The 72,089-nt window shown below is 37.9% G+C and overlaps 2 protein-coding genes across 4 annotated transcripts; both read left to right on the plus strand.

Annotated features, from left to right (window-relative positions):
- The first annotated feature begins 815 nt into the window (after positions 1 to 815).
- Positions 816 to 18,594, plus strand: LOC309382559 (CD209 antigen-like protein 2). The gene is made up of 8 exons (XM_081934198.1): positions 816 to 937; positions 1,601 to 1,708; positions 3,471 to 3,530; positions 5,935 to 6,015; positions 8,060 to 8,185; positions 14,819 to 14,970; positions 16,072 to 16,181; positions 17,628 to 18,594. The coding sequence occupies exons 1-8, from the start codon at positions 823 to 825 to the stop codon at positions 17,755 to 17,757; spliced, it is 882 nt and encodes a 293-aa protein (XP_081790324.1). The 5' UTR covers positions 816 to 822; the 3' UTR covers positions 17,758 to 18,594.
- Positions 18,595 to 21,201: 2,607 nt separating this feature from the next.
- On the plus strand, positions 21,202 to 45,699 carry LOC309382558 (perlucin-like protein). Of its 3 annotated transcripts, none has more exons than XM_081934195.1 (8): positions 21,202 to 21,405; positions 26,905 to 26,955; positions 31,254 to 31,343; positions 32,708 to 32,833; positions 36,458 to 36,547; positions 39,055 to 39,230; positions 43,793 to 43,896; positions 45,394 to 45,699. In XM_081934195.1, exons 1-8 carry the CDS (start codon positions 21,291 to 21,293, stop codon positions 45,524 to 45,526), a joined length of 885 nt encoding a protein of 294 aa, XP_081790321.1. In that variant the 5' UTR covers positions 21,202 to 21,290; the 3' UTR covers positions 45,527 to 45,699. The 3 variants fall into 3 exon arrangements, with proteins under 3 accessions (XP_081790321.1, XP_081790322.1, XP_081790323.1); XM_081934196.1 differs by having other exon boundaries at positions 21,202 to 21,360; XM_081934197.1 differs by lacking the exon at positions 21,202 to 21,405 and adding an exon at positions 23,157 to 23,413.
- The last annotated feature ends 26,390 nt before the right edge of the window (positions 45,700 to 72,089 follow it).

The following is a 72,089-nucleotide window of genomic DNA, read 5'->3' on the forward strand; positions in this document are numbered from 1 at the left end:
TCACTGTTAGAATTTTGTGAAAGTTCTAACAAGTTTGCTGTTTGCAAGGTTTGTTAATATTTTTTCTACCTAAAAATTTAGTCCTCTCTAGGTTACAGTCTTTTAAATAATTGCTTCTTGAATGCTTGTAAGCACATACTTGTATCAACAGTGAGAATAATGAATCACCTTATGCCTTGGTGACTTCTTTTTCAATTGCCTTAAATTTTTCCAAGCATCAAGGTCCTTTCCAGTGAAGTTTTAACCATGTGCTTCCAGCAAGCAATTGGATTTTATTTCATCTGGTACTAAATTAATTTGTTCTTGCAGTTCAAGATGTTTTCAACCATATTATCCAACATAATTGAAAAGCATCAATTTTCAGCTTTTCTCGTGATCTAACTTTTGTAGCTCTACGTCATAACTTGACAATATGTACATTTATGTACACAATATGTACCTCTCTGCTCTCTGTATTTTGTCTCTTTTGTAATAGTTTTTCACATGTAGCAGACCTCCCTCAATAAACAAACAAACAAACAAATATCTTTTACGTCAGAAAGTTCCAGGTCTTTTTCCAACAGAAGTCTTTCATTTCTCATCCTTCAAAATTAAGCTCCATTTTTATGAAAATAAATAAGTCATACTTATTTGCCCTTTCATGGCACCCAAAATCAGCTGCCTAAAATGGGTACTGTAGGCTACTGTCCTGTGAAATGACCAACTTTGACACTTCACCTTACAAAGCAGGGCATGGTAAATATGCTTAGATGATGAGTCATTAATTTTTGCACTGATCCTTAAAAACCCTTAAAAGCACTTCTGGAAGAGGTTTATGCAACAATGCAATCTATTAGAGCAATTTCTTGCAGAAACATAAAAGTGGAAATTTCTTCTCGCTCATTCAGGACAAGAAGATTAACAATGGAGGAAGAACTTCAGACACCTAGAAGAAAAGGTATGAAGGGGAAGAAGATATCCAGGAAGAGATTAATTATTTTTTGTTTAGCCTCTATTGTAACTAATTCTAACATAACTAGTAAGAAAAGATAAAGGCCATTTAGGCTGGTGTTATAGGAAATATAATATTTTGATAATTGATTCTGAGCCAACTGATGGAGAAAAAAATTAACACAATTCCCATAATCAGACTTATCTTTGTCCTAAAAAAAAGCCAACACGTGTTCATTTTATTTGAGAAGTGAGTATTATTTAATGTTGTTTTTCTTAGAATCATAGAAATTTGTATTTTTTTTTAATCTTTGTGTGTACAGTCATTAAATGCTAAGATATATGTTTTAAGAAACAACTGCACATTTGGGGAAGGGAAATCTATATTTTTGTTTGGAAAGTTTCTAATTTGATTGCTATCTAGATGGGGTTTTCAATCCAAGAGAGATAACATTGTATAAAGTCTACATAGTTAATAGATGCTAAAGTTAAGTGTAACTCATGGTCAACTTTTGAACAAACCAAATAGTTTTATCTGAATAAACACTCTAATCTTTAGATTAGAACAGATTAAATTTTTGACAGCCCTGGCTGCCTATTCCCTATTTCTCCTTTTGATCAACTTTGTCTATTACTAATTCCCATCTTTTTCCAATTGATTATTTCTTAGATCGTCATACTGTTTGGTTCAGGAATAGGAAGCATATTCTATTATGGGCCACGATGGGCATTGCCTTTGTGCTATTCCTAGCTCTTTTCTCCCAGAGCCTCAGAAATGGTAAGTTTGATAAGAAAGAAGCAATTTTCCATGGGAAGATATCCATTTGGCATATCCTGGTGCATTCTGGGATTAGAGATAGCAACAACAGAAAATAGGATATTGATGTGAGAAACTTCTATTTAAATGTGTAAAGTGTATCTCTAGACAATGTGAGCATCTCAAAAACTACCACATATTATGTCAATAAATATTTATGTGAGGGGTCCTTGGTGCTCTCTGACCTTGGTGATGATTTTACCTAGTTTTACCTGTAAGAAACAACCAAGCTCAGACAGCACCAAGAAACCCTCATTTCAATTCTGAGCTACTGATATTCTCCTTTATTGAAACATTTATGTCTCTGGCTTTAGTAAGTATTCAAGATGTCACAAAATGTTACTTTTGCTGCAACCATTTAACACAGTTATTCCTTCTGGAAATTGATACTGATTGTGGATGGGGAGTTATATTCACATAATAGTAATTGCATAATTAGTTTATGTTAAAATATGTTGGTGTATGCATGTTAAGATAAAAGACTGAGCTATCCCCTATCTTTGCCTTCATACAAAATGCTTATGAGAGTAACTAATTGTTCTTATTGTTTAATTGGAGCGCAAAAGAGAATAACTTCTCATGATTTATTTTGTATCACATACCCTTAGACTGTATATTTTAATTATTTCAATTATATTTTAATTTTGGCCATCTTTAAAACAATTTGGTAAACTTCTGTTAATGAGAAATTAAATAATGGAATTAGAAGTTGCTTTGTTTTTAATGCCAATGTTTCTTCTGTTGATGCATATATGTTTGCAGTTTCATTCCAGTTAATTAGTCTTTATGTCATTATTATTTATTATGTTATGTAATCAATCAAATATACAAGAGCTTGAGATTTGCTGTACATGAAGGAGTAAATATTTCATTTATTCATCTATCTTTCCATAAATGAATGGATGACCAAGATTCAGACAAGACTGTTAAGCTCCTGGATCTGGAACAGAAATTCCTTGCTTTTCCAGCCAGTAGTATGAAACTGACAAATATTTTTAATTCAGACAGCTATCAGAGCATACTGTAAAGTTCAATACAAACCCTAGAAGCTATTGCCAGAAAAGAAACTGTCTCTGAGAGTGTGTAAACAGACACAAGATTGCACATCTTGGTACATAAAGTAAAGACCATGGCTTTCTCATTCTGACTACTAATAGAAAAAATACACGACTTGTAAATCTGATGCTGTGTGATTTGCACTCCAATAGTTAGACAGTCCTGTAGTTGCATCAAAATTACATATGAGTTTGTTTATTCAGTATACCAAATCCTTACTGATCTGAATTATAAATTGAAGCCAAAACATGAGTTTCTTGCACAATCTTGTCCCAATTGTTTTATTTAAATAAACTGTTTTCTTTTTTCCCCAAAATTGTCTATGATGCTGAATGCACATTTCCAAAGACAAGTGTTTCAAAAAACCCATCAGATGTGATCTCTATTATGAAAGATCTCTAAGGTAGAAGGCTGAAAAAAAAACTTTTTTGTCATTAAAAACACTCAGTCATATTTTGTTTATTTTGTTATTTGTTCATTTGAAAGCTCCTTCTCAAAATCGAGAAACAAATCTTCCTTCTGGAAGAAATTGTTGAAGAATCAGTGATGGCTCATTCATTTCATTTTAAGGCCATTTTTATGGCTACATTTGAGTAACCCTTGCTAGAAGTGTGCAAAGCAGAAAAAAGGTTCAATATTCAAACTAATAGATTTTCCTTCTGCCTAGATTCAGAAGTCTCCAAAGATATCAACAAGCAGGACAGAAAATTATCAGTATTATGTAATAGTAAGTCATTCTCTTATACCTCTTGAACAAATTGTTTGACCCAATTCCCTTTCCCCTTTTCGTTGTGAAGAATCCTGTAGTACTCTATTACATTTCAAAATACATATATAAATAAAGTTAACAGCAAGGATTTTGAAAAAAAAAAACACCAGAAAACGGCAAGCATGATCATTGAAAGGTTTACAAGATGGAGACCTTTTATCTGCAGGGATTAGCAATCCACAATTATATATGAGCTGCGGTGGCGCAGTGGTTAGAATGCAGTACTGCAGACTACTGCTGATCACCAGCTGCCAGCAGTTTGGCAGATTGAATCTCCCGAGGCTCAAAGTTGACTCAGCCTTCCATCCTTCTGAGGTTAGTAAAATGAGGACTCAGCTTGTTGGGGGCAATATGCTCACTCTGTAAACAGCTTAGAGAGGGCTATAAAGCACTATGAAGCAGTATATAAGCCTAAGTGCTATTGCAATATGTTGCTCCCTTTTTATTGATTCCCATATAATTTGGAATATATAAAGCTAGAAGTGGATATTCCATATAGATCGCAGTCAAGGGAGCAAGTCCTTTTCTGAATCATAGCCTGAGTTGAACAGCATTTCTACGGCTCCTCTAATTCTGTGAATCCAGTTTGCAGTTACATGAAAATGAAGGGGAACTAGACCAGAAAACAAATGCTTATGTACTGGAGTGACCCAGGCCATTCCCCCATTTATGACTTGTAGCATGTTCTAGAGCCACCCAGACATTGTGTATGGTTAATATTACAGTAAAAAGTCAGATTCCCTACAGCCCCAATGTTAGTGAATAACTCCATATGTACCAGTGAAGATCTTGCTAAATGCTGAGCTACTAATTGGGAGGCTCCTCATTCAAATTTTGCTTCATTCCTGAAAGGATGTAGGAAGGAATCATTAGCCTTTCTCAGAAAGCCCTGCCTTACCGTCTCTAATGTGGAAACAAAAAACAAAATGTAGAGTTGTTGGACACGACAAGTGGCATTTGGTTATGGCAAGCATGAAAACATCATTGTTTACCATTGTTTATTAGTAGACAAAGTCATGAGCTTAGATTCAATTTTTTTTCCATTAAGTTTCAACGAAGGACAAAATACAAAAACAAAAAAAGGAGTTAGGAAAAAATTTTTTTTTTTAAAAAAAGCAAAAAGGCCTGCAAAAGAAAGAAAAAGAAGAAAATGGAGGGGAGAGGAAGAAAAAAAGCATGGGGAAGGGAAAAAGGAAGAATAATTTCCTATTTTGTTTGGTACAGATACAGATATAAATACATTAAATTCTTACTCAAAAATTGAAAATCCCAAAATTAAATGTTCATTTCATTCCATTTCTAGCAAGAAGTCCAATAGTTTGTTTCCAAGTAGAAACAAAGTTAGACAACATATTTTCTTTAATTACAATAGTCATTTTCGCCATCTCAACCAATTCCATTAGCTTCACTATCCATTCTTCCACTGTAGGAATTTTAAAATCCTTTTATCTCTTTATACAAATGTCTTGCTGGGCAATTATTATCACTCTTAGACAGCGAAATAGTGGTATGAAGTTGTAATTTAAAACATCTCAAAGATGACAAGGAGAACTATTTTAGGGTAATAGGGGACAAATTGAAAAGAGAAAATGTCTTTAAATGTGTTTGTACAGTATTGTTATCTTCATAACAATCTGTTTTGAGATTCATCACAAATGATGGATCAGAATATTCCAATAAGTGAGGACAGACCTTCGCAGTCAAGGGCCTCAGTTATGTTTTGGAGGAGAAATCTTAAAATTCTGAGGCATTATGACTGAGAACTCCATGAATCATGATCTCAATGTATCTAACAGATATCAGTTTGGGAATTGCTGCTGATCTTTAAAATGGTCAAACATTCTGTTTTGCACTACAAGTTTGATTTTGGATACTCCTGCCTTTTCTATTGTTAAAGTTTGGATTGGAAAAATGTAACCATTATCTACCTAGCAGGTGAAAAAATATATAATCATAAGATGTGAGCAATCTTTTGTATTACAGTTTTTTTGATTCTGGAATAAAAACCAATCTTTTCCACTTGCTTGGCCATTGCTGCATTTTCCATACTGGAAGATTGTAATATTTTAAATAGGGCTTCTAATATTTCATTGGCTCCCGCAGATTTGTTTTAGCAGTATTTTCTAAATCTCATTTAATCTTATTTCCCAGAATGTTTGGCTTTAGTTTTTTTTAAATGCACTTTACAAGATAGTTCAGGACATGAAATTTTGTACTAAAATGTACAAGCAACCCTTGAAGCTTAAACAGAGTGGCAGGCTTAGCTATTTGAAAGGATGTTCTGAACTGTTATAATGAAATTCATTGTTGATTAGAGTGGCATCTTCTACTTCTTACTTGTAATGACAAAACTGAATTTCAGACTCTGGGAAATTGGATGAATTCAGAACAGAAATTTCTAATGATATCAGACAAGTGTGTGGAAATGTAAGCACTTTTAAAGGTAAGGGGTATCATTCTTATGGGACTGGGGATTGAGGTAAATGACTTCTTAGATACACTCTCAAATTATGCATTGTATTTCCATGCTATTCTTGAGCATTTATTTAAGGCGATTCACATGCTGACATCTCTGCCATATGTATGCAGACTTTTAATCAAAATCAGATACTTCCTAAGAGATCTGTAAGATTGCCCTTGGGCATTAATATGTTATTACTCTACTATTGCTATTTTTTGTTTTTGTTTTTGTTTCTGATGGTTTAAATCTTATGTATACCATTCAGAGTCACAACTGATAAGATGGGCAACTATCGAATGAATGAATGAATGAATGAATGAATGAATGAATGAATGAGCAAATGACCCCTCAACTCTTTCAACTATATCGTTGCAATATAAAAATGTCCAGGAGCCAGGAAAGAGTCCTGTGACATGGCATTCAATTCTTCCTTACAAACTGAGATAGAGCCATTAACAAGCGCTCGTTAAATATAGCTATTCAGCCAACTGATTTAGTATGTACAAAACCATTTAGACTTCAAAAGTATCACTAACATCTTGAATCCAGACCAGAAGTATATGAACAGCCATTATTCTTTCAAGCACTTTGAACAGGATCATAAATATACATTACAAGAATTAACTTTTTTTCTTAGTTTACCCATAAGTTTCATCATCCGTTCTTTGTCTTTAGCATTTTGTGAGCTGCCTTTATTTTATGTGATATTATTATATTGTTGTGTATAATTTTTATGTGATTCCTGGAAATTGGAAATTCCTGGAATTACATAAAAATAATAAAGCTTATAACAGATACATTAAATAATACAATACAATAGTAGAGTTGGAAGGGACCTTGGAGGTCTTCTAGTCCAACCCCCTGCCTAGGCAGGAAACCCTATACCGTTTCAGACAAATAGCTATCCAACATCTTCTTAAAGACTTCCAGTGTTGGGGCATTCACAACTTCTGGAGGCAAGCTGTTCCACTGATTAATTGTTCTCACTGTCAGGAAATTCCTCCTCAGTTCTAAATTGCTTCTCTCCTTGATTAGTTTCCACCCATTGCTTCTTGTTCTACCCTCAGGTGCTTTGGAGAATAGTTTGACTCCCTCTTCTTTGTGGCAACCTCTGAGATATTGGAATAATGCTATCATGTCTCCCCTAGTCCTTCTTTCTCTTAAGCTAAACATACCCAGTTCCTGCAACCGTTCTTCATATGTTTTAGTCTCCAGTCCCCTAATCATCTTTGTTGCTCTTCTCTGCACTCTTTCTAGAGTCTCCACATCTTTTTTACATCGTGGCGACCAGAACTGAATGCAGTATTCCAAGTGTGGCCTTACCAAGGCATTATAAAGTGGTATTAACACTTCACGTGATCTTGATTCTATCCCTCTGTTGATGCAGCCTAGAACTGTGTTGGCTTTTTTGGCAGCTGCTGCACACTGCTGGCTCATATTTAAATGGTTGTCCACTAGGACTCCAAGATCCCTTTCACAGTTACTACTACTGAGTATGGTATCACCTATACTGTACCTGTGCATTCCGTTTTTGTTGCCTAAATGTAGAACCTTACTCTTTTCACCATTGAATTTCATTTTATTAGATAGTGCCCAATGTTCAAGTTTGTCAAGATCCTTCTGTATCTTAAGCCTAAATAAGACCAACTGTAGAGAGAGAGAGAGTGTGTGTGTTTGTGTGTGTGTTTTTGTGTTGGTGTATACGTTTATGTACAGACTCTGAACTAGTAATCAAAACAGTATTGTGGGATAGTGCTAGATATGCTACATCAAGCCTTGCAATATATACTATAATATGAGGAGTGTGTTATCCTCATGCCATGCTCCCTATACACATCTGGCTAACCAGTGTGAGAACAGAATATTGGGCTAGAGTCTCTGGACATTTGATCTGTTCCAACAAGTTGCTCTTTTTAACAAAGGTATATATGCCAGAAAAACATAGGAATATGTGGAGGAAGCATTTTCTAGGGTGTCACTGTCACATTTATTTACTACACCTGGGGGTCTTCTCTGTTTCTCACAGCTGATTTGGCAAAGAACTGCAGCTTGAATCCTTCTGTGTTAGAAACACTGGCAGAGCTCAAAAGAGACAATGCTAGAATTGCTGAAGACGTGATGCAGATCCTGGGCGCAGTACGTAACTTCACGGGTGAGTGATTTATAGCCACAGAATGGGTTTGCGGGCTGCTGTCAGCCCTTTAAGGAAAACCAATACAGGAAACAGGTTCTACAAGAGTAACTGAAACTCTGCTTTATTGATAAGACTATAGCAAGAGAATCTTTGAAATGCAAGCTGCCAAGAGTCACTGACTGAGAAGGGCGGCTATAGAAATTTGAATGAATGAATGAATGAATGAATGAATGAATGAGTGAGTGAATATCTTTTCCCCCCCATTCAAGGTTTTTTATTTTTTTAATACAAATTATACATATTATAGGAACAAAAAGTTGTCTGAGTCTTTTCTTTTACTTCCTCTCAATTACGTGGTCCCTTTTACATCATAGTTTTGTTTCCACTTTCAGCCAAATTATTCTCTTCCATTATTTTCCATCTTTATAGTTATTTTTTCTTAATACGTAAACAATATCTTAAATTGCCCCTTCAACATTACACCAAATGTTCATTTCTTATTTCCCCCCATTGGTATATTTTGCTATAAATCCTCCAATTCAATTTAAGCATAGAGAACATTTCTTTCAATTTTTTTCCACCATTAACTATATACTATCATTTCTTTATTTCTTAATTAGTTACATAACAATAACAATCTTATTGCTATTCTCTTTAGTCTACTAATATAACTCTTTTCCAATTTCTTCCTCTTTTAACCATTTTCTCTTGGGCTCCCTAAAATCCCTGTTTTATTTTTTTTTCTTTCTTCTCCGTTTTCCCTAACTTCTTTTTCTTTCCCCTAATTTTGTGGTAATTGTATCTTTTCTTCAGCATATTTACTTTTATTATTCTAGTAACTTCCTCTAGGGTTTTCCCTGTTCCCCTCCTTTCCTTACTATTTCGTGGTTTCTTTTTTGGGGTGATCTCCCACTTTATGTACTTTCCCTTTGGGACTGTAAATCCCAGTGAAATCGTCTATCTGCATTTTATTTTCAATTCTTCTTTCTTCCACCTTATCTTCCTGTATCTTATTTGTGTCCACTTTCCCCCCCCCCTTCTCCTATTTCTTGTTCTGTATATCCCCTTTCAGTTCCTAGCTTTCCTTTACCACTTAACACAGTGGTTCTCAACCTTCCTAATGCTGCAATCCTTTAATACAGTTCCTCGTGTTGTGGTGACCCTCAACCATAAAATTATGTTCATTGCTACTATATAACACCGGGAGCCACAAAACCTGGGTGGGTGTGGCCAACTCAGCATCACTCCCACCCAGTCACATGACACCCCCCCCCCAAGACATGCCTACCAAGGTTTCATGGCTCAGTGTTTTCTGTGGGGATAGGGTGTCTCTCTCTTCGCTCCCCCTCCCTCTCATTTCTGTTTTTCTCTATTTTTCCTCTCCCTTTCTCTTCTTCCTTCCTTCCTTTCTTTCCTTCCCTTTCCCTCTTTCTTTTTCTTTCTTTCTCATTGAATACGATAGCAAATCCAAAATAAAGTTATTAATTGTAGGAAATTGCTTCTCTGTAATCTTTTCATAGTGAACTCTTAAGTTGATAGAAGCTGGCAAGATTGTACTAATAGCAATAGGATATATATTTTGATTTCTTTTGAGTTTGACAATATAATACGTTATCCAAAATTATAAATAATGTTATTTTCAGATGCATCTCTGTTATTTTCTTTTTTAAAAATCAGACTTGCTTCCAATTTGTGCCTTCTGGCAAACGGCAGTTTTCTTGGCAAGAGATCTAGCTTGCCATTGCTTTCGTCATAGGTCTGAGAAAGTTAGTTTCTTTCTTTCTTTCTTTTCTCTTCCTTTCTTTCCCCATGATTTGTTTCCCTCTCTTTTCCCTCTCTCTCATTCTCTCCCTTCAGCTGTCTTTCATTTCTTTCTCCCTCTCCCCCTTCTCCCTCAAATTTATTTCCCTCTATTTTCCCTCTTTCCCATTCTCTCCTTCCAGCTCTTTCATTTCTCTCTCTCTCTCTCTTCCCCCTTTTCTCTTTCATCTCTTTCTTGCGCGTGCAAGCAAAATACCCTCCTAGGCCAGGATCACAGCGGCGGGGACAGCGATTCCTTCCGCTGCCGCCACTGAGAAGTGAGTAGCTGGCTGCGCTGTGCAGGAGACTCCTCAGCACCAGACTCAGGTCGGTCCCCTTCATGTTGACTCAGGAAAGAGCTGGAGCAGCCGTCTCTGGATGCAGAGAGGGAAGAGTTCCAGAGCCCTGTGCAAGGAGAGCCCTGTGCAGGGAAAGAGAACTGGAGCTCTTCCCACCCTGCACCCAACCAGCTGCTGCTGCTGCTCCCCATTCTCCTCCTTCCTGAGCCAACACGAAGGGGACCGCGGCTCGCACTGACCTGAGTCTGGCGCTGAGGAGTCTCCTGTGCTGCGTACCCATTTACTCACCTCATTGCGCAGTGGAGACAGCAGGAGGAGAGTCATCCCCTCCGCCTTGATCCTGGCCCAGGAGGGTATTTTGCTTGCCCGCATGCGCAAAAGAGATAAGCGCAAGAAAAGGGCTGGAGCTCTTCCAACACTGAGTTGCCTGTGAAGGACGCAGAATCGCAAAAGCAGGCAAGAGGCTCGTGCCTTCTTGGGGCAGAGAGCAGATTGCGCGATTGGGTCAGTAGCAGTGGTGGGTTTCAATTTTTTTGGATCCTCTTCTGTAGGTGTGCCTGGCTTTGTGGGAGTGGCTTGCCGGCCCTGTGACCAGGTGGGCGTGGCCAACTTGTAAAACGTGGTGAAACAACGCTCTTGCTTAGCAACCAAAATGTTGGCTCAGGAACTCTGGCATTTGAAGCACGCAAGTCTTAGAGCTGTCAAGTTACAAACCTTGCACCCCTAACCCTTTAGGAAAAAAAACCCAGGGGTGTTCAAACTTGACAGCTTTAAGACTTGTGGACTTCAACTCCCAGAATTCCTCCTCTCGCTCTTCATCTTGATGATGTGCGGACGGGCAGAGGGAGGGAGCTGGAACCGGTTCTAAACGGCACTGTAGATTTGTGGAACCTCTTCTATAGAAGAGGTTAGAACTGGCAGGAACCCACCCCTGGTCAGTAGGGAGGCCGCAGGAGAGGGGCCAGAGCCTATAAAGATTGTTACCCATGCTAAGCATGGGTAACCGTCTTAATAGGGAATTTCAGCGTATGAGCATCCCACGTTCCTTTATTTTATTTTCCCCGCCTTGCTTTACGCCTCAGAAATGGTACCTCTTGCCTTTCGTAGCTCTGCCCATCAACCTCCATCACTCGGAGTGAGCTGCTTTCCCAGCGTCCTCTGTGCTGCGTGTGTCTCTCTTTTCCCCCTCCTCGCCTCCATTCCAGCTCCTCCTTCCCCCCCTCTCTTTCCGCCATGCGGGGAACCTGAGCTGCTCCTTCCTTTTGCGCTGGCTTCTCTCCAGCCTCTCCGCAGGAGACTCCTTGGCGACCCCTGAAAAAAAGTCGTTCGACCCCAAAAGGGGTCGCGACCCACAGGTTGAGAACCACTGACTTAACATTTCACGTGTCCTTTTCAACATCACAAATAATTCATCATACATCCAAATCTCCATTTTGCAAATTTAATTATTTTAACAGATTTTTAAATTTTTGGGTTATACCACATTTAGTTACAAGTTTAGGGTCTTCCAAATTCTGGTACTCAATTTTTAAATTAATCCAGTCCAGTCCACGTTTTCTCTTCCACAGCTGTAGATAGTTGCAGTCAAAATAATATTGCAAAGGCAGCTCCCACAGCCTCAAAGTCTCTTCCTGAATCCAAGGTCACACTGCGGCTGTAACTCTCTCTCACCCCGCCCTTCTTTCAAAGTGTTTTAAATCCACAAAAAATAAAAATAAAATAAGGAGAAGAAGGATTTCCCTCTGTTATTATTGTTGTTATTATTATTTTTTTCTTCACTAGCCAGTGTAGTATTTTCTGCTCACAGGTAAATGGCTCTCTCCAAACCGCAATACAATCCCACAGCTAGCTGTCAATAGCTGTCCAAAAACGTTTTTAATCCACAGAGACTAAATCAGATAAGGAGAGAAGAGACTTCCCAAAGGGCTCTTCCTTTTAGCTGTTAAACTAAAACCAGTGAGTTAATATCTTGAAAGCTTGGCTGGGCTTTTTCATCCCTCCCTCTTAAACCCCAGGAGTTAAATTTGAAATATTTTTGATGTTTTCGTCATTTCCTGGGCTTAAAAATGTTTTTGCTAATGTTCATAGCGGTTTCTGCAAGGTAATCTCTGTGGCTCTCTTCAACTACAATTATGATTGTATTGCACTTCTATCCCACCCTTCTTTTCTCCCAGTTTGGAAAAAAAAGAAGAAATATATGTTCTAGTACTAGTGGTGTTCCTTATCAGCCCTTTAATTTTACCATTTCACATTTTATTAATATAGGATATGGATATAGTGATGGCTATTGGCTGATTTTGTTTAAAAGAAATTAATCAGATTAATGGAAAGAAGACTTTGTAGTGTTGAGAACTAAGGGGAAATCCCAGGCTACATTTTCCTGTGACTCTCTCAGAGATGATGGTGAGAGCTGTATTGCAGTGGTGGGTTCTGGATCCCAATGCAACCAGTACGCTGTGACGGGGCTGGGCATCCACCATGGAAACGCACGCGTGCATGCGTGCATACCTACTGCTTGCGACTCTCCAGCTGCTCGGCGGAGCGTCATGCAGGCACCGTATGCTTCCTGCGCATGCGCAAATGGCCCAATTGGGTCAAATACAGGTAAAGACGGCGGGCGGGTGGGTGGGCCCTCTGGAGCACCAGAACGGAACGGTACCAGTACGCCTATACCAGTATGTACTGGCCTTAACCCACCATTGCTGCATTGCATGAAAAGCTCATCTAAGGAAGCCTTTGTCCCACACCAAGTCTCACCTCATTTTCCCAGATGCTGCCTCTTTTTCCATGGCCTCTTCTTCAGCAGGATTTTGGCTTTTCCTGCTGGGTGTTTGACTTCTGTTTGTTCCTTGTGACGCCTATGGCTACAGAGCTCCAAAGCACATATAATTTTTTTCTCTCCCTTCCATATCACAGATATGAAAATATCACTGTCTTCCAGTCTAAAGCAGGGTAATAATAATCTGATCAGACTTGTCTAGGAAAAATTAAAGAGTTGTCAAAACTCATACCTGTTTTGCCTGGACAAACCCACAATAACTTTGACCAGGCAAAGCAGGGGCAAAATTTAGAGTAACTTGTGAATAGTGGTTAAAGTCATGGATCTAGTATCTATCAAAATCATCCCAATTACATCCCAACTACAAAATCATCCCAAGCAGATGCTTTGTGCTAACAACTGATGACTTCAACCTTACGTGTAGTAACACAATCTCCACATTCTTTCAATCATCTGCAAATACAATAGTGAAAATCAGTGTTTTTATTATATTTTCACATTTCTACACTTTCAAACTTGAGATGTTTTTGATGGCGAAAAGAGAATAGTTAAAGATGCCTGTCTCCTAATAATGCTGAGGAAAGTAAACGGCCAGCCAAGAAGGAATGACGTATCTTTTTGTAAATTGTTCAATACTAACTCTAGTGAACTCTCATGAGTCCTTTTATGAATTTATTCATTAAGTTCTTCTTCCATTTTAAGTTATAAAGATGATATAACATTGCCTTATTGCAAATCTATAGTAAAGTGCAGGAGTTGCTATGTATGGATTGCTTTGTATTACAAGTAGTCCTCGATTTGCAACAATTTATTTAGTGACCACTCAAAATTAAAACGATACTCAAAAAAGTGAATGATGACCATTTTTCACATGTATGACTGTTGCAGCATCCCCATAATCATGTGATCAAAATTCAGATGCTTGGCAACTAACTCATATTTATGATGGTTAATTTTTTGCACCTTTCTGACAAGCAAAATCAATGGAGGAACCAGACTCACTTAACAACCAGGTTACTAATTTAACAGTTACAGTGATTCATTTAACAAATGTGGGACGAAAGGTCATAAAATAGGGATAAAATTCACTTAACAACTGCCTTGCTTAGCAACTGAAATTTTGGGCTCAATTGTGGTCATAAATCAAGGACTACCTGTATGGACACAGATGTAGTAATACACATTGTAGCCGTGAAATAATAAGTTAGCATCTTCTGTAAGTTTTATACACGTCATTTCAACAGAGGATAGATGAAATTAATTAAATACTCAAGCAGCATAAGGAAAACTTTCAAACTTGACCTAGAGAAGCCCCATATAAAAATATTTCACGTGTTCCAGTTTTCCAGTCTGTCATTTATCTTCGCAATAACAAATGTTAAGATATGGATGAACCCAAAGAATTCCTTTCTGAGGACACAGTGAATAAAATTCCACCAAAGAAACTTTAACCCATCTTTAAGATTAAAAACTCTTCTGCTCTCCATTCAGAGGTGGATTGCTCCCGGTTCAGCCCGGATCTGGCAAACCGCTTGTAGCAGAAGCAGGAGACTCCGGTCACCCGTCTGGATGAGTGGAGTCTCATTCGCTCTCCATCGCATGCGCGGGATCGCACCCGAACCAATAGTAAAAAAATTGGCAACCCACCACTCTCTCCATCCTATCAATTGGAGCCATAATCTAACATATTGAGATGGATATGAAGTCCTACACAGCACTCCAGTTTTCTCTAATTCTGCTCTCCTTCCCCTACCCAATTTTGGACTATTTCAGAGGTATTCTGTACAACCTGTCCAGCTCACTGGCTGCACTTTCAGAACAGCTGCTACTTCTTTTCTTTCACAAAGAAACCCTGGAAGATAGCTCAGCAGTCTTGTGAAAATGAAGATGCTCACCTGGTTATTTTGAACAGTGGGATAGAACAGGTACATATTGATTCTGCTTCTATCAAAACAAGAGGAGATATTGGGTGGGCCAAAGGTGATATTTGAGCAATATAATTCATATCTACAGAACTCTGGCTGTTAACCTGATCAGAGATGCCCAGTTCTTATTTAAATACTGAAAGTAGCTTTCGTTTCAAATTCAATTCAGCTTACGTGATATTTTTCATGATTGCTTTATTAAACCTTTTTAATGTGGTTTTTCAGTTCTCATAAGCAACCCTGTAAAAGAGGAGTGAGAAATTTTTATTTTTTGCCTGGGAGAATCCACTATGGTTTGCCTACCCAGCCTGAGAACCACAAGGGGTATGATTAATGATGTTATGCTATTACCAGAGTGGGTGGGGCTGAAATGTTTGGCTTTTTGGGATGTGCTTTGGGGAATGGGAAAAATATTACTGGATAAAATTGGTGCTTTATGTTTTGCAGACCTTAAAACGTACTTTTTCTACCTTTATTTTCCCTCCTTCCTCAAAAGACAAAAATAGCCTGGTGGAGCTCTAGCAGGGGTGCTCAGGTATTTTGATGCCATAAGCACTATGCTGGGGCAATCCTATGGCCTACAGCAGGGGTGTCCAAACTTGGGAACTTTAAGACTTGTGGACTTCAACTCTCAGAATTCCCCAGCCAGCATGGCTGGCTGGGGAATTCTAGGAGTTGAAGTCCACAAGTCTTAAAGTTCCCAAGTTTGGACACCCCTGGCTTACAGCCATAAGTTCCCCATCCTGGACCTCAAAGAGCAAAACCAAGTAAAATCTATAAAGTAGCAAAACTGCTAAAACTTAAGATCAGAAGGAACTGAGTTAAAACCTTGTACTGCATATTTAAAACCATGTGGAATAGACCTGCTTTTATTGCCTATCTAAATGGTCTCACTGGTAGACCAGAGCATAGGCAAAGGAATTCCTAATTTGGTGCTGCTACAAGTGTTACAAATTTTACAGGTGCTAAATGTAATGATTCACATTTATTTTCTATATGCCCTGATTATGTGTATAAATCAAAACTTCTAGTACATGATGAACATATTCCTACTTTTTTTATAAACAAAGCCATAACCTTTTTCTCTTCCCCTTCTGGTAGAACTTTTTGTTAACAAATATGGACAATGAGCAGGTGTTTTGGATAGGCTTGAGTGATGCTGACAAGGAAAACCAGTGGATCTGGGTGGATAATACAACTTTATCTTTGTCGTAAGTAAATTTAATTCTAATCCACTTAGTGGTAAAGTGTTTTGCATAGATAATCCGAAGAGAATGTAACTTGGAAACTGAGATTTGTAGATTCCAGACTAGAAGTATCTATACTGCCATAAAATAGCACAAGTGTCCATTGGTGCATTCTGCAGCAACAAATGATACTGTTCCTTATACCTTACACCAGGAGTGTCCAAAATGTATGGCAGGGTATGCCATATAGTTGGTCTTGTACCTTAGGTGGGTTGCTCCTGGTTTGTCCCAGATCAGCCAAACTGGTAGTAGCGGCGGTGGGAAGCTCTGCCCATCTGCTCGGACGCTTCTGCGCATCGTAAGCGCACACGGGAACGCACCCAAACTAGTAGTAACAAAATTGGCAACCCACCACTGTCTTGTACCTTCTTTTTTTCCTTATCTCCCCTGCATGTTGCGGAGGCATCCCATGGTAAATGCTTGTGGGTACCCATCCTGCCCGAATTGTTCCCATAAGTACCTGATCTCCAGTTGTTTTGCTTACTGGGTACTCACTCTGCCATATAGTTACTTTGAGCAAAGTGACTCTCTCTCTCGGCTCCAGGAGGAAGGTAAACTACAGTACTTCTGAGAATCATGCCAAGACAAGTACATGGATTTGTCCAGGCAATCACCAGAAGTCAAAATGGACTTGAAGGCACACACATCCTTCCTAAAAAAACTCTCCTATTCCACCATGCTTTCATAAACATTTTAGTAATTGGTAGATCTTTTCTGAGCCTTCTAAACACTCTGAAGGCCAAAAGGAAAGAGAAAAATTTAAAAGGGACTGCTGTGCATATTTAGACCAAGACAGATATGGGTTTTTGAGCTATTCTGTTAGGTATATCCTATTAAAAATATATTATTTTAATTCAAGATTTAAGGACTAATGTTTACAAAAAGGGGAAGAGATTGAGTATTACCCAAGGGGTTGACATGAAACTCATTTGGAAGCATATTTTTCACTTTATGGAGAAAAACATATACAACAATGATAAATTCTTGCGAAAAAAAATTGTTCTGATGTCAGCATGATTTTTTTTTTCCAGATACTGGCGTCAAGGGTGTGGGTTTTTTGCAGACGGAAGCATGATTTGCTTTTCATCCTCTTTTCTTTTTTTTCATTTCCTCCTCAAAATTACTGAAGCCTGAACTAGATATATTGTACATAGTAATAAATGTGTGTGCCTGGAAATAAAAGCAGTTCCTCTTTGTTAACTTCCCTCTTTGCCTTTTTGAGAACTTTGAGGACTCTGATTATTGTAGTTGCAGCCCATCTGGAGAGCCTTGGGTTGACTGCCCTACAGATCATGGTTGATATGGAGCAACCAGGACTCTGCACACAATTCCGAATGTAGTTTACACAATGACATATGATCCCTGCTGATTGTTTTCTGACCAATAACCTTTTTTTGCTCTCGCCATTAGCTTTTGGGGGAAAGGTGAACCCAATAACTCTGGATCGAATGAGGACTGTGCTACCCTGCGCTTCTCTGGGAAATGGAATGATGCCGTCTGCTCTGCAAACGAGTACTGGATCTGTGAAAAGAAATGCTAGCCGGGTTCCTGTCCGCAGTAGCCCTTCGCAAGCTTCAAAGAACCACTGCTATTATATTAGCCTGGAGGCCTCCAGAATCATGTTCATATGACCCTTTTAAAAAATGCAGTAGCAAAGGCCTTCATCCTCTTCATCCTCCTCCCCCTCTCTCCTCCCCTAGTTTTTGTGCCCTCTCGATCTTGAATATTGACTGCCTCTTTTGTTTTTTCCCTTGGGGTTCACAAACACACTGAGTCATAGAGAAACAACTGCATGCAAACAGGTCTTCCTTCCTTCAAAGCAAGCGAGCAACTGCTGCTTGCTTGAGCTTTATTTAAACTGCATCTGTGATCATGCTTGGCACGGTGTCCCAAGGGAATTGAATGCGCTGCTTGTACATGAGGATATTTGTTACTTAACATGAAAAGTTGGAATATGTTTTTATGCTATTATGATTTTGTTATCGGGGGGGGGGGCGCTAAGACGTCCTTCCTCCATATATCTATGTGAGCAGTGTTGCTTTCATCCTGATGGAGTAACAGGTGGAGAAAAATAAGGCGTTGGAGGTAAAACCACAGAAAACTCTTACTCCTAAAGATTGCATGTCTCTTTTCTCTGCTTCCCATCTCAGCCTCTGCTGCAGTTAAGTAGCACCTTCATTCAAGAAAAAGAATTTTTAGTCAATATTTAACCACAATAGTTGCAAATCAAATATCTTGACAATTAGCTGCCGAAACTGCGCTTGTTCTCAATTATGCTCAAAGAAGTTTCATAGGCAATTCTCTCCTCGGAATTTTTTTTTTTTACTCAGAAAATATGTACAAGGGTATAAATCAATAAATCAAAACAGAGAATGCATGTTGGTGAAAAATCATTAATGAATGAATGAATGACAGACTTTATCTCAAGAAGGAAGCATTAAACATTTGACAAAATACAATGTTTGGCAATCATATTTAATTTTTATTAAAATATAAATGTTACGTTAACTATATTAGCCAATATAAATCCAGTTTGTGATAGATGAAACTTGTACTTAACAGAAGTCTTAATAATAATAACAATTCAACCTACTCTTTTTATTTATTTATTCAATTTCTATAGTGACCCATCTCCCCACCTATTTATTTATTCAATTGCTATAGCAACCCGTCTCTGGGCATCTTATAATTCTAAATTTATAAAGCAATTTAAAAAACCTTAAAACAATAAAAGCACCCACAAAATGAATAAGTACAAACCACAGTTGTGATTATTAATCCTCTAATAGTAAAGCCACATTATCCTTAACCCATTCCGATACAGGGTCAAGTTTTTAAAGCCTTGTAAAAGGCCAGCAGGGTTGAGACCATTCTAATCTCTGAGGAGAGATTATTCCGTAAAGTCAAGGCTACTGAAGAGGAAGCCCATCTTTTATACCCCACCAGTTGACCCTCTTTGGCTGATCGGATCTGCAGCTTGCCCTATCTGTTGGAATAAGTTGGATGGGTAGAAACTCTTGGAAAAAGATGCTTCCTCAGGCAACCTGGTCCCAAGCCATGTAGGGCTTTAAAGGTGACAACCAGCACTTTGAGTTGCATCTGGAAACACAATGGCAGCCACTGTAGCTCACAGAGTAGCAGTGTTACATATGCCATGTAGCTGTCGCCATTTATTATCCATGCAGCAGCACTTTGTACCAGTTGAAGTTTTTGAATGCTCTTCAAGGACAGCCCCATGATTATTTGCAATAATCCAAGTGAGAGGTTAAAAGGGCATGAGTGAAGGTGAGCAAGGCTTCCCAAACCAGGAATGGTGCAACTGCCACATTACTGAAAGGTGCTCAAAGGCTCTCTTAGCCACAACATAATGCCACTCACCCCAATTCCTGGAGCTAGCCTATGCCACCGAGAGACAAGAAAAACCAGTATCTCCATTCTGCTCCCATCAGGCATCATCCATAGTGTGATCAAATGTTGTTTTAGTCCCAGACCCTGGATTGAACCCCAACTGAAAGGGGTCTAGATAATCAACTTCACCCAGGATTCTTTGCAGTTGCCACACTTTCTCAGCAAACTTTCCTAAGAAGGGAAGATTAGAAACTGGGTAAAAACTGTCCGGCTTGGTTAGATTGAGCAATTGTCCTTTGAGGAAGGGGTGCACCACCACCTCTTTAAGAACTGGTGGGACCACACTATCGTTCAAGTTGGAATTAACTACATTGAGATCCAATCCTGTGTCCCTTCCTGCACAACTTTAATAAGCCAGGAAGGGCATGGATTTAATACACAAGTGGCCGAACTAGCAGCTGAGAAGACCTTGTCCTCTTCTTCAGGTTCCATGGCTCAAACTCTTCTCAGGTCACCTTGTTGGACGTAGCCCCCACCACCTCTACAGATTCTGTTTTAAGGCTGGAGTCCATTGTAGAGCAAATGTGGGTCACTTTGTCTGCCAGATGTGCAGCATATTCCTCACAGCCACTGTTCAGATGAACTTCAAGGAGGGACCAAGTCACCTGAAATAAGACTCAGCAGATATAACAAGGGCAAAGAATTAGAGATACTTGTTACAATGTCCCATTATCCATTCTTGTTGAACAGTACTTAGGAGGAAGGATAATAGGGGAGCATTTTGGGCTTAGAACTTGGGTGGAGTGGCTTTAATAGTTGGAGATTGATGTGTGTTTCCTGGCAGGAATTTGAGAGCGGGAATCTATTTCTTAAAGCACACATATATTTATCACATTTATATCCTATGTTTAAGAATTTAAGCTTCCTGCCTGATTCCTATTTTATGCTCTAAAATGGGTTGGACAATAAGATAGGAACTTGTTCTTGGCCTCCCCGCAAATTTTATAGCCTAATTAAGGATTTGTAACTGACTGTGCCTCACCATTCTCCACACTGTGATACACTTGATGGAAGCAGTCCTTGCTCTTTTCTGTTGACTGATATGATTGCATAAACCAGGGGTGTCCAAACTTGGGAACTTTAAGACTTGTGGACTTCAACTCCTAGAATTCCCCAGCCAGCCATGCTGGCTGGGGAATTCTGGGAGTTGAAGTCCACAAGTCTTAAAGTTCCCAAGTTTGGACATCCCTAGCATAAACATTGTGCTGCAGTCAATGTATGCAATTTAATAATCCAGTTTCATTATTCAAAAGCTACAATTGATCTGTCTGGAGTAATATCAAAATGATGGTTCATATATCATGCTAAGCTAAAATATCATTTCTTTGTCTTTGAATTAGCATGCTGCATAAACTAGCTATTGTGGTTTGTAAACTCTGATTTACCATATTTCCATATTTTTGGGTATTACTGCAGGTTAACCTTTGTAAAATAGCAAAATTGCAAAGTTAATAAGAAGCATCTTGTTAACCCTACCAAATATTCAAATATCTGACAGTATTTGCATGTTGGTACTCAAAATAGCTTTGCTGAAACGAAATAAGAAAGTAAGGCTTACTCAACCTTAGAGAAGCTGTAAGCACTAGGATACAGTAGTAGAATACTTAATGCACCTAGAAGATTTGGAAACAGGTTTTTTGAATAAAATTCACACAGCCAGGAGGAATGGAGAGAAACAGTCAACTTGCAAAGAGGCCGGTACCTCCACTGCCAAATGTAGCATCACAGACAACAGGTAGGACCAGCCTGGACCTGATAGGACTGGAAGGGAAAACTAGGGGTAGTGCATTCCAGGAGTGGGATTCATTTTTTTTTACTACCGGTTCTGTGGGCATGGCTTTGTGGGCATGGCTTTGTGGGCATGGCAGGGGAAGGGTACTGCAAAATCCCAATTTCCTCCCCATCCCACTAACCTGCTTTCTCCTGTTCAGCGCAACAAAAGAAGATCAGCTGGGAGGCTAGGAGGCAGTGTGGGTGGGGCCAGCCTATTTGCCGGTTCTCAAAATTTCCACTACCGGTTCTCCAGAACTTGTCGGAACTTGCTGAATACCACCTCTGGTGCATTCCTACTACAAGTGGGATGCCAGATCAGCCTTTTCCAGATGCAGAGACCAAATCCCTAGAAATCTTATAACCATGCTGCTTGGGAGAGCCAGAGAGTTAAATAGCTGCATCTTGTATATGTGGCAAGACTGGTGAAATCTGATGATGACTATTCACACTAGAATGCATGTCAAAATAAAAGCTCCTGTCGTGTACCAGAATAAGAATAACTTCTTGTGGCATTACAAAAATGGAAACATGTTCTAAATCGTGATAATCCCTTATCATGCTTTGACAGCTAAATATGTCCTAGTCCCCTTTCAAGAATGGGATAAAGCTATCGACGACTATGAGACAAGATATACAATTTTGCAGAAAACAAACTATTTCAGTTTATAGTCATCTTGAATTATTTTGCAATATAATTGCAAAATGTTGTCACGTGCTATATCAGTGGTCCCAACGTGGAGCCGACGCCCAACAGTGGGGGCATTTGGTTTTTAATGGGAGCAATTTGAACCTTGTTTAAACCAAGTTAATGACCTTTTAAACTTCCTCCGTGTGAGTAGAGTTCACTTTTTGAGTAAAGTAAAAATTATATGTCACAGGGGAGCATCAGGATTTTAGAGATGCTTAGGTGGGGCATGGCCAAGAAAAGGTTGGGAACCACTGTGCTGTATGAATTGATTGAATTTTCACCTGTTAGTTTGTATAGCTTGTTAAGCAACTTATTTATTAATTAGATTTTTACCCTGCCTATTACTTTATAAATAGCTTAAGGTGACATGCTTAATACTGCTTCCTCCTCTTATTTTGCCCACAACAACTCTTGGAGTTGGACGGACAGCAATTGACCCAAAGTCACTTAGCCGCCTTTCATGCTGAAGGCAGAACTAGAACTCACAATCTCCAATTTCTAGGCAGCATCTTTACCACTACACCAAACCAACCCTTGTATATGAACCCAGCCTATATATTTGTTTATCATTTTCTATCTTTCAAGCTCAGTGCCTTTTCTAATAGAGGAAATGTCCATCCTGGTTTCAGGAAGGAAAATACCTATCTAATCCTTCTCTTCTCTTTTTTGCTCTGATGTGTCTTTATTGGAGATGACTTTTCTTTCCTGAGAGGATAGTTGTGCTAGTGTTACATAGGCATGGGTGTGGCACGTCACTAGACCTAATACTGAAAATGGTTAGTTATACGTGTCTCAGAAGCATGTTTCAATTTCTCTCAGAGAACTGTGTCCCATCTGAAGGGCATTGATATTGTTTCAGTCACAGATACCAAGTCCCCAACCAGCAAGACTTCTTTCCCATGTTTCCCACTATCAGGTAGGGGGCTGTGAGTCCAGGATAGCACCGTAATCTCAGTAGCAGTTACAACACTGACAGATTTTTCCTAAGTATTTGCTTGGTTGCTTGGAAAACCACAATGTTACACAAGACGTAGCACTCCGTGGGCATAAAAAAGACAGCCTGCCTCATGACTGCTTTACTTCACTCTTTCATCCCTTAACCCAAGGACACTCAGTGTTAAAAGCTCATTAATGATCATTTGCAAAGAGGAAGAACTTGGTTTACCATTGGAAGCAATGCCTGAGCTGAATAAGGGGAATGCCAGGCATATTGCAGAACTAAGCAAAATATTTGTGAAATTTCCAAGTTGCGCTTTTGTTTCTTATCTGATGAAGTAGTTTATCGTCTTCCTTCTCCAAAGAAATTATTATTATTTCGCTCAATAAGGTAAGTGATCAAGTTTCTAGCTCTTGCTTTTATGACTAACATTCGTAGTTCCTCCCTTCATGTAAGATGAACACCAGCCAAAAGATTATGTAAATATGTAATTGAAACAAGACCACAGTTTGTGACAGATCCCTATGAATATATATGGATATATCCTTAGATGTAACTACACCGGTGCATCTTACAGGAGTAGAACTTTTAAGAAAACAAGGACTGCATTGACGCAAAAGTTATATTGCAAAGGGGTTAAATGCCCCCTCCTCCAATTTTACAAATGATCAGATGTCCCAAAGTCATCACTTGCTAAGATTTGCAAAGAGAAAATACTGGGAATCTAAGGGATTTACCTTTTTTATTTTCTATTTTTCTGGTATTACTGAGATTTTGCTTATGTTATTTATTGTTTTTGTCTCTTATTTATGACTCTCAGATTCTTAGATTGTACTGTGGATGTTTTAACTGTATGACCTATTCTATGTTAGCCACGAAGAGTCTTTCTGAATTGTGATGGGGAAATATGTGAAATAAATAAGGACTTATTTACAAATTAGATGGGCACAAAGAAGAGACAGGACTGTAAGTCCTTGTCCAAAGTAAAGCAGATCAGATGTATCTACTGATACTTGGTATTTCTAAATACATGATTATCCAATCATGTGGCAGAAAGCTTGAATGCCTTCTTGTAATCAATCCAAGTTACATTCAAGCTGGTCATCCTTCTCTTGCAGTTTTCCAAAATCATTTTGTCAATTAGGAGGTGATGTTTTGTTCTTTTGTTGTTTGGGCAGTTTCTTTTCTGCTCAGGTACAAATAACTTTTTTTTTCAATTACCGGTAGATGCTGTTGGACTGCATCAGGTACAACATCAGTTAGCAATCTGAAAATTATTAGAAAGCAGGTTAATTGACCTTTTGCTGGATCTTTCATTATCAGACCAATGTTGGTTTGGTTTGGTTTGATTTATTTGGATTTATATGCCGCCCTTCTCCAAAAGGAGTCAGGGCGGCGTACAACATTAAAAAACACACATCCCAAAAGTTAAAAAAGATTAAATCCATCTCCAAAAAAACAAACCAAATTTAAAAAAAAACAATAAATTTAAAATAAGTTAAAATTAAAATTAACAGGCCAGGCCGGCTTGCTGGAAAAGCCAACTTTTTAGGGCGCGTCGGAAGGACCGGAGGTCAGGGATTATACGGGGCTCCGGAGGCAGCTCATTCCAGAGGGATCTTCAATTTCACCTTCTTGCAGTATGCTGTTAAATTGCTTGGCAGTGAGTGGGTGGACAACAGTCAGGTATTTCAACCAAAAACCATGCAGTTTACTTGAGGTTGACAAATACTTCATCTCCCTTGCACTTTTCTTTATCATTTCTGTTGTTATTACAAGTTCTTTCATTTCAGCTTCTTTTTTATTCTCTCTACATTCTTATTGTATTTCTTTGGGCTGTCAAGCAGCTACACCCAGAACTACACTGTTTCTTCTTTGTTTGGTGCTGACTAGTTCATTGGAATCTCTCAATTGATGGACTGGTAGAAACATTACTGATCTGACTGAAGCTGGAGATTCTGCCTACTATGTGCAGTTCAGGTTTCATATCTGCCAATCTCCTTGGTTACATTATTAAATTTCCAGTTATTAGCTATTATTTTAGTTATTAGCTATTCGCTGCTTCATTATTTTCAGTGCTTTCTTGATCTTCCTGGTTTTCAGCTGATATTTCTTGATTAAGCATTCTTTGGCCTTCAGGTTCTTCAACTTCCTTTCATTTGTTCAAGCTTGCTTGCATCTGATCTTAGCATGCTTATCTTATTTTCTAATCTGATCTCCCATTCTGGTAGTGCACTGTTGGGTTTCCCCCCCCCTTGTTTGTTGATTTTACATTCAAAATCAGTCCAAGGTATTGAGCTGTGCTTTGGATTGGTTGATTTGTTACTTGCAGTGAGCTGGTGCTTTTATCTGATATAACAGTATTGGTATTATTAGTACTTGTATTAGCTGTTTCTTTGGAGCAAGCTCCAATGCAAGCAATCTTATTCTGTTGTTTTTCTATTGTTTGAGATGCCCAGCCATTCTTTGTTTCAGTTCCTCTTGTTTTTTAGTTAGAAGAAGACTTTGTTATTTCTGAGAAGGCAGAGAGTGTCATATTTGGGAATGAAAGTAAAAAACTGGGTTCCACCAAGAACCCAGTTTGCCACTAGAGCCTGAACTACTTCTAACAAGGCTTTAATGTCTTTGCCCTGGGTAGATCTTTGCTGTTCTCTGCAATTTTGGTTTTGTCCTTTATTTCATATTATAATCATCATTGATCTACTAGCCTCTGTTCTATTCTTTCTAAATCCTTCCTTTTAATTCTGGATCTTATTCTTTCCAGAACTGGTGTATTCTTTTCAAGATACCCTCTTCTCATTGACACTGATTTCTAATAACAGATCATTATTTCTTTGTTTTCAATCTTTGTATACTTGCAATGGGTAAACATTTTTTCTTCTTCCAGTAGTCCTGCAGCTGCTAGGCCTGATTGCTTAGCCAGTATTCCTGGAGTCCTGTAGCCTATTTGTCACCAGATGTTCAGAAACTCCAACACTTAATGTGGTCCTTGTTGATCCAGGTGATGACCAAACCAATATGGGTTTCTGTAAATTATGTCTCACCATATTGTGTATGGGAAAGGCGCGCTTTGTCTGGCTCTTCTGTTGATACCTGTCCAGCAGTGGTGGGTTGCTCCCAGTTTGGCCCGGTTCGGCTGGTTCGGCTGAACCAGTAGTGGTGATTCGGCCTGGGTTGCAGAACTGACAGCAACCCAGGCTGGCCACACCCCTGAACTGGTTCTCTGGTCTCTTCTGCCATTGCCAGCATGTTTCTGCGCATGCGCAGAACAATTTACAGTCAACTGCAAATGTGCGAGCAACGCGCAGTGGGCATGAGCGAGTGAAGCGAACCGGTACCAACCAGTACAGGCACCCATCCCTGCTGTCCAGTATGGTTGAACTTTGGGCATAGCTCTCATTTTCCTCAGAGCACGCAAGATCCACAATCACATCAAGGTACTGCCTCCCTGGGTGATTATAATAATTATAATGATTATTTCTGATAAATCACCTGAATTTTTAGGTACATGCCTTGTTTTTTATAGAACTTTTAAAATGGAATTTCTACATGTTTATTTTATTAGTAGTATTCCTATGACGTTCTGTTCCAAAATAGTTCTGAGTAAATGCTGCTATGGGAATGGGATATATTCTCAAGTAAATCCACCTAAGATTACATCTTAAATAAAAAGTTTTATGGTAGCCAAGTACATGATTATATATGGAAAGGCTATATGACCTGTGACAAAATATATTAGCTCTCTATTCAATATTTTAAACAAAACCATGCATGAGCATAGTCACACAGACATACATATATGCTGATTATACTGTGGTGTCATGACACATATCCCAGAGAATACGAAATATTAAATAGGATTTTGTTCTTTGTGTCAATAGGGATTTACATGTCTGCTGGAGCACTGGCATCATTTCCTGATCCCCTAAAAGGTGAGTTAATATGATTATTTTGACTTCTCTATTCTTGGAGAATATGCTAATTAGTTCAACTTTGTTTCCTCTTCCTTCTGATTAACAGATCAATTTTAATCCATTCTCCATCCAAGCTACCATGACTTTGGCAGCTTGTGCAGGAAAATACAGTCCCTTCAAATTGTCTATAACTTTCATTGTTTTATCAATCTATAAAATACAAAAAAAAGGAAATTAAGGGAAGAAAAAAGGGTGAGAGAAAATATGAGGTACCAGGGAAGAAAGAAAAAGGCATTGACTTCCAACTCTTTTCAGTACAATACAACCTCAACTTCAACTTTTTACTTTTACACAGTAGTCTAAGTAGCCATTTCTGTAACATCAAATCTATCTACCGTAATTGGCAAAACCAAAGTCAAAATTCATTTTTTTTCATCACAGGGACAGTGATATCCAATTAAAATCATAAATATATTCTCCTCTTTGAACAGATCAATTTGCACTTAATAATCTTTATAAACGATTACCATTTATAGTAACAAAATTACCAGTAACTATTCAGATTCTTAACGGGAAAATATTTTTTCATTCATTTTAAAACATTAATCTTTTCTTTAAAAACATTTCTAAAAGTAAAACATTCTAATACATATTTTTTAAACTTCCTCTTAGCATGCATACTTTAAAGTTCACTTTCAGACCAATAAAATTCCAACTAAATCCAATTAACTCATTAAATTTAGATCACTCCCTCCAAGTTACCCTCATAGAATAATTTTTCTTCTTGTATACATCCTTTTTAAAGTTCTAGATTTTTATTTAAGAAAATACATATTTTTCTTTAACTTTCTCTTAATATAGATATTTTCAAACACACTTTCAATCATATTTTACAAACTTTAGTAATTACTTAAGCATTATATATGAAGGAAAAAATACATTTTCAAACATTAGATTAAGACTTTCTTTCAATTTCAAATATCAAAGCCATGAAAATCCATCCAAATTCTAATTGACCCATTAAGTTTAATGCAGTCCCTTCTAATTGTCATGCCACCAATATCATGCGGCTTCAGCAATTCATTTCCTCGTTCCAGCAGCAACTTTGACTGTCCCATCACCTTGAACAATGTTCAAGTTGCTACATCTCCCCACCGTCAGTTGTTGTTTTTTAAGCAATTTTTAAAGACAGGTTTGGAGCTGTTTTGAAAGACTATTAAACCCAAAATTAAAAGTAGTCTGGAAAATAGCTACTGTTTAGCCTACTGAAATTGGGATGAGACAACTTGCCGCAAACAAATCGCCACAAGACAACTCGCTATAGGACAATTCAACAATTGAATTGAATTATTTAAAGTAGTTAAACATTATTTTAATTTTTGTCATTCGCACTTCATTTTGCACCTCCTTCGGCATCCTTTCTTTAATGATTCTATTCCACTAGTTCTTCAATCTTAGTGTAACTCTTGTCCTGTAGTGAGTTGTCTTGTGATGAGTTGGCCATGGTGACTTGTTCTTTAGTGAACTGGCTGCAGCTAGTTGGCTGTTGTGCCTTGGCGGTGGCGAGTTGTCCTAAACCCTACTGGAATTCCTTCTGCTTGATTACACTATCCTCCTGCCTTTCTGCTGTTTGGGCACTTTTGATAACAGCTTAGTGCTCTTTCAGCAGTTAAATCTGTATTTAAAAGCTTCTTTCTCAGATGTGAGCAACCACTTGCAAATAGCTAAGATAAACAACTTTATTGTCTTCTACCTATGTCACAAAAATCTCCCCAGACTGCTTGCATTCCCCTGGGAAAGACCAGATAATGGATCTTGCACAATGGTGGGATTCAGCCAGTTCGCACCACTTTGGGAGAACCAGTTGTTAACTTTCTGAGCAGTTTGGTTAACTGGTTGTTGGAAGAAATCATTTGAGCAGAGAACTGGTTGTTGAATTATTTGAATCCCACCACAGATCTTGCAGGAGATCAAGCTCATGTCACTTACTGTGCAATGAATCCAAGCTTAGTGCCAGACTGACCCCTCCTTTCAGCCTAGAGAGAAGTTTCTAACAACTTTGTCCAGTCCTGGCAGCCAGGTAATCAGCTGTCAGCGAGACAAGGTGCGCAAGGGAAGTAGGAGATGAGCAAATTCTTTAGGTTCCAGGTCTCTGTTCCATGAGTCTGGCAAGTAATTCCCCTCTGCTTGATTTGCTTCCTTGTTCAGTACTGGTATCTAAGACTGCCAAGACTGGGCAAGGGGGCAAGAGAAGATTCAGAGATCCAGTTTTTTATTCAGCAGGTCTCTGGCTCCATGAATTGACCCATGAGATTGGGGACCTGGTGAACAAGGTTTGAAAGAACCAGGCTCCTCCCAACATAGAAGGGCCCTGGAGGGTTGTATGTACCAGCAGGCTTAATGAAAGCTAGTAGATAATTTGGACAGCAAAATATATCAAGAGAAGAGCTGAAACACTATTTTGGAATGCAAAGATACATACAAATTAAAACTACCTTTGAAGTGGGATGGGATAAGGCCATGAGAATATGTCCTTTAAAAACAGCAGGATATCTTTATTCCATGGTTAGGAGGGCATGAACCTCAGCAAAAAAACAGCTCGAGTTTGGCAGGATATTTTTAATTTTTTTTTCTATCATTCAAAAAGGATAAAGAATAGACGGCAGACGTATTAGATCTCACACTGAGGAAGAACTTGAAACAGTGGCTATATATAGCACTATCTCTTGCTCTCTTTGTTATTTAGAAATGATTTGGATTAATATGTGATGAAGAAAGTAACAACTTCTCAGGCCAAGTATCCAATATTTGCTGAGTCCTAATTGATAGCTTAGCAGATGTATAAACCGGGCCTGGTTAATTACTGTGTCAGAAACTTGTGAGGATTACTGTTGATCAAATCTCAACGTGTTGGCAGACCCCAAAACCCAAGAGAGACACTCAGAGTTACTTGTAAGCAGTTTCCTTTATTATTCCTCACCTACAGATAGAAATGTTGCCAAACTAAAGCAACTACCGTATTTTTCAGAGTATAAGACGCACCTTTTTCCCCTCAAAAAAGAGGATGAATATCTGCATTTTTTGCCTCCCGAAACCCCACCCCTTCACCAAAATGGCTCTGCAGAGCCTGTAGAAGGCTTTCAGAGAGCTCCTGGGGGCTGGGAAAGGCAGAAATGAGTGAAAAATGGGCCGCTTTTTGGCTGAATTGTACCCCCCACAATCCCCCAGGAGTACTCTATAAGCCTCCCAAAGGCTATGCATGCAATTCTTTTGACAAAAACGGGCCAGTTCTTGTGAAAAACGGGCCATTTTTGGAAGGTTTGCACTGTGCAAAAACTTTTTTTTTTTTCAATTTGCCTCTTCAAAACCTTGGTGCGTCTTATACTCTGGTGCATCTTATACTCCGAAAAATACGGTGCTTGCTCACAAAAATATACTTTGGGAAGTTCTAGGGAGGAGCTGTCTTGACCCTCTTTCTCCCAAACAAACTATCTAATCTTCACTGTCTCTTGGTCCTCTGGAATGCTCCCTCCCTCCTGGAAATCCAAATTACATTCCACCCCCATTTACCAGTCTTCTTCCACAGTAGTCTAAAATGGCTACATGTGATACTCCCCACTGCCCCCAATACAGCAGTGGAAGCATTGTAAATTTACTTTGCATTGAATATGGAAATATTGTAGCATGCCTAGCCAATTGTATTCTTTTCTTCTCCAAATCGAAAATTCAGTGATAAAGCTTCATCCAACTACTCTGGTTACTCTGGTTACATACTCTACTATGTTAGTGTTTGCACAACTATTTGATTTATATCTTCAATTACAGATGCTTACTGTAGCATTTATATTCATGGATCATAACTTAAAGATAATGTAAGCATTTTAGAACAAGAATGAAATTTTGTAGAAGATAGAAGACTGAGCCACAAAACTGCATACAGTGTAATTGTGTGGAGAAATGGGTGGAAAGTTGAAAATCGGAAAACATAGGAAGGTGGTCAAGGAGGAGACAACATTGAGGTCACATCATTGAGGTGACATCGGTTTGTATTCCCAAAGTAGCAGTTTTGCCAATGAGATGAAAATAACATGAAGCAATGAAACAAGTATCTACCATTAATATTCTTCTCAACTAAATAAAATTAGATTGCAAATTTCAATAGAACTTGCTAATTAAAACAACAAGAAACTGAATTAAAGGTGATTAAGCTTTTCTAATACACTTACGATCAATGAAACCACACTGGATTGGCTGTGGATTGCTTTGTATTGTACTTAAAAAGATTAAGAGTTAATCATCTCTTCTTTTCTGTTTAGGTTCATCTAGTCATTTGGATGATGATGATTATGATGATGGTAGGGCTGTAACAATATCTTTACCACTAAAAGAAATGGAAAAGAAAGAAGGTATTGTCTCTTTTAGTGCAACCATAGTAATATTTGCTAAAGAAAGGAGGGTTTTATTTAGTAAGCTTTAGAGGTGAAATTAGAGATTGTAGAGATTCCAGAATGATTTAGACATCATACCAATTCTATTTAGAGCTGTATAACACTTCTGATTTGAAGAGAAAGGTAATTTGGAGGGGTACTGAGGCTTGTAACAAATACCATTTTTCAGAAGAGGAATTCTAATCCATGTTACCATCTTTCAGAATTTTCATGATTATTAAAAATCCCAAGGATCTCTCTCTCTCTCTCTTTTAACTAGCTTCTATATAAAAGCCAGACAATTACTACTCTAGCTTCTATAGCTTTGAGCTGCTCTACCTAAGTCACAAGTTTTATGTGTCAGCGTTCCAAATATCATGCAGAATTAAATCAGAGTCCAAGGCAGAGCTATCCTTAAAGTTCCAATTTAATAAGACAGACGTGTTGGCACATCTGTGGAATCCCAAATCTGAAAACTTCCTGGGATTCCACCCAGTTGAAAGTTCATGATCTTTTCCCCACAGCCATAAATCCATCACATGGTCCAATCTTCCTTGATCATGCTGGCATCTCCACCCAGCTGGTTCCGGTCAGGTGCAGAGGTGCGGAGACAAAAGATGACCTTGGCTTCTATAAAGGAATGACAACAACACATTCCACAACTCTACTCCTTTCTATTCCCCCCTCTCAATTACTACACTAATGAAACAGCATAGTGAAATAATATAAAGTGTGGCAGGCCAAAGATCCTAAAAGGAACATAACTACAGGCCTGACATTATGCCTTTCTGGAAAACCTTATAGGTTTTTTTTGTAGTGTGTTTGGGGTCAAAGTAGAATTTACTTAATTTTTAAATCATGGGCTATTAAAAAGGAGGAATGTTTGTAGTTGGATTAATTACATTAATTAAGTTTATTTATTTGTTATAGTGTATGTATCTTCTATTATTTGCCTAAGAGCTTAAAGTGGTGCATTGTGGAAATTGTCCTCATTTTCTTCTCATAATAACAGGATTGTGTAGATGGTTAGGACGAAAGATAGGGAATTGCATTCTCAAACAGAAGCTATAGAAAGGAACAGAGCCCGTCACCAACACATGATTGAAATAGGTTTTTAAAGCAATGCCTACTTTGGCTTTATCCCTTTATGATTCAGTTTCAAATGTAAAACATTTTTTAAAATATTTTGCTTCTACTTAGGAAAGTCAACCTTTTATTTAGTTCAAGAAACATGTCTTGTTTTTTGTGAGGAGCACAAGCTTGTCTATATATATTTGCGTGTTTGTGCTCCACAACATCAATTGGTGTAAAGTAAACCTTGCCATTAATCTTCTCTTCCACAGATCCTTCCATCTGTAAACCTGCAAAAGAGAATAACTCTAGAAACCTTCACATACCCATTCTTTATCTCCTAGTAGCAATCAGTTTTGCAACATGGGTTATTTTCTTTTTCTTGGTCCTGAAGAAATGTAAGTGATTCCCAGTATCAATAGTATTGTTAGGAATTCCAAGGATGAGAACTGAGAACTTATAACAGTGAAGAATTCCTTGAACAGTGAGCTACCATAAATTTACATTTTCGTTTCTCTGTGCGCTGACCTTTGGATCTCCTCAATAGGAAGAGTTATAAAATAAAAAGAGCCAGGTGGTCTCTTAACCAGGTTTGTTCCTTAAAACTGCTACTAGTGACTGATTATTGACTTTAACCTGGTCATTCCCCAGGTTAACTCTCTCAATTGTTTTTAAAATACTTGATTAAAAATGTAGATTTTCAAAATGGTTCATTGGTTTTCAACTGGAGAAAGAAACAAATATTTTCTACTGGCAAAAAATCGTCTCTTCCCAGTCAGTAAGAAGTATTCCATCCATTCCAGTCACTTAATAGCAGCCATTTTCTTCCCAGAATTCTCAGTCAGCTCAGCGTTTGGGAAATTACAGGTCCACTATTATGTTTACATTGTCTATCCATTTTTTTTCTTGGTTAGGTATAGGAGTGGTTTACTACTGACATCTCCTACACAGTATAAAATATTTTTTTCTCATTACTGAAGTGAATATCTTTCTCCCACAATTTCCCATATTGCTCCTATCCAAGATGGCCTGCTCATTTTAACTGGATACCTGGATGTTTTACTGGATACCTTGGGTGACCCTGCAGGGTCCTCACATATACCTACATGCTATATATGCTTGTATAATACTCAGTATGTTGCAGAGGTGGGTTTCAGCCGGTTCTGTCCGGTATGCCCATACCGGTTGAAAGAATTTAGCATGCCTTCCCGTACCGGGGCTTCCAGGGGCCCGTACCAGAACTGTCACTTCCCTGGCCTGCCTCCCCCGCCCTTACTCGCCTGCCAGAAGAAGCCTTCTGGGAGGTTTTGGCTGGTGGGCGCGCAGAGGGTGCTCCAAACTTTTTTGCCTTTAGGCAGAGCTGATTCTGCGCTCTCTACGTTTTCCTGGGCAGCCGAAGGAAAAGCCCCAAGGAGACATTGGCTATTTTAAATTCATTGATTGGCTTACTAAATTGAAAGTATTGAGGCGGCTGTAGAGGGGGCTGTCTAACATTAGCCACCCTACGAGGGCCAGATCGCCAGTCCGGCATTACGATCTAGGCTAGCTATCTGCTAAGTGTAGCAAAATAGATAGGTGAGGAGCGGCTGGCACCTGGGGGCGATCAACAAGTACCGTTTGGCTCACACAGAACCTAGTCTGTTCTACTGGGAAGTCACCACTCGGCTTTTAGAGCAGATTACAGCCGTTGGGGAGTGAGCCAGCCAGCCACCGCTACATGAGCCGAGCTGTCAGCAGAGGCCGATTTTCTGCGCTTATCTCTGTTCCAATCACACACACCCCCGCAGGCAGAAGCCTCCTGGGAGGTTTTGGCTAGTGGGCGCACGGAGGAACCACCAGCCAAACCCCTAAATTATCTAAATGGGATCATTTATAGTCAAGTTAACGAATCTGAGCTAAAGCTTTTGTCACGGAGTACAATCAGTTTTGAATAATACTTCTAGAGGTCCTTTAGATGTGATTCCTAAAATGTGCGAGAGAGAGAGAGGAAAGAAAGAAAGAAAGAAAGAAAGAAAGAAAGAAAGAAAGAAAGAAATGAAAAAAAGAAAGAAAGAAAGAAATGAAAAAAAGAAAGAGAAAAGAAGAAAGAGGAAGGAAGGGAGAGAGAAAGAGAAAGGAGAGGAAGGCCGGACTGTTAACCCTGGCACTAGACATGGCTTTAGAAAATGCTTTGAAACAGCACAGCAATCTAGTGCTGGAAGGGATCTTAGAGGTCATCTAGTCCAACCCCCTGCCCCAGCAGGAAACCTTATATCATCTGGATTATTTTGATGCCTCTAACAGAAAGGAAAATTGCCAGAAAGGAGAAGACGTTTAGTAGGACAAGGCTGCCATGCAGAGGAAGGCAGAGATAGTCCTTGACTTATGATCACAATTGAGCCCAAAGTTTTGGTTGCTAAGCAAGAGCGTTGTTAAGTGAATTTCACATTTTCCAAGTTGGCCACGCCCACCCAGTCACACGACTGCCAAGACACTCCCACCTGGTCACATGACTGCCGAGCCACTCTCACAAAACAGGCCACACCTACAGAATAGGTTCTAAAAAAAATTGAAACCCACCATTGGTATGTTGGTATAATACATACACTCCCAGTATTCTTTATTTTGGCCTTCAGGAAGAACACTTCCCCTTCCCTGACTATGAGGCAGCATAGTCAGAGCTGAGGAGGGAAAAAGGTGTCAAATTTTTGCCATATTAATTAAGCAGAGGCTTATAACTATGCAGACTAGTCCTGAAAACGTGGGTATACTAAGCCACTTCATCTGGCTACTGAAGGATTTGTGCGATGACTAATAAGTAACAAAATGTTTATTTGGAACAGAATATGGGACATCATATTAAATTATAACAATTTAGTTTGGAAATGATTATTAGAAGCAGGAAAAACGTAAGGTATCTTTGGATAAACGTGAAATAAACAATGCAAAAGCCAGTCTACTTCTCAATAAAAAAATCCAGTGCAAATAGTTTGGAGAAGAAATTGTGGCAGTTAACAGACTTTATCTTCCTACATTGAAAAATTGATAATGATTGTAATTATAGCCTGGAATAGAGAGATATCTGTTACATAGGAGAAAGATTAGGAGAGATTCAGACATAGTTTTAAAGGACAGAGACGCCATACTGACAAATAAAATTCATATTCTCAAGGCCTTGATTTTCCAGGTGAATTTATGGTTCTGAAAGCTGTACTTTCATAAAGGCTGCACAAAGAAAAGTAACTGCCTTTGAATTGTGGGGATGGAGAAAATTGCTGACAACACTTTGTAACACAAAAAGAACAAATCATTTAGTATTAGATGAAGTAAAATCAGAGTGCTCATTGGAAATTCTACAGCCTAATTTGGACGTGCAATATTTGGAGTAGAGCTCGAGGCTTAGAAAAATTGAATGCCATAGGAAAATAAACTAACAGTAGACAAGGTGGTTGAAAATTATTACAGATGACATAAACATGAGCTTACAAGAACTCAATTACACACAGACAGTTGTGGTTAATGGGTCATGAGGAATTAGATAGGTCTCAAAAATTGAACAATACAACATTACAACCAAAGGTTATAATATACCTAGCAATACAATATAGAAAAAGTAAAGCTTATGTAATGTAAATGTTTGTAGAATGAATTATCTGATGGCCAAAATTTAATGAGCCGCTGGAAGATATTTAAAAGGAATTCTGAACAACAAAGATTTTAAAAGAGTTAAAGTTTTCTGCTATTAAACAAATCTGTTGTATTTATTATAAGTTTTATATAATTTTGATTAAATCTCGTTAGTATTAAATAAAATTGGGAGGTGCTTTAGTTTCAGATCCAAAATGTTGTTTTGGTGCATGTAAGGCTATGAATATGGCACCTGTCTGCAGGTTTCAAAAGGAACCGTGGTTTTTCATAGGATTGTGTGGCTTATCTTAACATCTATAATAATAATTTTAATGCTGTACAATTTCTAAACAAAGATTAGTTTGGATTGCAGTAAAAAACAAAAATGCCACCCTTTGCCTCATTTCCTTCTTCAGACTCAGAAATTTCAGAAAAGATAGAGAATCTAACAGAATCTAACAGAATCTTAAATCTAAATTCCAACTACTCAGAGAAGATTGCAAAAGGTAAGCACTTTGCCTTTAAATATTTATAGTGTATGTCTTTAACTATCTTGCGAATGGCACAAAAACCAAACTACATGGCACTTTTAATATGAAATTGCTAATGGATCTCATCTATTGCAGGCCCCAAGGTGCTAAGGGCCATAGTCACTCTTGGTCTATAAGTATATTCAACTTCTTTCTGCCGTGGTTCTGCCTCTAGTTGCTCTTTGTGTGCATAATCCAGCATAATTACTGATCTACCTTCCTCTTCTAGTACTAGAAGTTTTTTTTAAAGAAGGAAATGTCTTCTAAACTAAAATATCTTGGATATTTACAGTATAACCAACTTTGCAGTATAATCCTTCCTTCTTTGTTTGATCTTTAAATTGGCTACTCTGTGTCCAATGATATTCTTTTAACATATCAATTTGAAATCATAACCTCCTCCTGAATTTGTAGATTTTTGGGGGACAAGTTTGCTTGTTTCTCCATGTCTTTCTACACCTTTGGTGACTTTATAGATCACTCCTGAGATATTTGCAGTTTTTGGGGTTGGCTTCTCTTTTCTTCTTGGCAAATTGTACTGCTTGTTCTGACATTCAGTTTGTTTTGTTTTGTGACCTTTCATGTGCATCCTTAACAACATCTTTGACTTCGCTCCATACTTACTCTGCTTTCATATTAAGTTAAGGACCTAATTAATGAGTGATTCCTGATGATCGCTTAGAAAATGGTGGGAATATGTTACATATCATATGGGGGAAACTGATTGACTTTGTTCTTTTGCTTTAATTTGAATTGGAACTTGCTCAAGAGCAGTTCATGATCTGTTCCCAAGACTGTATATATTTGTTGTTATAATTAAGCTCTTCTACTTTTTTTATTAATAATATAGTCAATTTGAGTTTTGAGTTTTCCATCTGGTGATATCCATGTATATCGGCATCATTTCAGTTGACAATAAAACTGTGTTAGCATTGAAGAAAGCATTGGATTGGCAAACATGGATAAGTGGCTCTTCTCCTTCATTTGTTTCCCAGATCACACAATCCAATTATATTTTTCACCTTAGTATTTCCAAATTTGGCATTCCAGTGCAAATCATAAGCAATACACCTTGTCAATTTCAAATTGAATTTGACCAGAAAACTAATCAACTTCCTCTATTGCATCGGTGTTTGGACCATAAATTTGGATGGCCATCATAATAAAAGGTTGCCTACAAAATATAATTGATATTATTCCATATTTTGTCTCAACTTTCTTTATCAGACTTAGCAATTTTAGAGGAACTATAGGAACCAAAACCTAAACTACTCAAAGAAGTCCATGAAAGGTAGCTCACTGTGCCTTTTTAATATTTACATCTTTAATTACCTTTACCTTGTAAAGATCAATTGTAGGGTAACATTTTAGGTAGGACACCTCTAAAAAAATGTTTTAGATCTGGATTCTTCTAAATGGGAAGAGGATTATCCTGGTTGGAAAATGTGAATATCAGAAATAGTCAGAAAGGCAAGGAAAATGCATATGACAAATATATATTCAGCCATAAAGTTTCCGATGCTGTTTAACATTGTATTGGGAAAGAACCATCGTGCCCAGGTTCTATTCTGAACATCTGAAATCTATTAGGTAAGCATTATTTTTAATTTACATTTAGAGAAAGTGAAGGTGCCTAGAAGGCTTTTAGGAATATGGAGAGCAGAGTTGATTAGCACTACTCTTTTCATACATTATTTGTAGGTCCTTTGTGGGGGGGGTGGGGGGTTCTTTCAGGCAGCTGAAGCTTCCACATGGTGCTGTGCATGATGTATTTCAAAGCTGTAAAAAGATGTATATGTCTCAGCCTCCTTATTAAAATACAACCAGAAAATGCAGGAAATTTGTATTCAGTATTCAAAAACAAGAAAAAGCAGGAAAAAACAGCTTCCATAGACTACAGTGGCAAGTATTTAGTGTGGCCTCCCTTACATTTGAAGAATAGCACTCACCTGACTCCCATTAACTTAAATGGAATGAAGCCCTAAGTACTGTTATTTCTAACACCAGTACGTGTCCTACTATTTCATGCCAAAATGACTGCTGTGCAAAAAGTTATATTATACCAGGTTTGTGCAACACATGCTTGAGCATTACATACAGTACAGACACATGATGTACAAGTGCAATTCATTGGAAGCTTGCTAATAAGACCCACTTTCAATTACATCATTCCAGTCAAAATATCAAAGATCACAGAATTTGACAAACATAAAAGCATACTTTTGCATCAGCAAGGCTACTCTCAAAGGGAAATCAACCAACAAGTGGGATGTTAAAGATGTGATATTCAAGACCGAAAAATAATCATGGATGGTCATTACAACTTTCCTAAAACGACAAAACGGGTAGTAGCCTAAGACTTTTGCACAGGACTGTATGTGCTCTGCCCACTTAAACTGTTACATTTCATATGCCTATGTGATCTCAGCAATTTCTAAACACTATTGCAGACTAACAGAGGCTTCTATCATATTTGCTTGTAGAATCTATCTGCAATGAAGGAAACTTCACAATGGTTTCTTCATGCCCCTTCAGTTGGAAGCATCAAAGGGAATACTGTTATCACTTTTCAGCTGAAAAGACAAACTGGACTAATGCCTTGTGGAATTGTATTAATAATAAGGCATATCTGGTTAGCATTTCATCTGATGAAGAACAGGTAAGTCCTCCTATATAGCTGATTCTGGTAAGAATCGGGTAGAACAAGAAGCAATGGGTGGAAACTAATCAAGGAGAGAAGCAACTTAGAACTGAGGAGAAACTTCCTGACAGTTAGAACAATTAATCAGTGGAGCAGCTTGCCTCCAGAAGTTGTGAATGCCCCAATACTGGAAGACTTTAAGAAGATGTTGGATAGCCATTTGTCTGAAACGTATAGGGTTTTCTGCCTAGGCAGGGGGTTGGACTAGAAAACCTCCAAGATCCCTTCCAACTTTGCTATTGTATAAGGATTGTATAATTTTTTTTTAACAGTTCCTAACGGTGAACTTTTCTGGATGGGGAGCTCTTTTTTTTGTGTTAACAAGTTTTATTGGTTTTTACAAATTTTTTCAAGGAAAAAGGGTTAAAAGGGGTATAAAAATTTTTGACAGCTACATCGTGCGGGGGAAAGCAGTCCCCCCAAATCTCACAACTTTTACACAGAAAAATAGAAAAACATCAACATTTGAATAGATATTAGCAGTTTTGGGTTTAACACTAAGTCATCAATATATTTCAATCATTTTTTTTTGTATCACTTCCATAAAGGTACATTATAACAACAATTGCAATAATGTTTCAAATCACTTTTGTGACCTGAGTCTTCTGGCTGTTGCATCCTCCTCCCCGTCTACTGGCAGAGCCTCAGTCCCTCCCTCCTTCATCTCTTGTGTACCATCCCCTATTTCATCTAGGAGAGCATTGTGTTTTTTAGTGAAAGCCTCCGCCTCCACAACTGTGTTAATTCTAATTCTGCTGCCCTCCCAGAAAATCAGCATGCCTTCTGGCAATAACCACTTGAACCACACCCCTTTATTATATACTTTTTTTTGCTAAAGAGGAATATTTCTTCCTCTTGTCTCTTACTTTCTTTGGAATCTGTTTAAGAATGGTTATTTCTTTATCTTTATATTTTAATGATCCCACCCTTTAAGCTCCCAGAACCTCATCTCTTGTGGTCTTTCTAAGGAATTTAACACGGACTTCCCTTGGAACATTGTGTGTTCTAGCGTATGCTGAGTTGATCCTGTAAATCAGGTCAATATCCCACCAGAGCTGCTGTTTATCTCTTTTAATGTATTCAGCTAGGATTGTAGTCATAATCTCCTTAAGATCTTCATTCTCAGTTTCTAGCAAGTTTTGAAATCTAAGGAAAAAAGACATTCTTTCAAATTCCATCTTTATCATATAGTTTTCAAATTCTGTATTGCCCCTCTGGATTGTCTTAATCTCCTCCCTCATCCGAACCATCCCCTCCTCCAGTACATCTATTCTCTGTTTATTTTGTGTGGTTTGTTGTTGTGTTTCTCTGAGCTGATTGTTTAGGTCTGTCAGTTGTTTTTTCAATTCGTCCTCTCCCTTTGATTGAAGCATTTGGTGAACAGATAAGTCCTTTCTCTTCAGGGTTGTAGAAATGACACCAATGGTGTCTGTTGCATAATTGGGCTGGACGTGGAAGATGTCAGGGCTGAAGAGGCCTTGCCAGGCAGTAGTTTTTTAGGACTCATCATAAACCTCAGAGAGAATTATGCATCTATGCAAAGAAATGATGTCTGTGGAGAAGCACAGCCAGGAGAGATCACAAGGCAGGCAAATCCAGAAGAGAATAAATCTTCTAATGCAGCTCCAGATCAAATAGATGAATCAAAATATTCCAAACCCAAGGGAAAAGCGTATTTAGAGAGGCTCCTGGAGATCTCTGGGGTGGAGACTAGTTCAGAGCCATAAAATCTTCCAAGAGAGGAATCACTCATAAAGACAAAGAAGAAGGAGGAAGTTGGCCATCTTGGCTCAGCCTTTACAGGAGGTCAGGAAACAACAAGTCCAAAGTTCCCATACATAGTTTAGAGAAGAGTCAGTTCAACCATCCTTTCTCTCGCAATTGTGGTCAAAAATAATTTTCCCATTGTTTAGAGGAAGTGAAAGTAAGTTTTTAACTCTCTCTCTCCTATGAGAGGGAGAGATTTTGCAAGTGCCGCTTTTCCGAGGGGGGGGGAATCAATCTTAACTCTCTCAAGGATTGAAACAAAGTTCTAAGAAAACTGCAGTTCATCAATTGAATAGATCAGTAAAAGACTTGGGGAGACTTCCCACCTCACCGCACTTCAGCTGTATCCTTCAAATTGATTGTTTCCTTCCAGGCTCTGCTCGGCGAAGACGTGCGGCGGCATGCAGCACCGCCGCACCCCCCATGCTTCCCAGCTCCTGGGGTGAAGCTGGGGACCCCCCCGCGGCTGCCGCCAATCCAGGGGGTCCCAGCAAGCCGCCCTACGGCAGGGCACCCCTCCAAGGCACCCTGTGCTCCCAAAAGGAGCCCACCAAAAAGATGAGCAGCGGACGCACAATTTTTTTTAAACAGTTCCTAACGGTGAACTTTTCTGGATGGGGAGCTCTGATGTTCCTGGGTTCTGATGGAGCCATTCTCTGAATTTAGAAATCACAACCCAAAGCATTCCTATTACATTGGGACCACATTGGCTTTTACTTTCCAGAGCCTCTCTAGTTCCTTCTTAAGGCCCTGGTACTTTTCCAGCTTCTGTGATTCTGTAATGGAGGGCGTCGTAGTGATGTTCCAGCTTCAGCTATTGGCTGCACATCCTGTTGTCCTTCTCTCCTATATTTCATATATCTTCTCTCATTAGATCTGCTACTTTAGTAGCATTCCATCATTTCCAGGTTCTCTTATCTCATCCATGTATGGTTTGTTCCAGCAGCCCACTTATACAGTTATAGATACTTCTGAATAGTACTACTAGTACTTATTTGAAGTCTATAACAGAAATTTTTCAATTTTTTTTTAAAAATTAAAAGCTGGAATTACTTATCTTTAAGAATCTTGATTTTCTCTTCAGCCAGAAATGTCTTTTCAGTCTCTCTTAAAACATTAAATGTCCTGAGGTTGTTTCATTTGTTTAAAAATGGTTCCATAGTGTATACTCAAAAATATCTTCCCACTTTCATTGACCTCATTACTGTTTGTAAAAGGTCAATGAAAGTGGGAAGATACTTTTGAGTATACATTATGGAACCATTTTTAATTTTCATCGTTTGGAAGAATTAGGCATTATACTGAATTCTATTAAACACTCTTACAGATTACTTTAAAGTGGCTCATTGGAAAACAACCCAGACACTTCAATAAGTCTAGTTTTAGCAAGATTGTTAAATGTGATTAATATGATAGTATTGATTTTTGCCATATGTATTGCTATCTAGTCCATTTCCTGACCTGGTTCAAGTACTGATGTTAACTATTTAAAAGTTAAATGTTCTGAAGTCGTTTCGTTTGTTATCTCCCACATATCTTTAATACAAACACCTATACTTGCTATTCATTTTGAGAAGCATCCATTTAAGCTCTGAGTGAATTCTTAGTAGGCTTTCACAAAGGTGGCATCCAAAGAGTCATGTTTGGCACCTATTTGTAGTCATTTTAATAGAAACTGAACAACCTCCCCCCCCCTTAAAGTTCTTCATATTACTGCTACCAGTTTTACATTAGTATTATTCTGTTGCTGGCTTTGTTCTGTTTCAAGGTCTCTTTTATTTTAGTAATCTTAGGATTTTTTTGTTGTTATTCGGTCAGTATAATAATAGAACATAAAACAATGAATCATAGGGCTGGAAAGAACTCTTCTGGTGCAACTCCCTGATTATACCATCACAGTCAAATGGTTGTCCAGTCTGTTTTGAAAACTCCATTGAAAATTCTAGAGCATCCAGAACTCAGTGAGGCAATCTATTCCATTCATTAATTGTTCTCACTGTTAGAAAATTTCACCCTTACTTCTCTTTAAAAAGCTTCCATCCATTATTTCTTGTCTGCCCTTTGGTGCTTTGAAGTCAATCCCCTATACTGCAATCTCCCCTTGCAGTATAAAGCAGCATTGTCCCTTCTGGTGATCTTGATACGTATTATCCCTCTGTTGATGCAGCTCAGGATTAGATTGGCTTTTTGGCAGGTGTTTTTTCTGCCTAAGTGCAGAACTTACTTTTCTCACCACTGAACTGTGTCTTGTTGGATGCTCAAGTCTGTCAAGATCCTTCTGAATCTTGAGTCTGTCTTCCAAAGTGTTAGCCATTCCCCTCAGCTTGGTGGCATTTGCAAATCTGATGAGATCCCTTTTATCCCCCTGTCCAGATCATTTATGAAGATGTTGAAGAGCATTGAGCCCAAGACAGAAACTTGATGTACCCCACTGCATCCTTCCTTTCATGTTGATGTAATTCCATTAAGGAATGCTGGATGTGGTTGGTCAGCCAATTGTGAATACATCAAAGGGGGGAGGGGGCTGTCCATATTTTTCCACCTTATCAAGAAATAATCGTTCTGCTTTGTCAAATGCCTTACTATGTCCACATATTTAGTCACTTTATCAAAGAGGGATATAAGGTTCCTCTGGCATAATCTGTTTTTGACAAATGTATGTTGGCTTATAGTAATCACCTTGTTCATTTAGGTGCTCACAAATTCCAGAATTTTCCCAAGTATTTATGTCAAGCTGATTGTTTTTGTTTCAGATTTTTTTGAAAAATAACCTCAATGAAGTTGACTATTGGTTGGGTATAAGTGATTTAGAAGGACCGTGGAAGTGGAATGAAAGTGGTATGGTAGTCGAAACAAGGTGAGTATATTTTGGATGTTTTTCTTTGTTTTCTTCTTTAAGCCCCATGTTTCAGAAAACAAATTTTAGTAAGCTCAGGAAAAAAAATAGTAAGATTCCACAGAATTGGAAATTTTATGGGGAAAAAGGACCTCAAAATATGTGGAACTTAAAAATGTATTTGCACACAATCCCTATGAGGAAAAAATGTAGGACAGCAGGAAACTTGGGGCTACACAGTTTTTTTTTAAAAGGATTTATAAAGGAGATGGAAGGGAGAATATGAGTGATGTGGAACTGCAGAGATGTTGTGTGAATGCTAACACTCAGAATGCGTCCTGGTTGGTGAAAAGTGCCCAGAATTATAACAGTAAGTGTGCCTTTAGAAATATTCAAAACAATAGGAAAATAATTAATGAAAGATATTGAAATGCCCGCAGGTACCAACAAGATGAGAAAACCGTGTTTTCCTGAAAATAAGACAGGATCTTATTTTCTTTTGACCCCTGAAATAAGTGCTTGGCCCTATTTTTGGAGAGGTCATATTATTTTTGAGGTGCAGGAGGCGGCGAGCGTGGTCATGTCATGGCTGCTGCTGTGCTGCACTCTTTTTGCGGAGGCCGTTAACATGGCAGAAGGGGCGCGGTGCCTAGGGTTGCAGGAGCAGCCATTAGGTAAGGGTGTGTGGGGTGCGTGGGGCTACCCCCCTCCCCCCCGGCCTCACCTCCTCACCTTGTGTTGTTTGTGCAGCAAGCAACCGGGGGAAATGGTGCGGACTAGCTGCCCATGCGTTTAAATATTTTTGGGGAGGCCTTATTTTCCGGGGAGGACTTAGTGTTGTTTTTAGCGCATGTGCTCAAAAGCCCGATTGGGTTTATTATCCAGGGGGGTTTTATTTTCAGGGAAACAGGGTAGCTATTTGGTATAGTCTTCTTGACCCAGAGAAGATGTGTTCCACCAGGAAACAGTGAAGACAAAACAACAAGTCAAGGTGAAAGATTGAGACTGACTGGGATGGAATGGGACTACCAAAATATCTGTTTCCTTTGAATGAGTTTCTCATTCATATCTCTGGGTTCAAATGAGCGTCATCATCTCTAGTCTGTTTGAAAAATCCTAGAGTAAAAGGAAACTGCTAAATGACTGCCGATCAAACACGGTGAACCCATTAGTGCTCTCTGAGTTTGATTATTTGCTTGCAGAGATTTCATTAACTAACTAGGTAACATCAACCAGTGCTAATGAGATTTGTTCCGTGTGTGTGTGTGTGTGTGTGTCAGTGTTGGTGGGGGTGTGGTTGATTAGGGTATTGTTTTCTGCCTGTTTGTCAGTGTTAATCCATGCTCTTGTGGATGTTGGTTGCTGGAGTGGACATGTTTGCACTCCTTTTTTCCTTTTTAGCTTTATCTTGTGTCTTTATTTCTGTGTGTTTATTGACTTAGAATGCATGAATAATATAGCAAATTCATAAAAGTATAGATGATTACATGTTAATATTAAATACTCTGTTCTTTCCAGTTTTTGGGATCGAGGAGAGCCAAGCAAGAGTGAGAACAAGGACTGTGGGCTCATGCATCCCAATGGGACATGGGCATCTGCTGTGTGCTCTGATCACAATAGGTGGATTTGCAAAAAGAAATTGATCTGCTGAAACAATTCTTTTAGTTGTGTGCTCCTGATACAGGATTTATATAATCAGTTATGCACTGAAGATGCTTAGTAACCAGACATTAGAAGTTAGCATATTGTTATCATTTATATTGTGAAGCACAATTCCATATTGGCCCATATCAAAATGTATAGATAATAAATTGTACGATGAAATAGTTCCTTCTCTGCAGCTGATCCACATTTCTCATAATTCGCCTAATCATCCATATAAAACTTGAGGCAGAGCAACAGGTATACTTTCCTCTAGTTTCTTAATAAGTAACAAAAATTAGACATGTGAAATTCATGTATTAATATAGTAGGCACTTTGGCCCATAGAGACATTGTCAATTCCTGCCCTCCAGTGGCCTATAGTAATGGGGCACTCTGACTGAGAGCATAGACCCAGTGTTTTTAAAATGGTGCAGCTACAATCCTAATTATTCATGAATGTCACATGATAATAGTCAAGGCAATGAACACGTTAGTTTCAGGAAAATTCCCCAAACAAAACACTCACTAGTTAATACTCAGAAAGTATGATTCCTTGTATAAAAACTACGAGAACACTTTTAGATCTTGAAATGGTCATGCTGCCCCAAAAGCCACTCATCAGCTTGTTCTTCAAGTTTGAGTTTTAGTTATGTGTGAAATATTAAAGATTTTAAGAAATGCAGGTTCCCCCCCCCCGCCCCTTTCCTTAGTTATATAGGTTTTAGCTTCTAGAGTCACACACATGTTCTATTCCGAGAACTGCCCTAGCATTCCCCTACCACCTGCATATCCCTCTTCTTCCACCTCACTTGCATAAGGATTCATTAAGCTGCTTCTCAGGCTCAATTGCAAGGTGGTAGTGAAAGTGGAGTGAGGAATGCAAGATGCAATTTTTGGAGGTGCGATACTGCAACTTGGGCGTCTTGAAGATCTGTAGACTTTAGCTTCCAAAATTCTCTGCAGTGGTCTTATAGACTGGGGAATTCAAGAAATGACAGACTTTGGGGGAAGGTTGATGTAAAGGCAAACCGAAAAGAAAGGAGATTGTATATACTAAACTTGTTACTCTCTGCTCTACTCTACTCTCAAATGCCAGTAATCATTAGTCTATTCTTTTTTTTAGGAAGTCTGTAGAAAACAATACAAAACAAAACAATAATAATATTGAAAGGGAGTAGTTATTTTAGTTTAAACATGCTATTATGTTTTTTTCTCTCTGCATAGACAGCAGCTGAGCAGTAAGATATATTGCTGTTGGTTTTGAGGGGAAAAAACAAAATTACTTTCAAAATCCCCACTGTATGAATGTTTTCATAATTTGGCATGGGAAATATGCAAGTCACTTGATTTTTTGCATAGTCCGGGATTGCTCTTCTTATGCTTTTCTATGCATATTCTTAAACTATTTATTTCTCAATAGTTTAATAGAGTAGTTCATTCTTTGATACTATTTGGTAGTATTTTTAAATTAATCTTTTAGTTTTTACTTCATATTTGACAAAAAAGGACATTCAACTAATCTGTGAGTTGATCTAAGGAGTATTATCTTTACGTAACAAAGGTTCATGCCAAGTCAATGAACATATATTTACTTAGAACTAAATCTTAGTTCAATAGAGCTAGCTCATAAGTAAAAGTGTTCTAATATGGAAATAAGCAGTATTGGGAGAGACTGTGCTATAAAACTAGAGTGTTTAACAGCTCTGTCATAGAACAATATAATTATGCTCCCCAAAGTTTCATTCCAGTTTCATGGAACACGAAGATTTTAGTTAATTGCATTTATATTTCATATAACCCAAATAAGCACTATAACTGTAGCATAGCATATAGAAGTATTAAACTTTGAATGTATATTGAAAAACAAAATATATCAATTGGCACTTCCAGGCACAGGATGGATTTATCAGGTGTTCTAAATTCACTCCTGATCTGAATCAGAATATAGGGATTCACCACATAAGAACATGCATATTAGTTAATCAAAACCATTCAGATTGGTTCCACAACCACATCTCTGGAATGCACTTTTAGATAACTTTCCTACTCTAAAGAAGTTCTCTAGATTAATATCCTTAATTAAAAACCAGGTATCTCCAGGAAGCATTCCAAGAAACCAACTAGGTAATAGCTCCATTATCTATTACCGAACTCTAGATAAATCACGTATCATGAACAATAATTTGATATGTTTAAATATCTTGTAACCTACTAGAGCTAAAAGCTGCACCAGTCTCTGGGCATATCAAGTTGTACATTTTCATTTTCAATTAGGTAGGTTGAGTTGTTGCTTGCCTCCAACACTGTGCATTTAATAAAATAAGATTTTACTCCAAACAAAAGATGTGGTTTTCATTACTCAAACTATGGAACAAATTCTTCTCAACAAATCTCTTCCATTTTACCAAGAAAGCAACCACTAATCCCAAGGATAACCGGCAGACTATCTCAGTCACTTGCTTTTTCACTCTTTCCCTTCCAACATTCACTCTCACTTGCTTATCTTTGTTATCTTGCTCACATGTCTACTTCATTCTATATGTCTGTCTGTCTGTCTGTCTGTCTGTCCGTCCGTCCGTCCATCCATCCATCCATCCATCCATCCATCCATCCATCTATCAATCAGTGCGCAAAAGTTGGCTTGAAACTCAATATTAAGAAAACTAAGATCATGGCATCTGACACTCTCAATTCCTGGCAGATAGATGGGGAAGAAATGGAGGTAGAGACAGGTTTTATCTTCCTGGGCTCCAAGATCACTGCAGATGGGGACTGCAGCCAAGAAATTAAAAGACGCTTGCTCCTGGGGAGGAAAGCTATGGCAAATCTAAACAGCATACTAAAAAGCAGAGACATCACCCTGCCAACAAAAGTTCGTATAGTCAAAGCTATGGTTTTCTCAGTTGAAATGTATGGCTGTGAATGTTGGACCATAAGAAAGACTGAGCACCAAAGAATTGAGGCCTTTGAACTATGGTGCTGGAGAAGACTCGTGAGAGTCCCTTGGACTGCAAGGCAATCAAATCGGTCAGTCCTAGAGGAGATCAACCCTGACTGCTGTTTAGAAGGCCAGATCCTGAAGATAAAACTCAAATACTTTGGCCACCTAATGAGAAGGAAGAACTCACTGGACAAGAGCCTAATGCTGGGAAAGATTCAGGGCAAAAGAAGAATGAGATGACAGAGAATGAGGTGGCTTGATGGAGTCATCGAAGCAGTAGGTGTGAGCTTAAATGGACTCCAGAGGATGTTAGAGGACAGGAAGGTCTGGAGGAACATTGTCCATGGGGTCACAATGGGTCAGACACCACTTTGCAACTAAACAACAGCATCCATCCATCCATCCATCCATCCATCCATCCATCCATCCATCTCTCATCTCCCACTTACTTGCATTTCTCATTCATTACTGTGTTAAGCTTTTGCTGTATTGAACTCTCAATCACTCTTCATTTGCTCATCGTGTTTTTCTTGATTGCTGGTCTGTCTCGCATGTTTGCTTAACTGACTCTTGCTTTCTCTCAATAGAAAACTGCCTGATGTATGAAGTCTAGAGAGAAGTAATAATGAAATAACCTGAGGGCAATGAAGTTGCATAACCACCAGGAAATGCAGTCATGCTGCCATCTAGCTGCTTACATTTTAAAACGAAAATTAGCTACTACCTAAATCCAGCTTTCCCCACTTTTTGCCTATCAGAATTTTTGAACTAGAACCCTCAGAATTCTATGCCAGCGTAGCATTTGTCCAGCACTCCACCTTGTTTGTTCACAAGTTTTAACCACCATTAATACTGTACACACTATTTATCGTGAACATTGAGTAGCAGTATTACAGTGCCATTGTAGTACAGGCCGTTCTTGAGTTACGACCACAACTGAGCCCAAAATTTCTGTTGGTATGTGGAACATTTGTTAAGTGAGTTTGCCCCATTTTATGACTTTTCTTGCCACAGTTGTTAAGTGCAGCATTACATTTGTTAAGTTAGTAAGATGGTTGTGAAGTGAATCTGGCCTCCCCATTGACTTTGCTCATCAGAAGGTTGCAAATGGTGATCACATGACTCCAGGACATTGCAACCATCATAAATATGAACCAGTTGCCAAGCCTTTGAATTTTGATTACATGACCATGGGGATGCTGCAAAGGTTGTAACTGTGAAAAATGGTCAGAACTCAAATTTTTACAGTGCCATTGTAACTTCAAACGTTCACTAAATGAACTGTTGCAAGTCAAGGATTACCTGCATAGGGTAGTGATTAAAGTTAAGAACTAGGATTGGTTCAAGTTCTTGAAGGAGAGTGATATGCATGTCCCTTTGAATTTCTTGTGGAAAGATGGGATATAAATCTAACTAAGAAACAAGCAAAGGGTTGATTCTGTCATACTGAGATCTCACATACCAAAAGTGCATATTTCTAGTACATATTCCACTAAGATTGGAGATCATGATTTAAGAAGTACCATAAGAGGTTGACTTGCAAGAAGGTGTGGGACAAGAAGTTAATAGCTGATTTGACTCTATAGTAACTGGATACTATTATAGATGCAAAGGAAAGCAGGAAGGAGGGCACCTAACTAGAACAACCACACACCATGATGGTAAATTTGGGCAAGAAAACGTTCAAGTGGTTTTTGCCAAGAAGAAGTCTTGGCATGTTTCCAGATCTCTCATAGAAATTGATTATGGCAGAAAAATTTTTATAGTTGCAATTTTTTCATATACTTGCAAAATTACATTGTTTATGGGAAATATTTCAGTTTCTATTTCACCAGAAGAATGGCAAAAATAGAAACCAATAGTCAAGTCATCATTTTAGCATTTCTTTTGGTTCATTTGAAATTCCATTGCAAATTTTCCTTTCTTTCCTGGTGTTTGTAGCTCTAGAAAATCATAAGAAGCAGGTAGATGTACATATGTATATGACAAACGTGTAGCATACCATTGTGTTAAATTTCATCAATGAAGTCTCTTCTTCAGGTAGTTCTCTTAAAATTCTGTAGTTCACCTTTCTCTAAGCATATCCCTCTGAGATATATCGGGTCTTTGGCCTTGCAGGTTGGAAATCCCATCATATAAGAATCTTATCTCTAGTCCCCTTAGCCAATCCCTGCAATCAGGAGAAAGCTCATCTGAACCAACAGTTACTTCTCTGTCATGTTCAGAACATTTCTTGGTGAAATTTATACTGTCAGAAGTTTTCCCTCCAGTGAAGTGGAAAATCTATTATGAATGTCCATCTTTGGGCATAGATTCTTCTAGATTCCAGAGGACTCTTGGAAAATTTGGTTGGTGCTCCTGTCAATGCCCTCATTGTTGGGTGGAATACTGAGTTATCCTAGGTAGAATATAGAATAACAGAGTTGGAAGAGACCTTGGAGGTCTTCTAGTCCAACCCCCTGCTTAGGCAGGAAACCCTACACCACTTCAGACAAATGGTTCTCCAACATCTTCTTAAAAACTTCCAGTGTTGGAGCATTTACCACTTCTGGAGGCAAGTTGTTCCACTGTTAATTGTTCTGTCAGGAAATTTCTCCTTAGTGCTAAGTTGCTGCTCTCCTTGATTAGTTTCCACCTATTGCTTCTTGCTCTACCATCAGATGCTTTGGAGAATAGCTTGACTCACTCTTGTAATTAACAATTGTTCCTAAGTGCCCTCTTCCTATTCATAGAGCCAGAGCAGCACCATGGTATACATGTGAGCAGAGGACAATGAAGCACATGGAGTGATAGCAAGAGTACAAACTTTGCAAGAAAAATCATGACAAATGCTGTCAAATACAGCTTAGACTCCACTTATAAGTTAAAGTTACAAAGACATTTTTATTCTCTACTTACATTTTTTTAGTGCTGAGTCTGAGATGATGATATTAATATTTTCAGGTCCCATATCAAGTAATATGGTTCATCTTGTATTATCTAAGTTTTAATGTTTGTTTTATAAAATGTTGTGTTTTCATTGTTTTTTCTGCTGGTTTTAAATTTGTTTTTTAAGTACAATAAATTCCTCTGAAATTTTTTTAGATTTGTTTTAACCTTCTGGATATTTGAAAAACATCTAATAAAGACTATCAAACAGATGTATAAATAATATTTAAGAATTGTCTGTGGTCCAGTTTCGACCACCTGAACTATTAAGTAATTAACATTTATTCAATGCACTGTGAATAGGCCTGGGAAAAGTTATGCCGGATTTCAGAAGCAAACAATCATATCTGTTATGAATATTAACAAGATTATTACTGCTGATTCCTGTGTAGATACTATGCTAAGTCCCTAAAGGCACCCTACCTATTGCATATTTGTATTTCTGATGTCAGTGGTTAGCAATTGATGTGTTGATTGAATTAACCAAATTGATTATTTTGTAGTCTACTTTCTTTTCTGTGTCACATTCATGCAGTATCCATTGTTATAAATGAGTGGCTGTCATGCTGAAAATTACATCTCTGCAATACCTGAGTTTACCTACAATTTCTTTTTCCTCTGGGAGTGGGAGACAGCCTAATATATGACACTCAAGGTCTGTGAACAAAAATGTATAAAGGTACTTCAAATGAATGTTGGAAATGCAAATGTAAAGAAGGAACTTTTTATCATTAATCCTAACAAAGCATTGAAATATTGGAGTAGAATTCACATTTTAATACAGAAGATTCTTAAAGTGAATTTAAAGGTAAAACTAGACACTTGTCTTTTAGGCCTAATGAAATAAAGAATTTGGAAAAAAATGGAACTTTGATGTTATATATGTTGACAACAGCTAGAATATTTTATGCACAAAAGTGGAAGAATACCTTGAATCCCACAATAGACGAATGGCTCCAAAAGTTGATAGAGTTAGCAGAGATGGTGAAATTCCCTGCTCTGATTAAAGAAAATACAATTAATTTTGTTTTTACATGGAAACTACTTTTGGATTTTGTGCTTGCGATGGAAAAAATGAAATGTGATTTTGGGTTTTGCTGATTAGGTAGGTTTGTTATAGAAACATCTAATATATATTATTATATAAAAATGAAAAGTTGAGGTTATATGTTATTATCTTATTCTACTGTGCTAAAAAGATTCAGAAGTCAATGCTTTCCTTTTTATTTTTCCCTTTTATCCCACACTTTCTCTTCTTCCCCTTTTCCTCACTTATTTTCCCATTATTTTCATTTTTATTTGTACTTTATATTTTGATAGACTACAGTACTAAAAATACAAAATGTCAGACACTCCAAGTCTTATGTAAATTATATATATATAATACTTGGGATTTTATGGAAATTTTCAGTGCTTGAGATGAATCAGATGATTCTCAAAATGTACACAGTTGGCAAATGTTTGGGGATTTCTGATCTTACTTATGACTAATCCTCAATATTTACTATTAACTGGCCAGAGTTTTTATAATGGATATTTGAAGAACAGCTTATCTTCTAGACGTTTCATCACTGGAGGTTTTCAAGAAAGGATTAGACAACCAATTGTCCTGGATGGACTCCTTGCCTTGGGCAGGGCATTGGACTAGAAGACACCCAAGGTCCCTTCCAACTCTATGGTTCTATGAATTAGGTACTAACTGCAATCACAGGAAATACTGTTAGAGATAAATACTGTTTCAACCTCCTTTAAAATGATTTTAGCATCCTTAAAGGAAACTGGATTTATTTTGTGACCATATCACAAAATACTTTTAATCTCTTAAGTTTCTCATGTTCGAAACAACTGCACAAACATTCCCTTCCTCCCTGTTTCTATGGTGCAATTCTATACAAATTTACTTGAGATTAATAAGGACATATTTTTGAATAAGTATGCTAGAGTTTGTGTTCCCTGTACTGTAGCAATAATCAATGTTTTATGCTGGTGGAAATAATTTGTTTTTTAAGACTATGTCACATGTGGTCTGATCACAAAATTTTGAGCCCATGGCAAATTTCCCCACCCCTCGCACAAATGGATCACGTGGGCATGCACTTGCCTGGTACTTCCACAGCCTGTTTCTGAATGGCTGAAGGCTCAATAGTGGGCCATGGCCCAGGGATTGGGGATCCCTGCCCTACGGCATTCTTATAAAGCTGAAACTAGAAATTGGTGCTTCACTGTGCAATACGTCAGCTTGCCATCGATCATTAGCAATAGAAATAGCAATTAGACTTATATACCGCTTCATAGTGCTTTTACAGCCTTCTCTAAGCGGTTTACAGAGTCAGAATATTTTCCCCAACAATCTGGGTCCCCATTTTACTCACCTTGGAAGGATGGAAGGCTGAATCAACCTTGAGATGGTAAGATCTGAACTGCCAAACTGCACTTACCAGTCAGCTGAAGTAGCTTGCACTCTTAACTACTGCTTCACCTCAGTCTTATATCGTTATACATTATATATTAACTAAAATAATTTGCAAAACGTTAGGTAAGAAAAGTGCCTATATGTGGAAACACTACCTGCTTGCGACATATATTTTACCTTGACCATAAATCCAAGATTAAAAGGAGTAAAAGTACAGGTAGTCCTTGACTTACTTCATTTAGTGACCATTCGAAGTTACAACAGCACTGGAAAAAAGTGACTTATAACTGTTTTTCATACTTATGACTGTTGCAACAACCCTATGGTCACGTCATCAAAATTCAGACACCTGGCAACTGATTCATATTTATGACGTGCCCTGGAGTCATGTGATCACCTTTTGCAACTTTCTGACAAACAAAATAAATGGAAAAGCCAGATTAGTGACCATGTTACTAGCTTAACAACTGCAATAATTCACTTAAAATCTGTGGCAGGAAAGGTGATAAAGTGGGTAAAATTCATTTAACAACTTAGCAACAGAAATTTTGGACTCAATTATGGTCATGAGTCAAGGGCTAGCTGTATATCAAGAATGTTCCTTGATCTCACTTTCTAATGTGTATATTTGTCTATGTATCTGGAAAAGGGATACAGAATAAATGAGACAGTTATTGCTAGGTTTTTGAGACTTTACAGCTAAGAAGAAAGAAAATATCTTTCTCAAGCAATCTTATGTCAGACAGCAAATATGACCATCTGTTATTGTATAATGTTTAATTTTTCTGACCATTAGGCTCATATGGGTAAACTATTGATTTCACTATCAGTTGTAATACATTACTATGTCCTGTCCAGTTCTACTCTGTACCAATTTCTTTTGTGCCAATGTTTAACTTTTATTCTGGTCTGTGACGGTAATAAAGATTGACTGATATAAGTAGATTAGAGATTTTTAATTGTAATTTTATTAAAAATTGCAATCAGAATTATAAAAATCTAAAACAAACTAAAAGAAAAAGAGAAACAGAAGGTTCAGAAAATGATGCACATGCACACGCTACCCCTGCCCTCCCCCCACTTTTGATGTGTGATGGATCCATTTTTTGCCCTCCCCAGGCTCCAGAGGCTTTCTAGGAGCCTGGGGAGGGTGAAAATGCCCCCCCCCAGGCCTTCTGGAGGCTTCAGGAGGCTTCCCTGAAGCCCCGGGAGGGCAAAAAACAGCCCTATGGGCAACCCGGAAATCCGTTCCCGAACTTCTGGGTTGCCCATATGGCTGTTTTTCTCCCTCCGGAAGCTTCAGGAAAGCCTCCTGAAGCCTCCAGAGGGAGAAAAATTGCCCTATGAGCAACACGGAAGTTTGGGAACAGATTTCCGGGTTGCCGGTAGGGACGTTTTTCGCCCTCTGGAGGCTTCAGGAGGCTTCCATGAAGCCTCCGGAGAGAGAAAAACGTCCCAATGCGGAAACCGGAAGTCCGTTCCCAAATTTCCAGTTTGCGTGTTGGGTTGTTTTTCGCCATCTGGAGGTTTCAGTAAAGCCTCCGGAGGGCGAATAACAGCTGAAAATAAAGGCCGAAATCAGCTGGCCAGTGCGCGCATGCGTGCTGGAGCTGACAGGGCAACACCTTGCGTGCCCTAACAAATGTCTCAGGTGGCACATGAGCCATAGGTTCGCTATCACGGTTATAGACTGTCACTTTTTCAGTCTCAGACTTCTCTGGTAAAAAATATTCCTCTTCTATAAAATCTTTTAAACACAATCTAGTAGTTACCACATTTAACCTCTGGATCTATAGTTAAAAAAATATCCTGTCTTAAAATATTTTGCTCCATTCTGAATTAATAAATAAAATTAAATGTTCTTCTCCTTTAATTTTAGTTCTTCTACGTAGTTACCTCTAGTGTCCAACCTTCAGAGTCCCATCCTATTTTTTTTACATGAATTCAAAACAAAAGTATTTTCCTATGGGAAGAATTATTATAATTATTCCCAAAACTTATTTCAAATCCTCATGGACCCTTAATCTGTTTGTAACTTTCAAAAATCAAAGTTCTAATAATCCCACATTTAAAAAAAAATCTTTAAACTTGTACTTAAAATTCCTTTTGCTATGAATTGAAGAAAACTTACATAATGTCTTCACACTTATCAATCCACAGGTTCCTAATAGCTGAAATGGTTAAATAATTTAACAATAAATTATTCCAAAAATGATTGGAAAAAAGAAGTATGCAAACCCAGTATCCTTTTAAGGCACCAATCATGGTTCGAGCAAGATGGTTATTCCCTAGTCTCTCAGAGTTGTAAATGCACCAGAGATTTCTGTCTTGTGGTTTTTTTTGTGAGAAGCACCTCTTTGGAGCACTTGTGGGCAATCTTAAACCCTTTCCTTGTCCAGAAAGGGATTACGAAGAGCTGATCTACTCCCCAGTTTTTCACTCCATCATCATTCAGTTCACAGTCTCTTCCCTGGAAGTCCATTGCAGGCGAGATGGTTCCATAGATCACAAAACTAAGTAAAGCACCATATTCAGAAGTGTGTGTGTGTGTGTGTGTGTGTGTGTGTGTGTGTGTGATTGCTAATGGCATGGTTTTCCTAGGGTGTCAAAACCGTAACAATCAGTGCATCCAAGGTAGCAATTGCTCATATATTTTTAATAAGATGAAATATTGCAGCATATCAATTACCTTCCAATGACCTTCTTCCAAAAGGAATTTAACCCTTATATGAATTGCATCCCCAAACATCTGAAATGAGGAATGGGATCACAGCACTAAAACAGCTTTTAATTAAATTACTTTATAATTTTGGGGAATAGCCCTAGTGATCCTGATTTATTGTAATTTATTTTAAAGATATTGAGTCTAGATATTTGAATTATGGCAACTCACTGCATTATCAATCTAAAAATAATGGCTCAGTTGTGGATATCTTATGTTTTGCTTTATATTTCTATTTTGTTTCCATTCACTCTCTCTGCATCCTAAATAGTTTGAACACTGTATTTTAGTATTCTACAATACTAACCATTTGCTTCAAATGACTGCAATATTAATATTATTGATTAGAATGGGACAATCTGCCAAAAGTGTTTTCCTCTTTACCTCTACAGTAAATGCACCTTTCTTAAAAAGTGAAAAATCCAGAAAATTAAAGTACTGTCATTACTTAAAACTGATATGAAGACTTATCTCAGTTAGGAAAGTAATGAGGAAAATGTTTCAGGAGAGAAATTAGGTGGCCCTCAGCATATTAGGAATAGGATTTCAACCACCAATGCACTTTCACCTTACACAATAATTTCTTAGTTATGTATTACTAAAGGCAAATTTATAGGTCAAGTAAGATCTCCAAAATATGCTGATAATCGTTAGAGATGGGCTCCATTTTGTCCTATGGTATTTTTCATTCCAATGAACTTCAGTGGAACAAAACCTTAATACCGAATATCCAATAATAAATTATTATGAAGAGGAACAACTGAGAAATATTTTGAAAATGGATAAAATCAACTTGAAATCTGAGGCTGTAAGATTGCCAGGCTATGCTGTAAAAGAAGACTGAAACCTGATGAAAACCTAAATAGGACCGTAGATATATGTACTCTGGTTGGCTACCTGTAGCTCAGAAACAATCTAGCTGCACAAGGCCTGCTTTTTCCAGTATTTCATTCTTAATCTAACCTGTGTGGGTGATAACAAAAACAGGTGAATTCCCCTGCAGTGAAAACTGCTAAAAATCCCATGATGGCCAAGGTTTGTGATCAGATAGCATAAAAATGTATTTCGACAGATGTCTAAGTTGATAGCAGCATGTAGAATCACAGTGAAATATTCTATGAGAAGGATATTAGCCTTTACGTGTGGGAATATTAACACCAGAAAAAGGAGTCTATGCAAAGATAGGGAAATTCCAAATTATAATTTATTTGCTATGAAATTTGTTCCAAAATAATGTGTCATTAAAATAGAAGGTTTCACTATTTTTCTTTTTCATTTTTTTTGTCTCTGAATTCTACTTCAAGAGTTTCCTGTAGGGAGTGTGATCTTTTTGTAGACAGGAACTTTTTAAAAAGTACTTCTGCACTTTCAAGGGTCACAATTGGATATGATGGTAACATTTTCAGATGGTGGGGCTGAAATATTTGTTGCTTTGGGAATAGGACAATGATGTTATAGGCATTTCAACCAAGCAGAAGTCTAATACCAATATTTTATTGGTATGGAAAAAATGAATAATTGTGCTACTGAAAATCCACAATTTTTCAATAGATTTGGTTCAATTATCCAGGAGTGCTCCAAATTGACACAAATAGGACTTTGGTAACAACACACCAGGGACGCAGTGGCTCAGTGGCTAAGATGCTGAGCTTGTCGATCAAAAGGTTGGCAGTTCAGCAGTTCGAATCCCTAGCGCCACGTAACGGAGTGAGCTCCCATTACTTGTCCCAGCTTCTGCCAATCTAGCAGTTTGAAATCATGTAAAAATGCAACTAGAAAAATGGGAACCACCTTTGGTGGGAAGGTAACAGCATTCTGTGTGCCTTTGGCATTTAGTCATGCCGGCCACATGACCACAGAGACGTCTTTGAACAGCGTTGGCTCTTCGGCTTTGAAATGGAGATGAGCACCGCCTCCTAGAGTTGGGAATGACTAGCACATATGTGCGAGGGGAACCTTTACCTTTTTAACAACATGCCAGTTTCTCCCTAAAGACGGAATTGGAGTTGATTAGGTATATAAAAGAAGTTTGTGGGGTTATTATCCTAGGACGGCATCTTTCTAGGTACGTTGGATTACCAAAATGAAAAGTTTGGGACTTGAAGGGCATTATCTGAAGGGCATCAAGTCAAGGAAAGTCTGTTTGGGTAGCCTTGCTTGGAAAAGGCATAAATCTCAAAATTGACAGTATTACCTAACTGCTTAAAAGATAAAGTCACTTTTGAAAATCTAATTGTGATTTCACCTACCTACAGCGTAGCTGACAGTGGCTGTTATTAAATATTACACAAAAAAATTGAGTTTGAGAAGCAATCTATAAAAAATACATATTAAAATAACAAAAGAGGTAAAGGATGCAATTATTTCAGGAAATATCCACCAAGAAAAAATAGCACATTTCTGCTGTTTCTTATATGTATACTTTATTGAAATAAAAAAAAATAAAACATTTTTAATACTTATCATTTCCCATGTATTCTTTTACTGAGCAAAACATATTGGACTCAGAACATAACATAGCATCCAGAGGACTTTCACATTACATAGTTCTCTCTGAAGCTCTACAAGGAGAGCTACTCTAATGAATTTAACTAACACCTTAATGTATAAAAACTAATACTGAAGTTAGATTTACAACAAACCTAATCATTTTATCTATTCGTATCAGTTCACAGTCCTCGAGTGATGAAAGGATAATAAAGATCTGACTACAATTATAACCAATCTATATTGCAGATACAAGGAGAATGCCAATTCCTTTTGCCAGTTTTAACTATGCCATTTTGAAGCTGAAGGTGGAAAAATCCATCCCTCAAACAGGATTTCTATATTGCATTACATAACAGATATTATTATGGCTGAATTTTTGCACAAGCCTTTCTCCCTCTCCAGATATTTTAAATCTTCTCATTTGGCCTTACTTTGGTGCTAGATTGCAAATATCACTGGAAAAAACTGCTCTAGGGTAACGGTCCACGATTGTATCCATGACCAGTTTTCCACTTGTTTGTGATTCACTCCAGAATAACCTTTCCCCTTCCCCCAACCCCCACAGAAACAAACTGTGCACCAGGGTTGCGTATTCCAGAGTAAACCTCTTTCAACTTCAGCGGGACCTGCTTACCAGGAGCTGCGTCTGGGCTTATGCCTAAACACCGCAGCTCCCTGCAACGGTGCCCCCGAGAATCATCCCTGGCAGTCAGCTCCACCGCATGCAACAAGTCCAGCTGTTTCCAACCTCCCTCACAGGTTGATGCCACAGGCAACTGCAAGCAAAACACAAACGGCACACGTAGCACATCCTCCTTTAGGACGAGCCTCGTTCCCTTTTTCCAAAGGAGAAGGCGACAAAGAGCGGGGGGGAGGGGGGCGCCTATAGGGTGCAGCGGTGCACCTCCACTGCAACCGCCGCCGCCGTGGCACATGGTCATTTATGTCTCTTACCCTTTTCCGCGGCATTTGGGGAGAAATAAAGAGAACCATTTCCTCCGCCCTCCCACGGATGTTGAGGAGAACTCCGCTCATCCATCGCCCTTTTCTCGCCCAATGGATCCAGCCCTGCCTGGGGCCCGCCAGCTGCGGTAGGTGAAGATTACCCTTCGGGGGGATTTGTTGACGGTATAAATAATTGCGGGCGGGCTCCTCCTGTCAGGAATCTGGAGGAAGAAAGCGTGAATGACCACGTGCGAAGGGGGAGGAGGAATTGGCGGCGCAACCAAAAAGGAGGGAAGAGGGACGGGCTCGCGGAGGGTCTGTGTCGTTCTCAGAGCGGCTGCCCCCTCCGAGCTTTTTCTGCCTGCCCCGGCAAAGAGCGAGCGGCGGGGCGCGGAGTTGGCACCGGCTGGTTGGCAGGTGGGAGCCTGAACCGCAAGGGACGGCTTGGGTGATTGCACCCCCAAACGTGGATGGGCACAGGTTGGCCTTCGCCTTCCCATTTCCTTTCCCTCTCACGTCGGAGTCGCCCTGAGAACTGCTCTTCCCTCTCTAGGCTGATTCCGTGCCACACGGGCATCCAGGGTACTGCCGTGCCCCGGGTCGGCTTTAGGCGAAGTCTCGCCGCGCAACCTATTTCCATCCTATTGCCTCCTCCTCCTGGTGTAACGGATTAAGTATGCTTCCCGATTTCTTGGCAGGACACCTGGCAGGGAACGAGGCCAGCCAAAGCTGGCAGCGTTAACTCTTCACTTGCTGTTCAACACGAGTGTCTGAAGAAATACAGGTGAGTGTGGGGCACCCCTGGCACCTTAATAGAATGGAAGTGGCTAGGTTGGGGCTTGGGAAGAAGAATGCTCTTAGGGAAGGAAATGTTACCTGGGTGAGGTTCACTCCCCCAGCAACCTAACAAGGAACATAGCACCTCGGTGCAGGAGAGGGGGCAATTTCTAATCTGTGTGTGTGTTGGGGGGGAATGCCTGAGAGAAGAATGCTGTGCTAGAGGCTTTCCTATGGTCAAACAGTGGGCATGAAGAGTAAGGAGATGATTTTAACTACCTTCTATGTTTTGATTAGCTGGAGATCTAAATGAAGTCTCAATACTTCCATTGCATTCTAATATTTTATTTTTAGTTTATCTGCTCTCTCTTGAATCTATTTTGGCAAATATTTCAAGCAGTAATTCCTGTCCCCTAGGGGAATCATGTCACTTAACCCTGGGAAGGACTGTCTTCCTGAATCATGTTGGAACGGAGACTCAAAAACATGGGACGACCTCCAACATTGCTTTCTGTTCTTTCAATAGCTGTCCAAACCTGCCATGTTGGTCCTCCCACTATCTCTGTATATATACCTTGTATGTTTAGTGTCAAGCAGTGAAGCAGATGGGGGTACAAGGCTGCTGGGATGAATCCCAAATCCACCATCTCTTCCTTCAAACTTAGAAAATAAGTCTGATCTCTCCATTGCCTCTCTGCCTGACATATTTGTTGCTCTGCTTTTAGGATATCATGGTCTGCAGATAAAAATAATTTGGTATTTCTATTACTCTGTCTGCTCCAAGAAATAGATGCCTTCGGCAGGCACAGTATATGTCATTTCCAACTATCCCTTGGGTGTTTTGTTTCTGTGTAGCCAGAAAGTCAGGAAACTGCCAGCTCAGAGTCTCCAGCTTATATCTCTTGGCCTTTGATATTGGGAGATTGGCTAGTCTATAATGGCAAGAGTAGCAGGCAATTTTACATAGACCAGTATAATTGTGACATTAGAGCAAGAAATATAAGAATGGCACTATGGCAAGATGTTTGATGCTTTTATCTTCCCAGTGCTTGCTTTTTACCTTTCAGTTTTATTCATTATCTCTGAAGAGGTCTTCCCTTTCTTACTTTCCGATTTCCATGATTGTGCTCTTGATAAAGGCCAACTCTAGCAAATGGAAGCAATGGTAGAGAATTGGTGGATGGTTTCTCTTTGGCATTGAAAATAATATTGGCTAGGGATTAAAAATAATGTTATGCAACTTTCAGATACACACACACACACAAAACCTCAGCCTGGCCATTATTGAGAATTCTGAGATTTGAAGAGCATATATTTGTAAGTTGCCTCTTTGGAAAAATTTAGACCCTAACCCTAACCCTAATATTAAATAAAACACAATTGACTGAATCTGAAATTAAACCATAAACCTGGCTTACAAATTACAATGATTTGGTCCACACAATATGCTAAATTAAACAAGCCACACATCATGCCTTAGCAGAAAAATGTGTATTTAGTTGTATTGAACTAATGATCTTTATTTAGCTATTAACCAAGCCCAATTCTGCTTAGCTTTTCAAGATCATCCCCAAACAGCTAATAAAGTTTGCTATAAGGAGAAATCATTTTAAGTAAGATTGCAGTTCCAGGAACACTTTATAGAGACAAAGTTTAATTTCAGCAGGACATTTCTAAATATCCATAGTCATGCTTCATAAAAATGAACTTATAAAGTCCCCACTTCAAATATTGCAGTCATAAACTCCCTAGGTGGCATCAGACAAGACAAGCCATAGATTCAATTTCTTCACTGCATCCTACCCTAGTCTACAACAATATGGGATATAGTTTCTAGCCTAACATACAAGACTAATATAAAGATTATTTACACATTGAGTATTTTGTTCATGTAAAAAATAGAAATCTAAGGTATCCCAATCAGATTATTGTACCAATGATGGTAAGAAAGGATGGTTCCCAATCTCATCAACACTGTGTGGGTTGGGAAGAAGGGGGAGGAAGAGCATCCTTTCTCTTTTTCTACCTTCCAGCTGGGTATTGGGGTTTCAGCATATCTGAGAGGCACTAATTTTGGGGGAAATGCGGTATTGTTCGCAGGGTAAATTCTGTCCTTTAACACTGCCAGAGTATTTTCTTTTTCTTTATAAAATATTATACATGCTCTACAAATCTGGAAAATTCCTTTAGTATAAAAATTATACTTTAGGAATATTTCAGGATGCTGTGAAGCCAAACTTTGAGGAAACATTTGAAAAAAAAGCTAGGAATGATCTGATAGAGAGGAAGACTATCCAGAAATTTTCCTCTCAACTTTATAAGACCTGTCTTGAATTTATATGCCACCAATCTCACAACCCAAGAATGCAGCCCAAATACCTGTTTTAGTTGTCTTTGATTTGTACATTCTGCCAGATTATACATCTGACTCCTCTGTCTCTTGAGAAGCAATAGATACATTTTATGTAATTATATCAAAATATGACTGGACATGCACACACAAGGATACTTTTCTGTGGAGAATTGGATTGTGAAGCAAAACATGTGGTTGTTGGAAAAGCCCAGGGGAGTTCTTCTATATGGCACAGCTGCTGAGAGAGCCAACAGGGAAGATGTCAGCATTTTCTTTTAATGGGATGGAATGCAGGAGAAGAATGCTAATTGGGCAGACCTTCAGAATATGTAGTGACAACTACTCCCCCCACCGGTATAATTAATAATTATGATCTGGCTCATGAGCCCATGCTCTAGGCTTAGTCTACTGCTGAAAGAGTTGCTTCTGTACTCTTGCAAGGGGGAAAAAAGGTTCTGAGGTTACTTTAGAAATATAAAGTCTAGGAAGGAGAGGAAACTTAACACTGTTTTTCTAGACAGTCACTTGTAATGGAATGATAATTTTAGCAATATTTTTGCTTCATTTTCTATGAAGTTGTGGGATATAGTTTAGATTTCTTTTGTACATGAATTCCTTGGGGAATATTATTGAAACAATTTATAAACATGATGACCTCCTGCTTTTCCTTTAAGCATTCTTGGATAAATCTTTATATCCAAAGCAGTTCACAGTATTGTGATATTAATCTAATCTGATCATTTGGTTGCCATACAGTGATTAAATGTTGTGTACAGGTTACTATCTCTCTGTTGTTTTTATGCTAGATCTCTTCTGCATGGCATACTAAGCCATATTTATTATGGTTGATTTTAATATGGTATCTAAATCATGAATCAAATTATGTTAACATTAATTATTCTTTAATTACAGCTAGTACTTATGACATTTTGAATGTGGGCTTATTTTAGCTATGATCTGATAGTCCAGGGTCAGACTAATGATTAAATTGTCGTTAAATAACTACTGGTTTGGAAAATATGATAAGAAATAGGATTGACCACCAGTGAATTTACTTCTGCAACATCATCTCTCTTGTTCTTGGTTACTTTGTTTTTCACATGTACATGTGGATCACACGTTTAGTTTTTCCGAACAGAACTTTGATTTGGGGAAAAATGTGTCTAAGTGAGTAGGCCATCTTTTACTTTATATATAGTTATTTAAGGCTCAGAAGTGCTAACTGTTGCAAAATTTGAAATATTTGGCCTCTGTAGAGGAGGAGGATTGAGCTACTATTTCTGTGGTTGGATCTATTTGCAGTTTAGAGCAACCATGGTTTTTTACTTCTTCAACCATGGTTTACTTAATATCACAAACAGTATGTCATTAATGTGTCTAAAGTAGCTACTTGAAGTTTGCTAAGTTTCATCAGTTGTTTGAAAAATGAAATTGTATATAAAATAGAATGTTAAGGTGTAGACATATAATACATAATATGTCACATAATAGGAATAAGCGTGGGAGAATAACCCTTGAAGATTGTTGTGTATTGTTGCTGCCACTGCCAGAATATTATTTATAGCCATGTATTCTCAAACACTGAATAACTTCTTCTTTAGAGGCCTATGCTGTAACAATCTGTTTCTGTTAAAGAGCCCTTGACTAGCTGGTCTTACACGTACATACAACACTCAACTACTGTATTTTTCGGAGTATAAGACGTAACTTCCCCCCCAAAAGTGGGTGAAAATTTAGATGCTTCTTATAGACTGAATACGGGCGATTTTGGCCTCCCGAACCTTCTGCGCATCATGTTTTTGCCTCCTTGGCCCCTAGAAGCACTCTGCAGTGCTCCGCACATCCCATTTTTGGGTTCCCGAGACCTCGGTGCATCACATTTTAATCCTCCCAGGACCCCAGAAGAACTCTGCAAGCCAAAAACAGGCCTGTTTTTGGCAAAAACGGGCTGTGTGGAGCACTGCAGAGTGCTTCTGGCGACCAGGGAGGCCAAAAACTATTTTTTCCTTTTTTTTCCTCCTGTAAATTTAGGTGCATCTTATGGTCCAGTGAGTCTTATAGTCCAAAAATACGGTATATTGTTATTTGTGCTTTGATTAAACTCTTCATTTTATGTTAGAAAATAGGAACAGAGTGATCAGATCTGGACTCAAAGATCTGGGTAACCAGTACTTATAGATGGCAGTAAAGAAATAGAGAAAACCACTCTTTATGCCAGTTAGTAGTCATCTGATTTTTGTATCATCATAATAGAATTTCTAATTGTTCATTAGCAAGTGATTTATACTTAGTAATTTAGACTCTATTAAATGGCTAGAAATACATTTTGCTAATATTTTGTTTATTGCATCAACTTGCATAACTTCTCATTTCACAGTTGTGCCTCTAGTTAACACATATAGGATAAATTAGACCAAGTCTATTAGTAGGAAAAGTAAGAAAAGTAACGACAGTCAAGGAAAAACTTAATTCCAAGAATAAGAAAAGCAAACTCATTGTAATATTCCAACCTCCTGCTCAAGGGAACAGCCTTCTTCAAAGACTTCTGAAACATCAGAAGTGCAGGGTTCTATGAACCTCAGGAAGTATTGTATTCTAAAGGGCAGTGCTGTGGCAAGGACTATTTAATAGACAGAATCCAGAGCATGCTCCCCCTGCTGGATCTAATGGAATTGGCAGAAACAGAGACAGGTATTTCTATAAATGACTTGGTCCCATGTCATGTTTGGTTTTATAAATGATAAGTAGTACCTTGAATTGCACTTGGAAGCCAATTGAGACCCTGTAGAGCTTATGGAACAAGCAGGGGTGTAATATAGGCTGTTTGTAGTTTATAATTAATTCCAAAATTGTATTGAAAGTTTCATTCCAATTTTATATGGACCTTTAGTCCATTTATAACTTTCTAAAATCAAAATCCCTTGTAGCTTTTTGCTGTTTAAATCAGATTTTTTAAATTCTTAAGCTTATGATTAAAATTTCATTCAGGATTGAAGGCAAATTCATCTGACATTTTCAGATTTATCATTGCAAAAGTCTCTTACAGCTTAGAAGTAATTAACAAGCAATTTCTGAAAGAGATTAGAAAGTGAAGTTTGTGAATTTAGTGTCCTTTAAAATCCTCCATCATGGTCGCGAGCAAGATTTATTTTATTTATTTAAAACATTTATACAGCCGCCCATTTTCCAACCAATTTGGGTGGCTCCCAATCAAAAATTAAAAGGCATATTAAATAATTATAAGTTATAAAACTCAACCAATTAATACAATAAAAACAACAGAAATCTGTTGCCAGAAAAATTTTAATATGTAATCATTTAATCTTCTTCCAACACTTCGGAGAAAAGCCAGGTCTTTTATGACGACTAATCCTGTCATCTGGCATTCAAACTTGTGAAAAACAGTAGTCTTCTCCTGAGGAGCAACTGTCCAGAGCCCAAATGGACAATCTCCTGTTCTCTTCTTATCCACACAGGTGCCAAGGAACTGATCTACTCACTAATTCCTTGGTCTTTGCTGTGGTCTCAGCTCTGTGAGTTTATTGGAAAACCCTCAAACAATTTAATTGCTGATCAGAGTTTCAGTCAACATACTGAAGTTCAAGATAAAATCTTAACAGATCTGTTATAAATTCTTCAATTGTCACTGTCAATATCTTTTTATAGATAGTATTTGAAGAGAAATCCATCAGAAGTTACATTTTTTGAGTACACAATAGGCCTCAAATATCTCCAACAAGTTTTTAAAGTTCTGAAACAAGACTTTAAAGATGTCTTCTTCATCTACTAATGTAGCTTATTATTCAGGGCATCCAGCTAGGAAGAATGCTATTTTCTGTATGTCTTCTTTGTTGTGGCCAATTGCACATATGATAGAAATATTTGTTGAAAGCATTGCCATTGGCCTTCCGCATTACCTGTCAACTTCAGTTCTGGTCATGCCTTCAGAACATTCATTTTTTATTTTTAGGCTGTCACTCTACTCAGCTAACACCAAAGGAGGCACTATTCTTTAATGGCTGTTGAGCAATGCTGCAATTGACTTTCTAGCTCTCTGCTGACTCTTGGTGATTTGACTGTACAATAATATATCTTTTTTCTTTTAATGAGCTATCAAGAGTTTGGTTTTCTTAAGGCTCAAAGTGAATCTCTAAGATGCCATGATTGCTGCATAGGCATTCACTTTCGCTTCTAACATTAGGAACTATTGGTTTATGAGGATGCCACAGCAAAACAAATGAATTGATTGCGTTCATTAATAACCACTTGGTCTGAACTGTGACCTAGAACAAAATTTGTATCTTGTGAGGAACAAATCATTATTCCCCATATTCCTTCTAATAAACAGCATATTATGTTGTACTTGAAACCTAAGTGGCAGTCAATGCCACTTCTGCATTTGTATTATACAAGCAAACGTAAGTGTTAAGCTTAATGTCTAAAGTTGCTGCATCCTGGACCAACTGAAGGTTCTGAAGAGTCTTTAAGGACAGCCCCATGTAGAGTAAGTTGTAGTGAAATAGAATAAACAACGGAAAGTAAAACCTCCTGCAGCTGTTCCAGAAATGATTACAACTAGCACACAAGGCATAATAATATAAAGGGACAATTCAAATACAACAAATAGGTAGGAAAAATGTAACAAATATGCTTAAAAAATGACAAAGTTCTAATCTGAACCATATTTCTTAATTCTGGTTCTAAAACAAGGTTCAATTTGTTGTTTTCAACTTGAGTTGTAATAATTTTAATATAGATGTAATCATACCTGTACTATAATAGAAGAAAATTTCATCTATTTCCTTTTTTCATCTTTGCTTTATTTAGATTTTTATAATTTTTAAAACTTGTATTGAATTGTATTTTGTTTGAATTATTTAATTTCCTCTGTAGTTCAAAGAAAATTAATGTAAATTATTTTTTAAAAGTTTATTTTCTGGAAAAAGAAATGAAGCATTAACATAGAGTTTATATGTCTTCATAGTTTAGAGCATACACTCTAAATGCTATGTATAGCAATGGCAATTTATATAAATACATACATTAGAAATAGTACTCAAATATGCTTTTCAGCTATAATAAGTTAGGAGCTAATAAAAAAAGCTCTGTGGACATTTTTGCCTTTTTATTCTTTAGGAATACCAGTCACATAAATTCTGGGCAAATTCTATGTAACCCAGAATGTTTTATCTTGTGTTATGTATTATCAATGTTATAAAGATGCATCTTAATTGCTCTGTGCAAAGTAATAATAACAAAAACATTTGATTTTCAACACCAAGCTTTTCTGTATTGCTGTATCTAATTCTTTCAGTCTTCTGCACAATCCTTTTTCATAAGCTATTCCTTTCCTTTCTTCTCTCCATGGTTTAAATGCTGTTTTGCTCCCTCCTAGTAGTGTATTTCATAATCACACACACATATGGCATACAGACTGTTGAGGGTTTGTTTGAGCATGTGCCAAGTACTTATACCTTATGCTACAGCTGGAACTCCAGATAGCAGTGTTTGCTTAGGTGTTATTCATAGTTACTCTATTTTCATGATCTCAAATCTATTTACTGCCCCTCCCTCTGGTTATTTCGTTGCTGTTCATGACTTTTTCATCTTTCCTTTAAACATAAACATGTTTGCAAATCAAATAGAGAAGATCAAGATTAAGCTGATTCTGGGGAGCAAAGTGTAGACTAAGGCCTTTCCTTATAGTCAGGTTTCATTTTGAATAGATGAATGATAAGATATGGAAGAGAGAAACATCTTAATCAGATAAATAAGACATATATGAAAACACAAATTTTATCATGTAAATTGAATTTACCCTTTTTATACTGCTTGAGAATAAAATGTCATTTCAAGATAGTTCACAAATAAAATCCTAAAACAATTTAAAGTTGAATTCATAGTAACAATAGTATAAGAACATTTAATTTCAAATCAGCAATGTCTGGCATTCAAACTAAAGGATGAAGACAAGAATTATAATTCAAATAAAAGTCCATTTGTGAAAGTGAGATTATTTAAGCATTTCTTTTCAAACAAACATTTGATAAACTTATTGTTTATTTCACCTAAGTAAATCAGTTCACTCAGCAATAAGGAACATTTTGTATACTTCTTCAAACCTTTTTGTTAATGTGCTTCTAATATTTGGCAAAAAGCTTTCTAGGGACATTATACAAATATGAATTCATTTTTATTCATAACATTTCTTTAAAACACATCAGTAAAATATTGTTAAATTTAGCTGATTATTTTGTTAAAAGAAATAGTATTATCTTTTCCAAAGATAAGTAAGCAGTGCCATTTAAATGCTATCAAACTACTGTACAACTTTCAGCATCCCAAGCTAGGTAGAGCTGTTGGGAATTGAAGTTTGTTAACATCAGGATGGTTAAGTTTTTATTTAACTAGCTTAAGTTAAATTATTGTTCATAAGAGTTAAATATGTTGATTTAATTCAAAACATGTATTTCCAAAGCAGTTTAACATTAATGTTAAAAGGTAAAGGTGAATTAATTTAAATTAATTTAAATGAAATTAAAATATAAGATGTAGTGTATTGTAGTGGTTTCTAATACACAAAATAACTGAGGCGATGAGTGCAATCCAACTCAACTTTATTCAACAACTTCTACTAGAACCGAACAACGCAGAGCCCATTTGACAGCTATTTATATAATAGCTGTCAAACGGGCAACCAATCAACTACCGCGCTTCTCCCGCCAGAGCTTACTGTCTCTCGACCAATCAGAGTCCGTCAGTAGCCATCCATCTCCACGTGGTCTTAACTGCGGGGATTTAACATAAGAGACATAGTGGTTCAAAGCAAAGTTGAGCATTCTTTTTTTATTTTTTTTTATTTTTAAAAAATATTTTATTAACAAACATAAAATACACACACACAAAACTTAGACGTACAACACATTTACACAGTGCAATACAAACAGGAGCTTCCTGTTCTTTCTAATAGCAATTATCAATCGATAGCGCTCACCTTATATTATTTCCCATTCATTTGTATTTCATTTGAGTTTCATCATTCTTAACTTTCTTATTTTACTCATAACTATTATTTTTGAGTTTTGTTACATTCCTTCATTGATTCTTGTTTCTTTCCTCCATCCACCTATACCATTTATCCCATATCTGGTAGAATTCTGATTCTTCTTTTCCCTGAATTTCTTTAGTTAGTTTGTCCATTTCAGCACAGTCCATAACCTTTCTTATTATTTCATCTTCACTTGGAGTTAGTTTGTTTTTCCATTTCTGGGCAAAGGCAATCCTTGCCGCCGTAGTTATATGTAATATTAAATACTGGATTTATTTTTTGCATTTCGCTCTCACAGAGAGGGACTCCTCCGGGTGCCATCTACTAAGCAGTGCCAGAGGGCGGCACCCAGGAGCAGGGCCTTCTCTGTGATGGGCCCAGCCCTCTGGAATGACCTCCCCCCCCGACATTAGGACTACTACTGATCTCCGCTCCTTCCGCAAGAAACTCAAGACCCACCTGTTCCAACTAGCCGGCCTGGCTCAACTATAGCTCTATCCTCTAATCCCCCAGGCAATTTTAAATTTTAGGGTATTTTAATGTTTTTTAACTCTATTATTACTGTGTTATTTTATGAATTGTAATAATTGATGCTGTGAGTTTTTATACCTCCTCCGTGCAACATGTGATATGTTTTTTTATTGTACGCCGCCCCGAGTCCCTTCGAGGAGAGGGAGCGGCTTATAAGTCTAATAAAATAAATAAATAAATAAAAAATAAACAAATAAATAAATTTCCGGTTTCCATTCTATTTTAATCCCCGTTATTGCCTCCAGCCAATTTTTGATCTTTTTCCAAAAATTTTTAGCCTCCTCACAGGTCCACCATAAATGATAATACGTTCCGTGTATTGATTCGCATTTCCAACATTTTGGGGAGGTATTTGTTGATATTTTAGCTAACCTTGTTGGTGCCAGGTGCCATCTATAAAACATTTTGTACTGGTTTCCCTTGTATGCAACTGAGAGTGTCATTTTTAAGTTTGTTCCCCAAAATTTTTCCCATTTGTCTAATTCAATATTATATCCAAAGTTCTGCGCCCATTTTATCATTTGTTCTTTCACAATTTCCTCTTCCATTTTATACTTAAGGAGAAATTTATATATTCTCCCTATCATCTTTCTATCTGAGCTTTGAATAATTTTATCCAATTTGTGTGGTTCTGTTTTGATGTCATATAATTTGGTATCTTTATTGTATTTAGTTTTGATTTGAAGGTAAGTTAGCCAGTCAACTTTCATGTTCTGTTCTGCCAATTCTTCAATTGTTTTTAAGTTTCCCTGTCTATCAGTTAAGTCTCTATATCTTAGCATTTTGTTCAAATCTATAAAATTTGGATGAGTTGTCCTTTCTGTCGGCGATAGCTGATTCGGAATTTTCACATAGTGGGCTTTTTTTATTTTGAGCCATTTTTGCAATAATGCTCTTCTAATTAAATGATTTTGTAACTATTTGTGTGTTTTATTTTTATCATCCCATAGGAATGTATGCCAGCCTGCTTGCAAGTCATGGCCTTCCAAAGTCAAAATTCCTTTATTCTTTAGCTCTATCCCATGTTATTGATACTGCTGATGCGTATAGATCCCAATTTGGTAATGCTAAACCTCCCCTCTCCTTGCAGTCTTGCATTCACTTTAGTTTAATCCTCGCTTTTCATCCCTGCCAAATAAACCTAGCGGTTATTTTGTTTAATTCTTGAAAGAATTTTTTACCCGGATTAATAGGTACGGCTTGCAACAGGAATAAGATTCTTGGTAAAATATTCATTTTAATTGTCGCTATACGTCCCATGAGTGATAGTTGAATATTTTTCCAATTTTCTAACTCATTCTTTATTTGTATCACTAATTTATTATAGTTATCATCTTTAATTGTGGAACATTTTGCCGACAGCCAGATCTCCAAGTATTTCACTTTCTTAGTTATTTGCATTCTGGTTGTTACTTCCAGTTC

The sequence above is a fragment of the Natrix helvetica genome (genome assembly GCF_964273705.1).
Source record: "Natrix helvetica genome assembly, chromosome: 1".
NCBI classification, from domain to species: domain Eukaryota; kingdom Metazoa; phylum Chordata; class Lepidosauria; order Squamata; family Natricidae; genus Natrix; species Natrix helvetica.

Excerpts from the sequence above, each read along its gene's own strand:
- LOC309382559 (XM_081934198.1), top strand. The coding sequence starts at position 823 with ATGCAATCTATTAGAGCAATTTCTTGCAGAAACATAAAAGTGGAAATT. Across the intron at positions 938-1,600 it reads TCAGACACCTAGAAGAAAAG|ATCGTCATACTGTTTGGTTC; the intron begins GTATGAAGGGGA and ends ATTATTTCTTAG. Across the intron at positions 16,182-17,627 it reads AATACAACTTTATCTTTGTC|CTTTTGGGGGAAAGGTGAAC; the intron begins GTAAGTAAATTT and ends TCTCGCCATTAG.
- LOC309382558 (XM_081934195.1), top strand. The coding sequence starts at position 21,291 with ATGGAGAGAAACAGTCAACTTGCAAAGAGGCCGGTACCTCCACTGCCA. Across the intron at positions 31,344-32,707 it reads AGAAATGGAAAAGAAAGAAG|ATCCTTCCATCTGTAAACCT; the intron begins GTATTGTCTCTT and ends TCTCTTCCACAG. Across the intron at positions 43,897-45,393 it reads GGTATGGTAGTCGAAACAAG|TTTTTGGGATCGAGGAGAGC; the intron begins GTGAGTATATTT and ends TGTTCTTTCCAG.